Source organism: Ruditapes philippinarum, unplaced genomic scaffold, assembly GCF_026571515.1.
Source record: "Ruditapes philippinarum isolate M1 unplaced genomic scaffold, ASM2657151v2 ctg3183_1_1_1_1, whole genome shotgun sequence".
NCBI lineage: Eukaryota > Metazoa > Mollusca > Bivalvia > Venerida > Veneridae > Ruditapes > Ruditapes philippinarum.
This window is the reverse complement of record NW_026856612.1, coordinates 127488-199576: the sequence shown is the minus strand read 5'-3', so window position 1 is coordinate 199576 and position 72089 is coordinate 127488. Positions and strand designations below refer to the sequence as shown.

General features: G+C 33.8%; 4 protein-coding genes across 5 annotated transcripts; 2 read left to right on the top strand and 2 right to left on the bottom strand.

The window, feature by feature from the left end:
- Window positions 1-12553: 12553 nt before the first annotated feature.
- On the bottom strand, window positions 12554-14396 carry LOC132747135 (uncharacterized). Its single transcript, XM_060736455.1, has 2 exons — window positions 14291-14396; window positions 12554-13951 (listed from the first exon to the last, which is right to left on the bottom strand). Exon 2 carries the CDS (start codon window positions 13814-13816, stop codon window positions 12554-12556), a length of 1263 nt encoding a protein of 420 aa, XP_060592438.1. The 5' UTR covers window positions 13817-13951; window positions 14291-14396.
- Window positions 14397-24571: 10175 nt separating this feature from the next.
- Window positions 24572-27482, top strand: LOC132747130 (uncharacterized). Its single transcript, XM_060736448.1, has 2 exons — window positions 24572-24690; window positions 25156-27482. Exon 2 carries the CDS (start codon window positions 25286-25288, stop codon window positions 26648-26650), a length of 1365 nt encoding a protein of 454 aa, XP_060592431.1. The 5' UTR covers window positions 24572-24690; window positions 25156-25285; the 3' UTR covers window positions 26651-27482.
- A 4054-nt stretch (window positions 27483-31536) lies between these two features.
- LOC132747129 (glutathione S-transferase 3, mitochondrial-like) lies at window positions 31537-43437 on the bottom strand. 2 transcript variants are annotated; one of them, XM_060736447.1, is made up of 6 exons: window positions 43246-43437; window positions 39997-40064; window positions 36673-36730; window positions 35273-35345; window positions 33428-33541; window positions 31537-32019 (listed from the first exon to the last, which is right to left on the bottom strand). In XM_060736447.1, exons 1-5 carry the CDS (start codon window positions 43369-43371, stop codon window positions 33435-33437), a joined length of 432 nt encoding a protein of 143 aa, XP_060592430.1. In that variant the 5' UTR covers window positions 43372-43437; the 3' UTR covers window positions 31537-32019; window positions 33428-33434. The 2 variants fall into 2 exon arrangements, with proteins under 2 accessions (XP_060592430.1, XP_060592429.1); XM_060736446.1 differs by lacking the exon at window positions 43246-43437 and adding an exon at window positions 42997-43209.
- A 95-nt stretch (window positions 43438-43532) lies between these two features.
- On the top strand, window positions 43533-62698 carry LOC132747128 (protein downstream neighbor of Son-like). The gene is made up of 10 exons (XM_060736445.1): window positions 43533-43895; window positions 47942-48070; window positions 50189-50374; window positions 51140-51255; window positions 55973-56029; window positions 56859-57034; window positions 57833-57932; window positions 58645-58770; window positions 59778-59973; window positions 62109-62698. The coding sequence occupies exons 1-10, from the start codon at window positions 43617-43619 to the stop codon at window positions 62523-62525; spliced, it is 1782 nt and encodes a 593-aa protein (XP_060592428.1). The 5' UTR covers window positions 43533-43616; the 3' UTR covers window positions 62526-62698.
- Window positions 62699-72089: the final 9391 nt, after the last annotated feature.

Below are 72089 nucleotides of genomic sequence, written 5' to 3'. Positions count from 1 at the left end.
ATATGTTTTTGTGAAATAACTCATGTTTCCAGTCTTCATTGTTCTAAATTCATATCCACTTCAATTTTTAAGTGTAAGTGTTGCTTTAAGTTTGATTTCAAGTATTCGTGGTGGGTTCGAAGTACATTCATTGTATGAAGTCTCACTCCTTGTCTAATCATTTAAGGCGGGTGAAAATATTGTTGACAAAACATAAATATCTTGCATTTATGAGTTAACAAGAGCACTGCATGAGGTGTTAACGCTCGTCCGTTTAAATTATATGCCTAAGAAGGTGCATATCTCCAAAATATTGCTCTCTGAAATGTGCCCCTCGTCTCTTAACTGCATATTGTCATAATAAGCAACTATTCGTATTCCAAGTTTCATGCTGATAGCTTTTAAAATGTTTAAAGTACTACATTTAAGTTTTAGCAAGATGGCGACAACAACAACGTAGATGACGATGCCGCGGCGATCATAATAGCCCGATTTTTTTTCTTGAAGCAGACGAACTGAAAATTGTGAATATAACTATCATGAATATTATTTACATCATTAATACGAGTATGTATCTATCATGTATCCATTATGATAATTCTTGTAAAGATTTGACTATATTTCTAAAGACAACTAAACATTGCATTTGTTGCTTATGCTCTACATTCTTTTCCTATTACACGGTAAAATATTCATAAAAGTAATAAATCCTTACAGTGACGATTATGCCAATCTTCGCCTGGACATTGTACTTTTTATTTTCTCAAATTGTTTTAAAAATTACTATTATTTAATCATTTTGAAAATGAAAAAGAGACTAGGTGGAGTACAATATGCATTTGATATGAATTTGTTATGAAATCGAGTCTGTATGGGCCACTATATACATTCTATATGTTTTATTGAACTCTGAAAATGAACACGAGGCTAAAATCTAATGATGATTTCTATTGATTTATCACGTGGTTCAAAGACTGAACGTTCGTTGATTATACTTTTTTTAGTTGTATAATAGGTCCCCTTACATCTCAATTTAGGGATGTATATACATGTATATGTGTGTGTTTATCTTGATTAGCGCTGTATGTTTCAATTATTTCATACGTTATCCTGTATTGTACTCATGGTTATTGTTCATTAAACCTCACACTGATCACCAAGATGGTAACTAGTCAAATAAAATGAAAGGTTCCATATCGTCTGATATACATCACGAGTTTACATGTATCCATCTGAGTTACTATAACTAGATCATAGGGGGATAAATAAATTTTGTGCATAAGCAGTGTATTTTTATGGTATAATAATGGTAGTTATTGTTGAAATTCAAAATTTTGATTGCAAACCGTTATGCAGGGCTCTCAGTAGGGTTAGTCCATAAACTGGACTACAAGTTGATGTATTGTGTAACCTCTATAAAAGGTATCAAGCTATACTAAGTTATCTTTAATCCGTAGATTTTTTTGTTATTTCTATCTTTATACGAGTAAAAGGCCTAAACTGAAAGAGTGATGTATGAAAATTACATGAAAGCAGATGACAAGCATGTAAATAAACAGTCTATTTTGTTAAAGTTTATTCTGGTTCGTTATAAAATTCATGAATGTTTAAGGAAAACAAAACATATTTGGTTCAAACTCCAGATATAACTTGAAATCTGTAAACAATAGACTCAGATAAGTGTTTTTTCTTGAAACACTTGAAGAAGTAAATTTCCTCACAACTTTAACCTTAATAGCACTTAAAATGTAGTACCATACAATGGTTCAAAAGTACAAGTGGAAATTAAAATATTTATAACTGATTTCTACGTAAATATTAAGTGTTCTACAAAATTTATTATCTTCCTTAGACGTACATCAAGATGCATCCTACAATGTAATTAGTACCAGTCATAACAAGTGTTTACACTTAACCTAATGTACTTTCGGAACCTTGAATTTAAAACAGTCTATTCGAAGGTTAAACGATTTCAATATCAAAACACAAAAATTGAGCTAAACAACAGTAAGGAGTCCTATCAGACTGTACGGATGTGCACGCTGATCTGGTCCTTAATTGTTAATAAAGGATTATCATTTTCGGTTTTAGCAGGTTCGTTATGCTAGTGGCAGTAACATCAGCACACTGTTATATAATGATAATTGTTTGCTTACTTAGTACATTGTGATCAATTTAGCGCTAAAGTAACACCTCTCTAAAGCATATTTATAACTAACAATATAGAATCAGCCTGTCTAGTCCAGACAATGAATCAACATAAACTTTATTTGAAATGGACTGTTAGAAATTCTAAGATGGACAAAGCCAAATTTCAAGATGAATAAGGATTAAAAGTACTTCGAAGTAGAAGTATTAAAATGTAACATAGCCCTCTAATCTGAAAGTATAAAACAAGACCAATTCTATAATTGTTAACTTGCAAGCCTTTATCAATTTACGGATTTTCAATATCAAAATGCCTACACTGAGTATTCAACAGAATACAGTATGATGAAAAGTTCGTATATACAAATGTATAAATGTTTGACTTTTTCTCTTCGGGCTGTTATGTAAGTAGATATTTAGCCTGCTGAATTTATATATTACTTCCTTAGGAAAAACATTGGCAGGAAAGTGTTTTTTGATTGCCAATTTATCTTAATTTCGCTTTCAGCTTTATAAGACAGCTTGGTTGATGCATCTATTTCTTTTTTGTTATTGTTGTTTGTTTGTTTGTTTGTTTTTTCTGTCTTTCTTTAATAGTTACGCTGATACTTTAAGGCCATAAGAGGCAATTTTCAAGCTTTATTGATGGAGTGTTTAAGAACTAAGTCAGGCGTCCCTTCAACTTTTTTTAGTCATGGGCTGTCGTTTAAATAGAACCACTGACCTTCCGCAAGCTAGTTGGATAGCTTCATTACATGGAAGAAGTTCCTGAAGGGTATCGACCAAACGACTATTAGGGTTTATGCAAAAGAATTAAAAAGTAATTGATAAATGAAACATATTCTTTTATTGGTATAAATTACATGTATATCTGACTGGATTATAATACAACGGTGATTACTTAAACAGCAATAAAAATTAGTGGAAAATAGAATTATTTTTTCAATGATAGGTAGATGCTTTTATTTCCTATAGTTATAAAAAGCAGAACAATATAATAATTTCTTTAACAGTATTGAAATCAACACTTACAGTTTGATGTAAAGAAAGAACACATTTGCACAGTGTAATTCAAAGATTATAACATTAATTCAAACATATGTGGTGTTTTGATTTATTTAAATGATGTCCATAAAATGTCTTGTCCGAAAACGAAAATCACAAGCAATGACCGAGGAATTTACGATTGTACGTTACACAATTGTTAAACACCTCTGTTTTTACGCATATTAGATTACAAATAAACTAAAACACAGATTTAGATTTAACATTAAGATTAAATATTTACATTTACATCATCACTAAATTTCATATTATTTTATGTTATGTCGGCCTGTCGACCTAAAAGGCTTCCATTGTGTACTTGTTTTAGATAGTTTCCTGTGTAGCAACAGTAAATGTTAAACTACTAACAAAATAAGTATGTTACAAAATAAGTATGTAACAAAATAAGTATGCAATAAAGTAAAATAACACAGACAATGTGAGGCTTACTTTTATGAATACGATATATGAGCATAGTTTAAAACAACAGCTTTGCAATATCAGCAATAAACCAAATCAATAGCACAGTTCATATACAATAGTTTTAAAACACCTTATTTACAACATGTACAAAATATAAAAATTTCATTTGGTTTTGAACAGTTTAATCAGTGGTTTGCTTCAAACAAGCGGTAGAGTTGACTAGTAAGGAAAAACCCAGCCTCTTTATATGAAATGTTGAGGTACATACATAGATAAATAACTCATAAAACTTTATTGCCTTCTTTGGAAAAATCCCACACGGCAATGTCTATTAATGGTCGCGCCAAATATTCCCAAGGACAGACAGTATCAAATCACAACAGGGACGTGACTATGGGTGGTTTTGCAAAATTAACCGAAGCTAACACCAAACTCTTGTCTGTTAATCTCGGTTGCACTAAGCGTTCACATCTACTTCACTACTATACTGTCATACTTGTATGTTTTTAAGTAAAACCCCTGTCACACTAGGGTGACGTTCTCACGGCGTCCTAATAAATTCAGAACGCCAAGGTGAGCGCAGTAGGATCGCAAACATCGCCGCAGAATCCCCATAACATCGCAGTGGCATCGCATAGAACGCCGACTGACGGCGCGCATTTTGAGCATGCTCAAAACAAACGCCGTCACTCGGCGTTCTGAAAAGAGCGCTGTGGGATCGCAGTAAGGAAGCTGTAGCAACTCAGTAACATCTCGTACAACGGAACAGGAGCGCCGTGAAAGCGCAGAAGGATCGCCGAATAAACGCCGTAATTAGCCACGGCGCTTGCACGGAGATTGTACGGCGTCTCTATCGCGTTTATACTGCGCGTGTACGGCGCTTTCACGGAGCTTTATTTTTTCTAAAACGCTCTTACTGCGACTCTAAGGCACTGTCACGGCGACCATTGCGCACTCAAGACGATTCTACTGCGTTCATCTGAAATTACAGAATACGGTACAGTAGAATCCCTACTTAAGACCACACCAGAATTAAGACCAACCCTCTAATTATACCCATTTTTTAAAAGAACAGAATTTTCAGTTTGTAATGTTAATGGTGACATGATCCACAATTAAGACTACCCCACTTATCCACATTTAAGACCACAGCTTTAGTCCCAATTCATTGTTTTATTTATCTTACCCCACTGTTGAGACTACTGATATTCCAGTAAAACCTATTATTATAACAAGTTTTTTGTTATTCATCTGCTTGAATTCTCTAAAGCATGACAGTTGAAACATTGTGTTAAAACTGTTATGATTAGAATATTGTGTAAAGGTAAGGCAATAAATTTCAGATTGGGTTAATGTTACTTTCTGCTCATTTTTGTGACGAATTAATTTCTTAATTTATAGGTGAATTATGTACATGAAACAAGACCTATGAAAATATAATTTATACTTTAATATCGTCAGAAGGATAAATAAATATTATAACATCAGTTTACAGTAATATTTGAAGGTTATAATATAATTCTTTCAACATTTTAATACATAATAGTTCAAATAGAGTGGTCATGAAATAGATATGCCTTGATAATTATATCCACAATTAAGACCACCCGCAATCAAGACCACTTTAATGCAGTCTATTTTGTGGTCTTAATTGAGGGTTTTCACTGTATATATAGAACGTGAATATCCTTTTAACAATGTATGATGAACGGCAGCAAGCTAGAATACTGCTTGCTTGCATGCAGGTGCAGCAGGTTCACGACTATTCATAACTTGTATGTGAAGCACGATTTCAGCTCAGTGTAAGCGCCGCAATAGCGCCGTGTGAGCGCTGTGAAAGCTCAGAGGAAGCGCAAAGAACGCAGTAGAAGCGCAGTCCAAGCGCAGACAATCGCCAATGAAAACGCCGTAAGAACGCATTGCAACGCGGTGGAAGCTCCGTAGCAACGCCATAATTGCTGTGAGGACGCCATGAAGACGCCGTGAAGTCTCCGTGTCATCAAAAATATCAGATTTTTCTTGCGATCTCGCGGCGCTTTGGAAAATGTAACAACGCCGTGCAAACGCAGTGACAGCGCATTCTAGTGTGACAGGGCCTTAAATTTATTCATTGTTTTAATCGGAAATACGCGAGGTCTTATAAGTTTCTATCCTTTGAGTTTAAGTCCGTGTTTGTGCAAAAGTCAATAATTTCCCGAATTACCGTGCAAAGGATGCGAGTGATAACGAAATGATGTTAAAACATGGAATAAAACGAAAAGAAGGACTTCAATGCAGTTGACAGTGATAAATTATCTTCCGTCTAATGTAACGTATTAGTACTAAACTACCTTAATAGTTAAATAAAATGTCGGACAATTGGCAATATTCGCGTAATTATTGTTATAATACTAGTAATTTATCATATCCATTCATGTACAAACAAAGGGAAATTTCTGTAACATTATATAATAAACGATATGTTTCCCTTTTAATATGTATATCAGAAGTATTTGCCTCGATATTGAAAGAAAAACAAGGGAGTTCATTAAAAAAAATGTTTTAGTGATTTAAGTTATATACATCCTAGTCATTAGCATGATGCCTTGTACCAAAAGTAAAGGTACAAACAGTTGCTGCTACTACTCAAAGTAACTACATTGTATACGAGCTATCAAATAATTCCTTAAAGTAACATGCAAAAAGAATTAAAACTGTAACAAGGGATATATCTTTGACAGTTATTTAAAAACATTATTTTGATTTGTTTACTATGCTATATTCCTAAATGACGCAAACTGTTAACATAAGGAAATAAAATACATGACAGTTTTTTATTAAGAATTTATTAATTAGTTAAGTTTTTTTCACAATTAATATCATAGTCATTGTAATAGGTTAATTTTCGTAAATAAAATTTTTTCAGCGAACTTGATATAAATAATATACAGTGGAGCCTTGCTAATTCGAACCCTTCTAATCCGGAATTCTTTCTTATCCGAACGAAGTGTCCGGTCCCGATTTTATACGTTCTATTTTTAATAGTAAAAAATCTTTCGGATCCGGAACCTGTCTACTCCGAATTACAGACAATTGTTTCAAATTTTGTTCTTATTTTACTCTAAAATTAACCTTTCGGATCCGAACAGATTTTGCAAAATGTCACACCTACATTCAAAATGACAAATAATCACACATCTTGCAGGTGTAAATAAACACCAAACTGAGTATTTCGCTTGATAAATGGGTGAAATGTATGATCTGCGAAGGTGTGAAAATTACACTTAGCTTGCCTTGATACATGTATCTACTATAATTGCTTAATTGTTTTTCGTCACCTTCAATTAATATTTTGATATAATGCAATAGAAATATCTTTTAATCTTTTGTAATGAATTTAATGACACTGATTAAATAACGGAAGTTAATGCAAACTGTCAGTGAATTCGGATAATTACTGAATCAGATCAGAGTAAACAACAATTGACAAAAGCTGGTACGACAACAACAACACAACACATCTTTTATTCACTCAAACATGCATACAACATGTAATATGAGGATAATGTATAAATATCTAACGAGGCATTTATACAAATTGAGATCAGACTATAATTACTAAACAATATCAACATATCTATTACATATTATTAAATTATATGCATATTTTGCTTAGGAAACAATTTTTTTTTAACTTCTTAAGAAAATGCAAACCTGAATTTTACAACATTTAAATATTGCTTGAACAGAATGTAAGATATTTATTACTAGGAGAATGTAGATATTAATGTGATATAATTTGTCATAAAAGTTGTAAAATAAATAAAGTAATATTTAACTTCCATACAAAATGCTTATTTACTATACTTATACGTCGAATTTTGAACAACAGACTCGATAGTTGGGCTGAAAACTATTCTATATATGTTGAAGCTCAGGCAGGTTTTAGAAAAGGTATGGGTACAACTGATAATGTTTTTGTTCTTAATGGGTTAATTAATCATTTTTTAAATAATAAGGAATATTTGTACTGTGCATTTATAGATTTCCAAAAAGCTTTCGATTTTGTTGTTAGGGATATATTGTGGTACAAACTTTTGCAATGTGGTGTAAGTGGAAATATATTAAATGTTATAAAGTCAATGTATAGCAATGTTAAGTCACAAATGAAATGTAATAATGAGTTATTGAGTGATGCGTTTTACTGTAATTTAGGCGTTCGTCAGGGTGAAAGTCTCTCACCTTTTCTTTTTAGCATGTATTTAATGATCTGGAGCAAACTTTAAATGATAGAGGTATAGAGGTATTGATGTTGAATGATAAAGATAGGTCTGTTGTTATACGCCGATGATATTATTCTTTTTGCGAAAAGTGCAGATGAATTGCAACATTCTCTAAATGTTTTATTAGAATATTGTAATAGATGGAAATTAACAGTAAAATACGGGAAAAACTAAAGTCATGGTGTTCAGAAAAGCGGGTAGATTACCGCAGAATTTACGTTTCTTGTATAATGATCAGGAATTAGAAATTGATCACGTTTAAATATTTTAGGTGTTTATTTACGTCAGGTGGTTCATATATTTCAACATGATAAGTTATTAGCTGGACAGGCTTTAAAAGCTATTTTAAAAAATGAATAAATATTATATAAATTACAGATTTATTACCCAAACACACACTGATTATTTGATAAGTTAATTATGCAATTTTAACGGTATTCCTTCAGAGGTAATGGGGTTTTTATAAAGCCCCACATGTAAGAAAGAACAATATTTAGTTTTTGTAAAAGATTGTTAAGTGTTAAAGCATCTACTCAAAATGATTTTATATATGGCGAGCTTGGTAACAAATTTTTGATATCATATGAATTTTTTAGTGTTAAAAATTTGGGTTAAAAATTTTAAACATTCAAATCAATATTTTAGAAACATTTTTTGATTTAAAAAATACGCATTTAACGAACCAAATGTAATAACTGGGTGACTAATTTAAAATTTACTAAAAAAAACTGGTTTAACAGTAGGTTAAAACCAAGGGTTTTTAAAATAAAAATTTTTTTGATATTAAAAAAAGGGATAAAAAAATTTTGGCGTTTTGATTTAATAAAATTTAAAAAACCGAAAAGAGCCTTTTTTTAAACAATATTATTTTTAAATTTAGCAAATACTATTTTTAAAATATCCTAATAAAAACAGCTTTAGCACGTTACGCATGTATCTCAAGATTACTTAGATTGGAAGGTGGAAAAACAGAATGTTTGCTTTTAAGAACGAACTTGTATATATTTTATTAAAATAATCCCTTTTTTAAATTGTATGTAATTTTTTAAAGAACTGTACAAAAAATATTCAAGAATACTTTTGGAATCCCCTAGTAATTTAAATTTATTTCTTTTATAAAAAAAAAAGTAACAGATTTTGTTTTTTAAGATTTACATTTATATGCTTTTTTTAAACGTACAACAATTGATTCTTTAAATTTTTCCCTTTTAGATGAGAAATCAAGTTTTTCCGGTTAATGCTTACAAAACAAAACTTTGAAAAAATAAATTCTTTAATTATAAAAAAAAACCGGGTTTATATTCACCTTTTCTGCGGGGTAACCATCAAAAAAAACGTGCCATAAAAATAAAAATATATCTAAAATTTTAAAACTTTTTAAATTTTTTTTTTCCAAAAAATCTTTATTGTAGCAAAATTTTTAGAATTTGATGAAACCCATAATAATTTTTTAAAAAATGGTTCCGTTGTGGGGACCCCTGATTTTTCTTTTTATAATCCGTTGCTAGTACAGATCCCCATCATGTTCTTTTTTTCGTTTTCGTTTTTTTCGAGGGGCATTTGTGTGGAATGTATATTTTTAGCACACGTAATTTGGGGATACCCCCCTTTCCCAAGAAAGGCAAAATCCTTAAATATATAACATATTATAGAGCATCCAACTCTTTAACCATTATTATTAAAATTTAAATTTTTTTTTTCGTTTTGAAATATTTACATTTTCCCCTCTCCCAAGCGAATTCAGTGAAAACTTTTTTTTTTAAATATTGTACCTAAAGCTCTTGGTTTGGTAATTTTATATAGCACAGTAAATCAGTTTAAAGGTTGAGCTACTTTCCTTTACCAAAAATTATTTCATGAAACAAAATCCATCTCGACTTTTTGTCACGTATTGCTATGTTTATATTTGTGTATGTATATATATTGATGCTTTGTCAATTGCTCTTTTTAGGGCTTTAGTGCAAATAAAAAGTTCTTCTTCTTCTTCTTCTTCTTCTTCGTATTTATTTCTAAAAAGCAAATTTTGAAATGAAAGATGATTCATGAAATAAACCAGTGATTAAACGTTTAATACTATAAAAGTACAGCAAAAACTTAGTCTTATGAGAAATGAAAATAAAAGTATATGTGAGGCATAAAGGACCTTTGCTGTATAGTAAGAAAGTGGTTAAGTGAATATCAATTAAAAACAAAACTATACCTTAGGAACATTACAAAAATAACAACTGACTTTAAAATGAAAACATAAATATTTGATTACATTCTTACATTTCTTATAAAATCATTAAGAAATTTGCGATAGTTTATAAAATGCAGGCGAATCTTTCATTGTAAAAAATGTTCTAATTTATACATATTAAACGTCTATAAAAATAATGGTTTATAAATTGTCTATCTTTCATTAGAAATCTATTACATTCGAAAAATAATGAAACTCATCACGATTAATTTTCTACAAAAATTGCACATCTTTCATTGACAGGTATATTGACAATTTCCAGTTTCAACTGTAATCTATGGTTTTTTGTTCTGAAATTTAACATAATAAAAATCATTGCATTTAAGGATACAAAAAAGGTTCATTTCCAAAAGTTTTTTTAAAAATTTTGTAAAAAACCGCTCATTATTTCTTGAATCCATTATTTAAAAAAAGAATATTTACTTTTGTTTTAACTGTTAATTTTAACATTTGGTACACGGGAAAAATTATGATCAATCCAACATTGTGATACCGATTTATTATTAGTATTGATTTAAAATTAAATCCACGGGATAATAGTTTAAAAAATATTATCATTTATTACATGTATTTTTAGCATATGAAGATATACAAAGTAGTGATAATTTATTTGGTATTAAACCATTTTCGTTCTGAATAGACGCGCCCAAAATGAAACTATTCTTTTTCTCCGATATTCTACAGACAATGGCATGCATCCCGTTTCACCGTATTATGAAATAACTGGCCGTCGAACGTTTATTATAAGTTTAAGGATATATGTTTTAAAAATTTGATTGTACGCGTTCAATAACGTCAAGGATTACCGTATCCCCAGATTTCAGAACCATAAAGTAATATTGTTTTAACAGTTTTATTAAAAATTCAATTTGTAAGTCAATTGGTAAATTTAATCTATTTGAAGTTCTTATCAGGCTATGTACATCGATCTTGTATAGCTTGTTCTGCAATATGTGTCTTAGTTTTAGCGAAAGAACCACTTCTATTAAAAAATATGCCGAGGTATTTATATTCATTTTACTATTTCGATTTGTTCATTTTTATAAGTGAAAATGATAATTTTTTTTGTCTCCCTTTTGAAAATACAACTATCTTAGGTTTTTAGAAATATTGACTGTAAGTTTCCAAATATCGCAATATCTTTTCATATGTATTAAGCTTCTTTTAAGTCATTTGCTGTATCGGCCATAATAACAGTGTCATCTGCATATAACAGAATAAAGATTTGTAAAAAATTGTATAGCTCGTTTATATTCTGATCATTATGAAGCAAAATTCCACGTGTATTACTATTATTTTTGAAAGAAATCTTTAAGATCATTCAAATACACGAGAAGAGCAAGGGAGATAAATTTTTCCCCTTGACGAACACCTATATTACATGAGAAAAAGTTAGATAGTTGACAATTTACCTTTCACACATGATTTAATTCCTTTGTACATATTTTGTATAACCTGCAGACATTTACCTTGTATATTAGCATTAATAATTTTTTTTCCCATAGACCATTTCTCACACAGTATCAAATGCCTTTTTAAATCAATAAATGACAAAAAATTTTTTTTCCCGGGATTATTTAATAAATTTTAATTTTGGTTAAATGAAATATTATCTGAGGGAAAAACCTTTTTTTAAATCCTCTTTTGTGTTATTAAAAAATATTTGACCAATAATCAGTGATTCTTTTAAATATGCTTGTAAAAATTTCCTAGGAATTAAAATTAAGGTCTAAATTTTCTGGTTTAACAGATCACCCTTGTTTTTTTAGATGTTTTTATTTCCCAAAGTCCGGGTCTGGGGTTAACCCGTATCAAACTAAGTTGAATAAATTTGCATAAAAATGTTTTATCAAAAAGAGAAGAGAGGCCCTTTAAACGTCTTTTAAAAACCCTATTGTATTCCCTCCGTTTAAAATCGTAGGTTTATTTACCCTTTAGAACAAACATTTTTATTATTTTTTAAAATTTAAAATTTGCAACACATAAAAATTTTAAAATAAACAAAATAGAAAAAAAAATACTTTAAATATGATAAATGAGTTTGATAAATAACTTTACTAAAAAATTTTACTTATACTTTTTACTACCATGTGGACATAGTTATTTAATTTCGAAAAAATTAAACAAACCACAGTAAAAATAAAAACTCAAATAAAAATGCTAAAAATATTTTTATGAATTTGGGGGAAAGAATACTTTTTCTTTTGTCCCTACACTTTCATTTTTTGAAATAATAAAAATTAAAATTTGTTTATCGAAAAAAAAACTTTTCTTAAAAAATGAACACAGCAAATAATTTCTTGTATTTTTTCACATTTTCAAAACCAATTTTTTCTTCCCGAAAATTTAGTTGAGTTTTGGGGACGAACAACGCAGAGTAAATTTTTAACTGTTTTTAATTTTTTAGTAAAATCATTGGAATTTTTTAGTGTGGAAAAATCCATTCATTTTCTTCTCATCATAGGAACGTGTCGGAGTCAGAGAAATCCATCATTTCATCCTGTTCTTCCTCGTAATCAAGTCTCGTACACATGGAATCAACTGACATAGGTCTGTTAGCACATAACAACATCTTGGTTTTTCTAAATTCCTCGGGTGATACACGATAAAGATTGTTCCAACGATTTCCAGTGAAAGTCCAAGATGAATGCGACAAATCCCCTGATTCTGAGGGCTCTCCAAATCCACTTGCTAATTCAATTGCTGTTTTTGTGCAGAATTTCATGACAAGCTTGTGATACCTTTCATAAGGACATACACTGCAATCTCTTGAAATCGTTTTATCAATGAAATGATAAAAGTAAGTCAAATAATCATCACGTTTTGTTTTTGCCGTTAGATCAGATTTTATCACGTTTATTGCCTTAAATACCATTTTATTTACGTAATATGCAATGAGTTCCTCGCTACTGCTCGACGAAGTTCCGGGGAGGTTTACACAACAAGCCGATATCGGTGATTCATTTAGGCATAAAAACATTAATTCTTGAAAAGGTACATTTCGATTTCTATCCTTAACATCTCTAATTGCTTTTGTTTTTACTTTTTTAACATTTTTAAACAACTGTGCCCGAGCTGATTCAATGTTATTTACCGCGAATTGCTCGTTTGTCCGTGTCGTGTTTGAACGTCTGAACACCTCCGTGTAACCGATAACAGTTATCCTACATGATATATCATCTCTATTGTTATACTTAAGAATTTCATCGGAGCACCAGTATGGACAGCCCTTTATGTCAGCACAAGGGATATAATACGAGTATAGGTACACCTGACATTGATTCCCTTCAAAATTTTCGACAAGTTGTTGTATATAACCTTCATTTAACAATATATACTCTCCATGCCATTCATGATCTCTATATGTTTCGTCTCCACTCCAGCGACTTTTGCGCCAAATGTCTTCACTTTCTCTGTTAAGAAATACCCCACTTATGGAGCACATTATCATTTGTTTATCGTGATCTGGACCGTCATTAGGACATCCTTTTAGCAATCTGCCTGGCATCCTATTTGGTGTATTCAAGTCGTCATCAGACAACACTGCTGCGACTAGGTATTGTCCCTTATCATAAGTCCCATTCTTTCCTGTCAATGTTTTGAATACCTCTTTTCCCCAATCTTGCATATGACTGAGAATTACTTTATCATCCTTTTCATCTAAGCAGGAAAATGTTTCAAAAATGGCGCAAAATACCAGTAAATACAAGATAGGCTTCATTACAGCTATATTTTGACACACAAAGGTTTCAACTTACAGTTTACAATTCTTATCTAGTTCCTTGATAATGTTTCGTCAAATGGCGACCTTTCCGAGCAGTGTCCGCTTTTTGACACGATACCGGTAGTTTCTTCCCTGAAATTAGTGAAACAAATTACACTTAAGATTTTAGAATTATTAAAGAAAGTAAGGAGAACAATGTGATAAACATATTGCAAGAAAGTCTTATTTTATGCATTCTTAACGTTCATTTATACAGTTACATCGAAAATGTCACAAAATAAAAGTTTAAATTACAAACACTGTTGTCATCTTTTATACATTGAAAGACACAATCAGAGATAATATTTTTGATATTGTTTCAACAAGTTATTATTAATACAAATTCCCATTTATAAACACATCTTATAGTTGATTTTATTTTTTCATGTGTATTTATTGTTGATTTATGAGTATAAGTTTTTGAATACTTACAATAGATCATAAAGTCTCTTTCCGAAATTTTATCACCAAACTTCTGTCGTAAAATATATACCACTGACTACAAGATCAGAATATGACTGCGCCTTAAACAACGAATTTATCTACTAAAACTATACGTTTTAAAGGTGGCCAGTCTAAGTTTAATAACATTTCGTGAACCTCCATGAATAAATATTTCTTTTTATTACGTAAGAAACCTTGATTGTTTCTCGGAACTGACTTAGTTGTTATTGACAGGTATCATCACAGCTTAATTTATATACGTGAGGTCTTCCTGAAAAGTTGCCTTATGATTTCTATTCTATTGTACGACGTAAGGCACAACTAAAACTGTCATTGGCAGAGTTCCTTTCAGAATTGGTAGGATACCTCTTAAATGAATCAAATGTCATCGGAAGGATTCGAACTTTAAATGACAAGTTAGTGATTCAAATTCGGCGGTCTTAACACTAGGCCACGTAGGCCCTGGATGTAAATGATTAAAATAGAAGACTTTATTTACTAAAAAAGCTTACAAGGGTTTTTCAGAAAGTTTGTATATTTTTACGATATTCTATTTATAAAAGTAATTAAATATAGTTGAAACTTCGTTTGTGACTTCATTCTTTTGCATCAAGAAGATGGTCCGAAAAAACACCTTTTGTACACAAATATACAGGTTCCCATAGCAACATAAATTGGTATCCGGAGCAGTCGAAAAAAAATTCTTAAATACATTTGCTATTTAAATTGATTTTCTGTCATCAAAGCTAGAAAAAAGCAAAATAAAAAAGCATGTAAAATGACGTAATGCTGTCACTACCGCTACATTTTAAATCAGTGACACAATTTTGTTCTCTATTATTCAAATTTTTGTTGGAATTAGAATGACGTCGATCAAAAACATTCAGTTGCGAAACGAGGAAAATTCTGTGTTAGTTCAATAAACATAGGGGTACTACAAGACAGCAAGAGAAAAAAATTACTTGTACTTTTAGATTACCCACCATACAGTTTTAACTTATACCCCCCCCCCCCCCCCCCATTGAACGTAGAAGTTTTCAAGAATTTTAAGATGGTTTTGAGGGTCATTAAGCTGATTCAGTATCTGAACTTTCTAAAGAATCTCAACATGGAAAATGGAATAAAAAAGGAATAGGAAACACAGAACAAACGTGCAACTTTTGGTGTCTTTGTAGAGAAAGTAACAGGATCTATCAGAATCTGGAGAAAAGGTGATCTATCGGAAGCTTTCATCAATAAATATATCTCCGTCGTTCTTGTGGGATCTTCTTGTTTCCAGATTTGTATATTTTCAAATGCAAGCGTTATGTGTTGTGTGACAGATGCTTTATCTCATATTTTTCTAGTCATGGATCAATTAATATTTTATTATTTGTGAAGAGGATTGAATACCGCTTAAATCGGTGTACTGGAAATGAAAGACTTACCTTTCATTATCTCTCGTGAACACATTTAATTACATTTATCTGTTAGTTTCACCTTTTGAATACTGTTGTATGTGTGTTGCTTGATGGATTTCCTTTTTCCAGATTTGTATATAAGGTAGACCACCTTTATAAATATTATATACTTACTACTTTTTCCGTCCACGGATGTTAGTGCTTTAATTTATTTAAATACATTAAAAATTTCTATTAAAGCTAAATTTGATATATTTCATAAATACAGAAATAGCTACATTTCGTTAAAAATGGGTGTCATATTGCTGAATCACTGGAAGAGGAGGACAGTCAAATTGAAAGATGAAGCTTTGCTTACATTTAATTATCTGCTTTTGAAAAATGCGAAATGCAAGAGCAGATAACAAAAAATGAAGTCAGAAACCCGTATTTGTATTTGCTTGTAATGTTTTTAGATATGACCATCCCTTCGATTTGGTCAGTATTTAAATAGGCAACAACTACTGTCAACTGCATGGAAATTGAGGGTCTTGGGTTCAAACCCAACTAGGTATTTCTTTCTTTCTTTTCCTTTTCACATTATTAATTTATCAACCAGATCCCTTTTTGTTATTGAAGGAAAAATGTTTAATTTAATTTATATAATTTTTATATTTATATCTTAGCTAAATAATGGTAGAATTCAATAAATTTGGTACCTGATAATTTAAAAGTGTAATAAAATTAAATCTACGCAGTAAAAAGATTTTAAGTTTTACAAGATCAATCAGTATACTTCTGAGAAAATTTAGATGACATTTGTATACAACCCCTCAAGTTGGTAAAATTTAGGTATATTGAATTAGACAGGGTGGCTGAGCCCTGAATAAATCAGATTGCCGAGTGTTTGGTGATCATTCTCTTTTGTATAAAAGACAAAAATATAAAAGTACGTTCCCTGTTGCCACAATATGAAACACCAGAAAAAAGCAACTAGTGTACGAGCATCTAAATATGGCTTTTCTATCGTTATCACTTTCCCTGCCTTCACAATGATTAAACACCAGAACAATTGGGCCAATCAAAGAACATGCTCTCTTTCTATTCCGTTAACTAGAATGCGGGAAATTAGTAACGCACTGTGCATGTTTAGGTATACGATTTATCTCTAGACACGTCTTTAAACTATTTTATAAAGGGATGTTTGAAACATGCAGATAAGGTTAATAAGAATCATGTGCAATTATCTGAATTTCCGTGTGTCGCCTCTGCAATGTCATAATCACTTATCCGTTTTAAATTATCAGTTTAAACAGGAAACAGATCATTATTTAGAGCATGTGGTGGTAACACTTAAATTTCAGATGCGCAATTATAGCTTAAGTGTTTAATTGTATATGTCTAAATGACCACGGTAGGGAATCACGTGACTTTTACGGTTACGCGTACAGACAATATGGCGGCCTAAAAACCTCGCTTCACGTGTGTTTTTCAGGTAATTCTTTATTATATCCCTTTTACTTACATACGAGACCTGTTGCAGCCTACGCGGAATAAAGAATTGTTGCCGCCTATACCTTAGTTTCCACCTCTGTGCTCATAGCTTTTACAAACACTCAAAAATTCAACAGAAATTTTCAATGTGAACAATTATATTTCGGGTAACATTCACGCAAAATTTGTATTTTTTTATGAATTTGATTAAACTACGTCGAGTTAGCAAAGAGAAAATGTTCATAGAATTTCTTTACTTGAAAATGTAAATATTAGGCATGTTAAATGTTGACTGGTCATTTTCTATTCCTATACATGAGAGAAAAATGATTTGGGTAACTCCCACGCATACTTTTATTGTTGATAACTCCCACGCAATATTTTATGGTGCAGGTTATAGCCTAGATATTGATTGGACAAAATCATGATTGATGCATTTATCCTTAAACGTTCATAGAATTTTGAATAATATTAAAAATACCGCCAAAAGGTCCTGGATAGAATGAAGCCCCTATGGATAGCAGAATACATACTCGCGTGAATATATTAAATGAAGTTTCGATATAGATGATTAATCGCAGAAATTAAAATACAAGTCTCAAATATAAGGAGGTCGATTTTGAACAGTTTAAGCACAATTACAGTTGTCATTTTTCATAGTTTGCAGATATGGACGGTTCCAGCTCGGATATTTTTTGTGGATAATGTTGGACAACATTTGTCTTAATGCCATATAAACTGGCTACTCGGCACAGGACCTTGAAAATGTTGTGGCAAGTCGAAACGTGACAGGTATGGCATTTTATGTTATTCGTTTATATTAAGATTTTAAAGACATTCAAGTCATTTTATCACTTAGTCTTTTATGTAACCAACTTTTTATGCCCCCGGGCATATAGTGATTGAACCGTCCGTCCGTCTGTCCGTCTGTCCGTACGAGGTTAACCTAGAACGGCAAGTTGGTTTTTTCTTAAGTTCTACCTGTACCAATGGCTTCTAAGTTTACACACTTACTAATCAATACAAAGTACACAATCTGGGCAAGTTTCATAACTCTGGCTTTCATATTTACCAAGTTATTGCCCTTTTCAGCACTTAGAAAATGAATAATGGTTAACCTAAAACGGCAAGTTGGAAATATCTTGAGTTCTCTTTATAATTTCCACACTTACTTATCAATACAAAGCACGTGATATTGCCAAGTTATATAACTGTGTCATCCATATTTCCCAGTTATTTTCCCTTTTTTTCACTTTGAAAATAGGGCCTTGTCTGGTTAACCTATTTCGGCAAGTTTGATTTATCTTAAATTTCTCCTAATTGCTTAATTTCTTTTACTGATATCTTTCATATTTAGAAGGTGGATACCTTTGATTGTCCTCTAATTTTTTTTAGACTAAGCGGTCTCTAGGGTCAAGGTCAAGGTCACTGGTTTAAAAAATAAATATAAAACTTTTTGCTCATACAGCCTTTATTTTTAAGTTGATGTCTTAGTTTAATACAAAAAGCCTCCTTTGGGTGTAGTATGGGGTCATTTGGGTCAAGGTCAATGTTACCAATGTCAAGGTCACCAATGTTAAAAATAGATTTTTACATTTTTACAGGTGTATTGACCTTATTCTATGGACAGATGTTATTTATAATTGATAGAATCATAAACTTTGATGGAGTTAGTGGTCAGTTGGGTCAAGGTCACCAGTGCTAAAAAATAGATTTTTTACACATTTGCTCATACAGCCTTTTTTAAATGACAGATATATTTTATATTTGGTAGGAAGATAACTTGCATGGTATTCATCCTTTTGATTGGGGTAGGGATCAGTGGGTCAAGGTCACTTGTGCTAAAAATAGATTTTTACACTTTTGCCCATACAGCTTTTATTTATTGACAGTTGTATTTCATATTTGGTAAGAAGATAACTTGCATGGTATTCTTCCTTTGGATGGAGTAAGGGGTCAGTTGGGTCAAGGTCACAAGTGCTAAAAATAGATTTTTACACTTTTGCCCATACAGCCTTTATTTATTGACAGATGTATTTCATATTTGGTAGGAAGATAACTTAAATGGTATTCTTCTTTTTGATAGAGTTAGGGGTCAGTTTGGTCAAGGTCACCAGTGCTCAAAATAGATTTTTACACTTTTGCCCATACAGCCTTTATTTAATGACAGATGTATTTTGTATTTGGTAGGAAGATAACTTGCATGAAGTTGAATATTTTTCAACTTCACAAGTCAGAGCAATGACTTGGCAACTTATATTTTCCACAGTTACAAAATGCCATGACTTTGTCAAGCTATAAAACTTGTGTTTACATTTTTTTGGTGATTTTTCTGTCCATAACTGAGTTAATGGGTAAACATTTACGAAGTATTGCTACTGACAAGAATCTGAGCCGGGGGCATTTGTGTTTAACAAACACGTTCTTGTTTCAAATTAGTGTCTGTATTTAACACTATTATGTTGTGTTTTTTTAATCTAAAGCATAAAAGAAAAAAACCCTAAAGAATATTAGAATGGGTCTTTTATTTTACAAACTATGTAATAAAATCTAGAGGACTTATGTTTGAATGGCATCTTAATATCAACAGTAAAACCCGTAACGTTTCCGATTTGCTGGGCTGTAAAATGTTTTACCACAACATTTCTAAGGTCCTGTGCCGTGTAGACTGTTCATGTGGTCAATATTTGAGACTTATCCGTGAATGAAATGTTTCCCACATTTATCACAAACAATATCCGAGATGGAACCTTATCTGCAAAATATGAAAAATGACAACTGTAATTTTACTAATAAAAACAGAAATACAAAACCTCCTTCTAATATTTTAGACTTTTGTATCAAAACGCGACCTAATTGAATGATTTGGGTTTGGTAGGCCTTACGCGAAGTTATTGATGTCCTTTTTACAAGCCATGCCTTTTTGAAATTTATTTATCATATTATTGTAACCTATAAGCGGGTCGCAAATTACCTCCCTTTGAGTGACGTCAAATGAGGACTCCATCAAAATATGGCAAAGCTGTCATAAAAACTCGGAAACAGGGCTATTGGAAATTCTTGTAGGTAGTATTACGACTTATATCAATTGTTATGGCAGTACTCGATTGTTATCCAGAGTAATTTTATTTCGGTTTTATATGAAGTGTTGTTCGCCCCATATAATTTACGTCCCAAGACGATTCGTCAATTAAGCTGTATTAATTTTATATCTTAGTGATAGTAAAATTAAATGTGAATTAGTTTGAAAAATACATTAAATCCATTGCATTATCAAAACAAATATTGATTAAACTGTTTGAGGTTAAATAATAAAGATGAGTGTTGAATTTTTTAGGTTTAATTGCCGTGAATTTATAGGGATTAATAAGTCTATCCTGGTCCTGGCTGAAATTTAGAGTATTACAGCTGTAGCTTCTATACCATAGATTTAACATGGAAAGGACTGTTCTTGGGAAAATGCTAACGTAACTAACTGATGGGAGCAGTTTTTCTTACCAATCATAGGTCATACTTAAATAGCTTCTTTTTAAAAAGTTTTTGTTGTTTTGTGTACATAATTTACTGTCAATATGAAACTTCAGCTGTATCTTAATTTCTATGCTTTTTTATTATGTAAATCTTAGAAGATAAGCATTTTAAGATAAAACAAATCACTAAGTTGATTAATTATATATAATTTGAGATTGACCAAGTCAACTAGTAACACTGGCTGGGGCGACATCTCGGGATGTTTCTGCCAAAAAAATTGTCTCGGCCTTACGGCCTCGCCAGTTTTTAGCAGAAACACCCCTTGATGTCGCCCCAGCCAGTGTTATATCCTCGTAACTAACTCGTTTCATGTACTATAACTATTACTTAATTTCTATGCTTTTTTTATTATGTAAATCTTAGAAGATAAGCATTTTAAGATAAAACAAATCACTAAGTTGATTAATTATATATAATTTGAGATTGACCAAGTCAACTAGTAACTTCTTATTTTATTTGCAGAAGCAGTAGAAGTATTCAAAACACCATGATGAAACACTTAAGACATACCCAGAGAGCTCTAGAAAGAAGTACTAGTGGTAGATTGGAACAGATTGTAGCTTAATTGTTAAACTAAAAGGACTTCTTAAATCGTTTGAATTTAAGCTACACTTGAATTGTAGTTTTGAATAAAATAGCTGAAGTATTTAATAGTGCCTTGATTTTTTTGTTAAACTCTGTTACAGTACTTTGCTTTATATTAGAATTAAAGTATGTTGAAAAGACATTGAAACTTCAACGTTGTGCCAACGTTGAACTTCAACGTTTTTTAAACTTTCAAATTCGAACATAAATCTAACGTTATTTCAACGTTGAAATCTGACCATACTTCAACGTTGTTCACCGTTGATGTGCCTGCTGGGTTACTTCTATCATGGACCTATTGGCGGTATTTTTAACATTATTCAAAATTCTATGAAAGTTTGATGCTAAATGCATCAATCATGATTTTTTTCCAATCAATATCTAGGCTAGAACCTGCACACATAGAATATTGCGTGGGAGTTATCAACAATAAAAGTATGCGTGGGAGTTACCCAATTCATTTTTCTCTCGTGTAATGGAATAGAAAATGACCTGTCAACATTTAACATGCCTAATATTTACATTTTCAAGTAAAGAAATTCTATGAACATTTTCTCTTTGCTTACTCGATCATGTGTCGACGTAGTTTAATCAAATTCATAAAAAATACAAATTTTGCGTGAATGTTACCCGAAATATAATTGTTCACATTGAAAATTTCTGTTGAATTTTTGGGTGTTTGTAAAAGCTATGAGCACAGGGGTGGAAAATAAGGTATAGGCGGCAACAATTCTTTATTCCGCGTAGGGTGCAACATGTCTCGTATGTAAGTAAAAGGGATATACTAAAGAATTACCTGAAAAATACATGTGAAGTTTTTTTTTTAAGGCCGCCATATTGTCTGTACGCGTAACCGTAAAAGTCACGTGATTCCCTACCGTGGAAAAGTAAGCAAGCAATGCCGGAATATATATTAAAACTGTCTACAGTATTGAATAATTTAGTCTCAAAGAAAATTACATAATTATAAGTTTTACATACTAAGAAAATCAAACTATTTCTATAAATAGATAGATTTTCGAATTTTCACAATTTAAGGCTTCCGGAAGTAATCATACTTGATACCACTGACTTGAATTACAAAAATTACAGTCCGTGTTAAGTAATAGTTATAGGCACATTTCTGCCAACAGATAACCTGATAACAAACTAGTTAATTAAGAGGTTAACTAGTTACGTAACTAGTTAACCTCTTAATTAACTAGTTAGTTATCAAGTTAACTAGTTACGTAACTAGTTAATTTTTTCAATAAATAAAAGATCATAACGGGAAATAAATGCATGTTAGTGCCTGCAACTTCTATCTATGGTGGCATATTTCTGCCACCAGATAACCTGATAATTAACTAGTTAATTAAAAGGTTAACTAGTTGGGTTTTTGCGTAACTAGTTAACCTGATAACAAACTAGTTAATTAAGTGGTTAACTAGTTAAGTATTTATGTAACTAGTTAACCTATTAATTAACTAGTTAATTATCAGGTTAACTAGTTACGTAACTTGTTAATTTTTTCAATAAAGAAAAGATCATAACGGAAAATAAATGCATGTTTGTGCCCGCAACTGCCATCCCTTATTGTCAGCTTAATATTAAGAGGTTAACTAGTTACGTAACTAGTTAACCTGATAATTAACTAGTTAATTAATAGGTTAACTAGTTACATAAATACTTAACTAGTTAACCTCTTAATTAACTAGTTAATTATCAGGTTAACTAGTTACGCAAAAGCCTAACTAGTTAACCTGATAATTAACTAGTTAATTATCAGGTTAACTAGTTACGGGGTATTTCTGCTCAAAAATTGGCGAGGCAGTAAGGCCGTTAGATGTCGCCCAGCCAGTGTTATATCCTCGTAACTAACGAGTTTCATATACTATAACTGTTTTATCGCAATGGCATTGTGTTTTCTTTTAGTAATAAAAATAAATAAATTAATTAATTATTAATCGTTAGCTACATTTCATTTTCAAATTGTTTTCGCTGCCGCAAAATATAAGATATACAAAAGACGTCCAATGTTATATAATTAGAGGCTGATTGTAAACTGTTACCGATATTGATTCAAGATTAAACGGCTTTTTTTTCAGTGAAAGTAATGCATTCAGTGTATGTACCTTTTGATTAAATGAGAGTAAATTTCATTTCATTAATTATCTTTGTTTACTTTTCATTGTATTTATTATTTCATTTTATTGATTCCATTTTTTTGCTTCTGGGAATGGTCGTTACCACTGCCACATTGGAGCCATATACAAGGTGCGAAAAAACTCAACCGCTATATAGCAGTCGAGTTTTTTTTCCTATATGAATCAATGAAAAAACTGTACTGTTATATATCAATGCAGTCTTCAAATGCTCATTGAAGTGTACTGAGTATTATAGGTTAGTAAGAACAAAGGAAAAGTTCCAAACCATGCGATAATACTTCTTATCAACTTGAAACTAAGACATACTGTATATACTAAGAGTTTAATTTTGTGTACATCTTTTAAACGGTCACATTGCTTTAATTAATTTGTTGGTGACTACAGTTTGTCCGATACCGATTTTTAATACTTGTGCTGACAGTGCAGTGAAAAAAAGTTAATATCATATTAGCGAAGAGTTGCATTTTGCAAGATTTTTAATACTTATTTGATAGATGCAAACATCATTTAATAAACAGACAGTATGGTATTACATTTTCTCTAGAATACTGCTAGACTTTCCTCAACATATTTTTTTGTATTAATATTTCAAAGTTAAAATACGCATGCACAGATCGACCAAAGACTTGACAGCTGTAATAAGTAAGTCTTAATATCAATATACACCCCTATTAAATAAAATGTTAAAACATTGAAGTACAAAAATCCTTTGACAACGAGAATAGACACTATTTAAAGGTAGACTTTCTAATAAGATCTGGAAAGATGAATATCGATCGAGCAAGGAAAACAATGGCAAAAAGGTTGAAATTGAAGTAATCATTCGTCTTCACTTCTAGTAGTTAGACCAATGATCCCGAAATACTATACAAATATAACAACATTAATGATGGAGAACTGGACATTTTTACAGCTGTCACGTTGCCAAATATCCCCATAAATCCCCCCTCTGAATCAATTTCATTCAACAATCATTTGATCCTTTGCTTTGTTTCTCTAGGTCTTTCGTGCAGCAACCTCATGACGGAATTTTATTCTGTTTTTCGTTTCAAGAGAACAAGAGAAGGCTATCCAGCAATTTAAAATAGTTCGCAAAAAATAACTTTACTTATAGTGAATGCCTTTAAACGTGCAATATAAGTAAACTACTTGTGCATTCATGTATCAATGCACTGTTTTGTTCTGTGTTCTTTATATTCTAGTTGTTTCTTTGGTTACTTATAAGTTTCAGATTGAGTTTTTAAGATCGGTTGTAATTATATTCAAATATATTTTATACATTAATCAACAATGAATAAACATGTAGTATTTAAAAATATAACAAAAACATCATTAACTGTATATGATAACAAGGAAATTTGCATCAAATATTGACAGTGAGGATAAGATTACAAATTATTAAGAAAGCAAATAGTTTCAAATTCCATTGGTTTAAGATGACTGATGTAGTTAAAATAAATATAATTTCTTTACCTTTTTTCTTTGATTTCATTAAAGATGACAATATTTTCTATAACACTAATAATAAAATGTATTGTGCAATTAGGTAAGCTAATCTCAAACGACAAGTTTAGAGAACCTGCCATAGAGTCATATTTGGAGACATTAATTTGAGAACGTTTCTTTTTATTACGAAATTATGTTATAAGCATCTCCCGCAACTTCCGTTCCTTCGTTGTTCTTCATTGTAGTTTAATTAGATATTCATAAATTTCAGCGCGCAATAAATCCAGAATAAGTTCGCTTCAAGACTCGATCGCATTTTGGTTTGCCAGACATTCGAGTAAATATTACACCGGGATAAAGAGTAGAACTGGACTCTTTAAAAGTTGTATAGTTCACACTTCATGCGCCATATCATGGCTAAGATGAAGTATGTTTTGAAATTTGTTGCATTACTCGTCATTTTTGAAACAATTTCTTGCTCAGAAGAAAATGACAGAGTAATTCTCAGTCAAATGCAAGATTGGGGAAAAGAGATATTCAAAACATTGACAGGAAAGACTAAGTCTCACGATTATGGACAATACCTAGTCGCAGCATTACTGTCTGATGACGACTTAAATACACCACATAAAATGCCAGGCAGATTGCTGAAAGGATGTCCTCATGAAGGTCCAGATCACGATAAACAAATGATAATGTGCTCTACCAGTGCCGTATTTCTTGACAGAAAAAGCAAGGAAATTTGGGAGAATAGTCCTTGGAAAAATGTTGAAAAATGTAAAAAGCATAATTGGCATGGAGAATATATTTTGTTAAGAGAAGGCTTTATAGAGAAACTTGCGGCAAACTTTGGAACAGGAAAAACATGTCATTTGTACCTATACTCCTTGTTTATTCCATGTGCTGACATACAAGGTTGCCCATATTCTTGCTCCCAGATAATTGACGATTATAACAAGAGAGGTAATATAAAATGTAGAATAACTGTTATCGGTTATACAAGGGTATATGGTATGTCAAAAGAGCTAAGGACAAATGAGGAAAAAGCGGTAGAAAATATTAATTCATCTGGAGCTATATTATATAAAAATATCAAAGACTTGAAATTACCAGCTATAGAACATGTCAAGCAAATAAATCTACCTTTTCAAGAATTATTATTTTCTTGTATCGTTGAATCGCATTTATCTCGATGTTGTTTAAACAAGCCTGGAATTCCGTCGAGCAGTAAAGAGGAAATCATTGCGTATTACGTAAATAATATGGCATTCACAGCCATAGCAAAAATTAGATATAATAATCTAGAGAAACGTTATAAAAAATATTTGACTGAGTTTAATAAATGGATTGAAAATTCGATTTCACGTGAATGTAATTACTGCCCATTTGAATATTTCCATAAACTTGTCTTAAAGTTCTGCACCGGAGCGTCCATGCAATTAGCAAAAGGATTTGGGAATCCTACAACTGCGAGAGATTTGTCGCATGCGTCTTGGACTTTCAATGGAAATAGTTGGAAATCTATTTATCGTGTTACTCCCCAGGAATTTCGAAATACCAAGATGCTTTTGTGTGCGAAGAGACCTTTTACAGTCGATTCCCTATGTACGAAATACGAGATCCGTGGACAGGATGATTCTGACTCCGACACGGTTTCAATGAGACTTGACATGGATATTTTTGACTCCGACAAGGATTCTTTGGAACGAGACATGGATATTTCTGACTCCGACACGGTTCCTATGGAGCTTGACAGGAATGACTAACAACAGATGGAATAGCCATTATATATATATCGCAATAAACGCCATTTGCATAAGTTTTCATATATCTCAATATATCAAGACTTTTGGATTCTTTCATGTGAGGAAGCTATCCAGCTAGCTTACGGAGCGGCGGAGGTTCCACTAAGGTGACCATTCTTGCCTGAAATTTGCTTTTGATGTTGACAAAATTCAAGAAGTGATGTTCAAGATTACAGCGTCGATAACCGTTTTCTCCATAAATAATTACATAAACATAACACTATATATATCTATTGAAACAAATCCATTTTCAAATTATCGTAAAACAGTATGAAAAATACAATTTTTATATTATTAAAATGCAATGTTAAGAATGTTATGCAGATGTTGACTTATCTTGAATGTACTTCCATGTTTATTATAATTATATAATCATTCTATCTTCAGTACATTTTATTTTTCTTATTTATAATGTTTTCTTATAATGGGCGTTCTTTTCTTAGTATGACTATTGTAAATTGCAGATTGAAAAGATTATCTGAAGAAAGTAATTATGTTTAATGATACTTGCTGATGAATGTTAAGCATGTGTTTTTTAAAGCATATAATTATGTTTGTACTGTGATTACCATTTCAGGGCTAGCACTAGCACTTATTTTAGCTAATTTGTTCCACGCATGTGAGAGTATTACATTTTATTTAGTAAGACAATTGTACTGTAAAATAACCAAATGTAAATTTATTTTCTGTCAGTGCGCACATTAATTGTAATACAAAAGCAGCGCATAGGCGTAGCAGTGTACGCCCGAATGCAAATTTGTTTTACGTAAATAAAATTTAAAGTCATCAAGAATTATGTTTAAACAAAGAGGATACCCATTTATAACATTTTGTCCAAAACAGGTTTTATTTCAATTATCAATAAGATATTTATTGATATTGCCAAAAAACTATTCTTGCACATGAAAAGTACAGCTTTTCCCCTGTTGAGAAAAGACCCGAATGTACCATCTGCCTTAAAATTGGTGATTTTTTTTTTCTTAAAGGGGTTGGTGTGTTGGGAATTTTACTCCAGATCACGGATTGCTTAATTAATTCCCAAGCACAGTTCAGGGGAGCTGTCAAGCAGTTTACCCTTCTAGTTGCTTCCTTTTGCAAGGAAACCCATTATTTGTCATCCACAAGAGGGTATAAAGTGGGGAAAACTTCATACAATTAAATTTGGAAAAAAAATGCCCCATCTGGGAATCGAACTGGGCCCCATTTAAGTCCAACGGTAACAGAGGGTCTTTTCTCATGCTTTTACGATAATTTTTGACTGACAACAACATTAATGTTGCTTTTTAAATGATAAAAATTCAAAGAAGCATATAAATAATATTATACCAGAAATTCAAAAGCACAAAATATTATGCCTAACGTCGGATGAGTCGCCTTGTAAACAATATAGCTATCACTTAGGCATTTGCTTCTTAAATATAGGTTATTTATAAACACCACTCTTACAATGTACATGCACCTTGAACTTGAGTGGCATTTGAACCGATTGTAACAAGATTATATCAGGATTGCTGTAGTTTGAATAGTTTTTATTGTGTATGAGAATTGGCCCCGACAAAAATAAGTAAAATAATTAACAAAGGGCAATAACTCTAAAATCATGAAGTACAGATTCCGGTTTTTGTGCACTGCACTTCTTCTCAATGAGATCTATCATCCTACGAAGTTTCATGTCCATAGCTTTTATAGTTTAGGAGAAATGGCCCAGACAATAATAAAATATGAAAAACAAAGGGCAATAACTCAAAAATAAGAAGTGCAGAGTACTAATTTATGTGCACTGGTCTGCTTCTTAATGAGATCTATCATCCTTTGAAGTTTCAAGTCCATAGCTTTTTAATATAAATCCGTGGTTAAGGAGAAATGGCATGGACAAAAATGAAGTATGAAAATTAACAAAGAGCAATAACTCAAAAAATAAGTACAGAGTAATGATTCTTGTGCACTGCACTTCTTATTATTGAGATCTATCATCCTATAAACGAGGGGACATCTCAAAATGGCTAAAAAATCCCCATTTTGCCTCGATTTTTTCCATCAAAATTTATTTCAAAGTGCTGCAACTTCTCAAGGGAAAGGCTTTTCAGCGTTGGTTACACATTACCTTATGATTGACCTGGGGTCATTTTTAGCCTCTCACAAGTCCAAAATTTTCTTGGCGATGAGGGGGACTCCGCCCCCCCCCCTTCAAACCCCCCAAACAGAAGGGGGCATGTCCCCCTTCTGGCAACCCCTGATGTATCTTTTGGATGGGGGCGGCGCCGAAAAAGTGCTCACTTTTTTTAGCAACATTTCTCGAACGAAAGCATATGTTTGGGGCCCAAATAGGACATTTTTTCACTATTTCAGGCCTAAAAAGGGGGGGGGGGGGTTCGAAAGTGCGTTGTTTTGCGTATATATGAGGTATTTATAAATGGAAGTGCCTAGTCGTACGGGCCCGTACGGCTAGCCAAAAGTTCTAGCCGTACGTGAGTCACGTACGACTAGCCCTGGACACACTGTATTGGCTAGCCGTACGGCACTTTCAAAAATATATGGAAGGCGAAAATGCATATGTTAATTATGACTTTAAGCGAGTATTTTAGTCAAGAATGTTTACTTTTTAGAGATTAATCGACGTGTTGGCTACAGTTAAGAATTACGAGTAAGCTTGTCATCTCAATTTACTTCGAGAAAATAAGCGTTGGTTGCAGTTGAATAACATCATTTTCAAATAGTTTACAAAATTTTGATAATAATCCTTTTTTGTTTCATTAAGTTTAATTTTTAAATTGAAAAATAAAAAGAATACCGAAAAGGAAAAATAACTGTTGTTGCAAACTTTTCTTAATGATGGACGATTAACGACTTCTATAGAAGTTTGTCCATCGTCCATCATTAAGAAATTAGTTTGTTTTTTTTTCATTTATAAAATTTTTTAATTTAACATTTTTTATAATATCTTTTTATTTAATTTATTTATAACCCCAACGCTTATTTATTCGATCTTGAGATGCGAAGTAATTTAAATTTACCAATCAGTCTTATCATAAAAATAAAACATGAAAAATAACGGCTAAAGTCATAATACTTGCACTTTGCCTTAATTTTTTGTAAAATTATACATACAGTTTCCTGCGTATTCTATGCATGGCTAAATTTGGCGCGGAGGCACCCCTTTTATTAAAGTGGAAACACAGTACGAAAATGCAAGAGAGTTTTGAATTATAGAAATTTTGTTTAGACGATGAACATTAAACATAGAATTTTCATTAATATTTTTCAAAATGTCCCCTTTATAGCTAAGAACCAATACAGTGCTGTTCAAGGCACCACATCGTACGTTGCTACGTACGGCTAGAATATTGTGGCTGCCGTAGGTGCCTAGATAAAGTTATTGAGCGGAAACTTTTTTCAATTTTAAGGTAATAGTGACCTTTGACCTCAAAATCAATAGAGGTCTTTTATCCAATACTGACAATCATCCTATGAAGTTTGAATATTGTGGGCCAAATGGAACTTAAGTTATGCTCCAGAAACCACAATTTTCAGTGTGTCAGTGTGAATATCATTGTGACCCTGATCTTTGGCCTTATGACCCTAAAATCAATAGGGGTCAAGTATTGGACTTGGCTGTTCATCCGATAAAATTTTACAGCTGTAGGTTGATTAATACTTAAGTTATTGAGCATAAACTGTTTTCAGTTTTAAGGTTATAGTGACCTGGACCTTTGACCTTGTGACCCCAAAATCAATAGGATTCTTCTACCCAATATGGACAATCATCCTATGATGTTTGAATATTGTGAGCCGAATGGAACATAAGTTATGCTCCGGAAACTGTTTTCAGTTTCAAAGTAATAGTGAACTTCACCTTTGACCTTGTGACCCCAAAATCAATAGGGGTCTTCTACCCAATATGGACAATCATCCTATGAAGTTTGAATATTGTGGGCAAAATGGAACTTAAGTTAAGCTCTAACCCTAAAAATATAGTTTGATTTAAAAAACATATAAAGTAATAGATTTTGGAATATAAAGGGAGGTAATATATGGAGGCAACATATTAATAAATTCATTCATTGTAATCTCCCTTTGTAATGTATACACTTACATAAGGATTTTGAATAAGTCAGTGTGACCTTGACCTTAACCTGAGGTAGTCCAAAACTGCACTCAGCACATCATCTCAGTAATATAAATATATCTGCCAAATACACTGAATTTCATACAATCTGTTTAAAAGAAACAGAGCGGACACAAAATTTTGAATTTGATAAAAATGACCAAGTGTGACCTTCACCATCACCTGAGGAAGGTCAAACATGAATTCTGCACATTGTCTCATTAAGATTAACATTTCTGCCATGTAGTTTCAATTTCTTTCCACCTGTTCAAAAGATACAGACCTACATGAAAACTCCTATATAAGTCTATATAAATCAATTAAACCTCAGGGCAGGGTCAATTTGGATCTTAGGAAGTCCAAACTTGTGTTCTGCACACCGTCTAAATATAAGTACTATTTCTGCCAAGATGTTTTAATTTCTTTCTATCGGTTCCAAAGATACACAGCAGACACAAAATTTTGATATTGAAACATAATGACTAAGTGTGACTTTGACCTGAGAAAAGTTAAACCTGCGTTTTCACATCGCATCATTATGGTAAACATTTCTAGTTTCAATTTCCTTCCACCAGTTCAAAAAATACAGACAAGAAAGCCTGCTAACAGACGAACAGATGGACAACCAGGTGCACAACAATATTCACCGAAATTTGTTTGGGCTTATAAAAAGTAGTAAAAGCTCAATACTAGCTGTTTCAAGCAACCTTTACACCTCCATAAACTTATAATAGAAATCAAATTTTTGTCAATGGAAAATTGTTTATTATTTTTCATGAAAAACATGTGCATTTCTTCTGTGTATAGTATAAATATGAGTAAGTACAATTTACATAAAGGGAAGAAAAATGCGTATTGTATACCAGCACAGTCCTGTATATGGTCACAAATGTAGAGTCACAACTATAATGTAAAATAAATACTAAAATACAATGACGTACATGATAAAATGGTGTTTTGAGCATACATGTATTATGATTTTTATTGTATTTCAGGCTCTGGTAGATTTTACTGCAAGATCATACACCTGTTGCTATCACAATTCCGCCTTGCAAATTCCTCTTCGTCAGACACCAGTTCAAGGTCCAAATACTGGCTGCATAACACTTTTTGTATATTGTTAATATATTTTAATGTTAAAAATAATTACATGTATAATAAAATCAACATAGAGTTGCCCTTTATGTACAAATCAGCAGGTATACTGAGCTGCATACTTGTCTCCCTGAAGAAAAAAAATAAAACAAAAATATCATGCCAATTATTTTTTGCTCAGCATAAACTGGCTTAATCTGAACTATAAGCTAGTATAACCATTTACTTGTTGCATTTGTGTAATTCATTTGCCCTTCATTGAAATTAGAACAGTTCTTGTTTTAGTTTAGGGACCTTTCTGTTGAAAATGTGTCAGAATTAAATTGTATACAAATACATGCATAGTGCGTTAACTGGAGTGCAGGTATTAGTTACCCGCACTGCAGAGCATGCCAATTGATTGGTTCATTATGTCTGGGGTTTACATTTTGTGATGACAGAGAAAGAGAAAGCGATAGAAATATCATATTCAGATGCTCGTTCATTGGTTCCTTTTTTCTGGGGTTTCATACTGTGACATCAGGGGAACGTGTTTTTATTTTTGACTATGATACAAAAGAGAAAGAGCATCAAAACACGCCCCCTCGTACAAATCAGATATCCTCGTGTTTCAATGCACTTTCTATTACTTAACAAACATAAGTGAATTTAAACTAATGATGTAAAGAAGGTAATTATGTACCCATTAATACCCATGTGTATTTTATTCAAAAATACTTATTTATAATTCTAGTGATTTTTTTTTCCATCTTTCAGTATCTTTATTTACATATCTTACATAATGGCAATTGAACATTATTTTTCTAAAGAAAAGTAAAGTAAAGAAAAGTCAGCTGACCTTGGTCTGGCTGCATGGGTAGACTCTATTACCCCCCAGCAGGATAAAGTTTTTTTACTGGCTTATAAGCTGACCTTGACCTAGATATTGTACTTTCACAAATTGTTACGAAAATACCTACATATGTATTTCCTTATTTACTTGCAAATCAATTTCAACTGACACCTATAATCGAGGTTAGTATTTGGTAAAGAGGTGAAAAAGTTTTAAATAGACTAATTCCGGAATTAAGAATATTTGGGGTTTCCCAGCTAATCAGTAGGTACAAACAAATTTTTACAGTTACAGCTTCAAAAATAAGCGAAGCAGGTTGACTAATCTATTGTGACGGGTTGAGCACTGTGAAGCTATAATGGTAAAAGTTTATTTAGACTTACAGATTAACTGGGAAAACCAGAAAAACCCACATTTGCCGAGTTCAGGATAACGTGTGTTGTTTCTAAACATTCAACAATTTGTTTGTATTTTAGAATCACTCATCAGTTCTGATCAGTATGACTCTAACAGCAAAAAGTCACTCCACATTTGTATATGTATTGTAACAAGAAAATGTGAACAAAATGTCATATCTTGTTATAAAGAAACAAAGTCACAGTACAATTGGTAAAACGTTTAACACGATTATCTGGTCTCCGTTAAAATGGTTAGCATTTTTTCTAAAAGTGACACCCCTATTATATAGAACTAATCATATACTTACATGTCAGTTATTGTGCAACAATACCAAGGAGCTTGAGAGCAAATATAACATTGATCACGAGCATAGTTAGTAGTCCAATATAGCCGAACGCCCCAAATCTTCTTCTCTCCGGATCTAAGATAAACATATATAACATGATTTTAAATATACCATAAATGTGAAATTATCTCAACCAAAAATTATGAATGAAAAATATACAAAAATATGTTTGCATTTAAACTCTCTCTTGATTGGTCAACAATGGACACATTTTCCAGAATGTAGACTCTATTTCAAAAATTGATAAAAACAAAGAAATGTATCATTTGGATAATTCTTATAAAATATTACTTGAAAAAAATGTTGTAAAGTTCTAAGTGATATAGTACGTATCATTAAATTTTATATGATGAATAATAATATTTTGTTATTTTAACAAAATTTTAACATTTTATTATCTCTTATATACATGTAACATATTTGTAACACGAGATAATGTGTCTCACAATCTCATTAAAATCATATCCTAACTGTCACTCCACTACCCTACGCTCGCAGCGAAGAGTAACGGAGCGAAAACGTTGATCTGATTTTAATGAGATTGTGTGTCTCACACTTGCCAACAACATCCATATATAATTATTTCATGGATTGTTTATATATTATATTGAATTTGTATATTAATTAATACTATCAACATTTTAACAGCATGTCCATTCATGCACAATCCTGCGTATTTCACACACAAAAAAACAATGGGTACGCAACTTTTCCAAAGCCCATGTTTGCAAGTACGCACAGTTATCAAACCCAATGTGTGCAAGTATGCACAGTTATTACCGCAAAATTAGCAATAAAATAGTGGCCAGAAACCTATATGAAAATCAGCAAAATATAGCGGCCAGTAACTGAAAATGCTTGGAAAATCCCACAAGCACCAGCAGTTTTACTTCACTGAAAATGTCAATTTTTTATCTAGTTTAATAGAAACCTTCCATTATAGACCACTAAACTTTAACTATAAGAATAAGATACATGTATCATGATTGTATTGATTAAACCCATTCACTTTCTGGCATCTACAAAATCAACCCATGTAACCAGTGCAGATCAAGATCAGCCGGCATATTTGTGTCATCTATTCATGGTCTGCACTGGTGACTATTCATTCAGTCAGTTCATATTTTGATATTTTTTTCTTAAAAATGATGAATGGTGTTGTCCATATTGAAAGATGGACAAATCAATTAAAGAAATTTAGCATATAAAGCGATAGATACTTGAATAAGTTTTCCTCATTTATAGCTATAACCCATAAACAATTATTACAATGTAAACTATGGGAGTAAGTATTTTTATTTACTGTTACAAGTGGTAATTTTCAATTTATAAGTTAACTAATCTATAAGAGATAAAAAAAAATGCTTTGAACTTCTTCTTTTTTCTTCCCACATCAGACCCAAGGGCACATGTTATAAATAGGTACTTGAAATTTAGTAATTATATTAAATTGTTAAACAAGTTAGTGGCTGTAACAATGACACACAGTTATAAATGTTTTACTCAATATAATCAAAATACTCACTATAGCATTGTGCACTGAAATAAAACGACTCCAAAGTATACTTAACCCTTAACAAGCAGGACCTGTTAAGTGTTAAGCCAGGCCCATCATTTAAGTGCCAGACTAGTCTTTTTCTATGTTTTGAAATTGAAATCACTTAAATTTAGAATGGACTGTTCCAAATTTAAAGCTAAGCAAATACATAATAAGCAGGTGAAATGTTAGTTTTTATGTAAATACACAAAAATGCACAACTTAAGAATGAAAAAAAAAAATTATTTTTTCCCGACTTTGATACTCACCCCCAGTGTAGTATCCTAAAGCATAGACAACCCTAGAGGCAATCCAAAGTGCACCGGATGCAGCACTCAATTTCTGATAAAAAGGAGAAAAAAACAGATATTATATATAAAATAATTTGTAACTGTCACTTCTTGAATTTCATGTTGTTTCTTGCTTTCAATGTCAAATTAATTCTTTATATTTCTTAAATATAAAATGTACATATATATATGATTGACCATGTTTGGTTGTAAAATCAATGGCTGACTTATTAGGTGTGATGTCATTTTTAATAACAAGAGAGTCATGATGGTACAATATCGTTCACCTGAGAGCCATTGCTAGAATAGGTCATAAATTTTTCAAAGCAGAAGTAGGTCCTTTTGTCTCATTCAAAGTAATCCAAGGTAAAATTTTATTTTTCACGACTTACCCGGTAAGATTAGAGTCTAAAACAAAACCAAATTAAATATTTTAAAGGCCCATTATGCCCAAAAAATGATTTGTTACTTTAAAAGATGTCCAGTTATAGTTTCCAAAAAGTTACTTGTTGGCCAATTACCTCGACCATCCTTTTGCTTCTGTTGAATTTTGGTAATAAGACATTTATAGAAATTTAGTATCTTATAATTATGGAAGTCAAAATACTTTTTTTGTTTACGTTTGGCTACTTTTTTGACAAATTACCACAATCAGTGCTACTTTCTTCAGGTGATAATCAGTGCTACTTTCTTCAGCTAAAAACCACACAATTTGATAAACAAAACTAGTCGCGTGTGACTTTTTACATCTGGGCCGCTTAAGACTTTTAAGTGTACTAGTTGTCGGATATTTTTATCTTAAATTGGCTACAATAAAATTCGCCAATTAAAGATTTTTTGCAAATTTGTATAAAATTAGAAGGCAATTAATCAAAAGTTATTATTCTTATAAAATATTGGTTTTCCAAAAATCGTACCACATTACGAAATTTATTTTTTCATATTGCAATATATCGGTATACCGGTAAACCATGACACCCTTACTAGATCACAGATAACCATTTTGATCCTAAATGATGTCAAAAATCAAATGAGCCACGCCATGACAAAACCAACATAATGCGTTTGCGCTCATCATGGATCAAGACCAGCCTGCGCATCAGCACAGTCTGATCAGGATCCATGCTGTTCGCTATCAGTTTATCTACTTGTAAAAGGGTTGGTAAGCGAACAGCATGGATCCTGATCAGACTGCGCCGATGCGCAGGCTGGTCTGGATCCATTCTGGTTGCAAACGCACTATGTTGGTTTTGTCATGGCGCAGCTAAAATGTATAAAAGAAACTGTAAATATATACATAGGTCTCAGACTACGACTGTAACCATAACACATGACTTTGTTCAAACCTTGTACATGTATAAACTAAAATCTGTACTTACTGGATATAAAATGCCACCAAGAAATAGAAGCACTAAAAACATAGGATAACCCTCTAATCTGAAAGTATAAAACATGAACAATTATAATAGATGCTATTTTACTATTTACTAAAGAAGTGGTGCAAAAAAAACAGTACCATCATGCTAAATTTTGTATTGCAATATATTCCTGATGAGGGATGTTCTTCAACCCAAAACTAAATAGTAGCATAATAAAATACAGTTAAAACTTGACCCAGTGCTGATGCTGGTTCCTCGTGTTTGTAATAATAAAAGATATTAATCAGAACTTGTTTCCATTAAATCCAGGGGTACATATTATATCTTCATGAATTACTACTGTTTACAATAGCGATCAATGTGCTGAGCTAAGCCGCTTTATTTCAATATATTTTTACAATTTATTAAAGCAACACCATGAAGTTTTAACTGTAATTTAAGTTTTGTTTGTACCCTACTCCAAAACTCCAATGAGACACTGAAAAATTCGAAAATTTGCTTAATTCCGGAATAACTCTTTCCTATTTGATAATACAATGTACATGTAATAATCTATTAATTCATACATATATAATGTTATCAGCCTTATAAACCTTAAACCTTCTGTATTTCTGTTAGAGGGACCATTGTTGCCTTGTTATTTAACTTTTGTAAGTTTACAGAATTTCAATATCAAAATGCCTAAAATGAGTAATAAATGTATTATATAGTCGATAAAGTACTCGTATAATTATAACAAGAGCGATCAGTGATCACATGTGTCGCCTCATGATGGCCAATTTCATGTTGGGACAAGTTTTGTGACACTGACAGACGGACAGACAGATGGACAGTGCACAACTAGACTTGATACTGATCATTCCTGTAAAGTTTGGATAAAATTGCACCAGTAGTTTATGAGGAGTAGTCCGGACAAGCTATTGTGTATCTGGCAACACACAGAAAAAAAGAAGTAGTCCGGACAAACTTTAAAAATAACAAGCATTTGATAGTATTGCGGGCAATACAGTAGTCCCCTACCGGTCCCTCAAAAAGTTCTTTAATTGTCATACACTCCTGTGTATTGCCATTTATAATGAATTTGAGGATGAAGTCTGTATTTGAAAATATCGACCACAAAACATAATAAAATAAGTTTGTTTATATCACAGTAATGTGTTAAGTTTCCATGCTTAGTAAGGAAATTATGTTTATACAACCTTGTCATATTATTACGATGTGGGATTTTAAAGTAAATCCTATAAGGAATGAAGAAGTTGGAGTGAAAATACCAGTTTCTCGAAAAAAATCTAAGTTCAAGGGGGACATAATTCTGGAAATAGTCTTGCTAGAGTATTTAACCTTCTCAAAAATGTCGAGTGATAATAAGAAACATATATATGAAGTTTGAAGTAGATACATTAGGAAATAAAGAAGTTATTTAAAAAAGACAACATTTTTTCCCCTTAAAAATCTAAGTTCAAGGGAGGTAATATTAATATTTTTTGTGCTAGAGTTATAAACCTTGTCACATATGATGTGGTTGATGACCAGGAACTTATATTTAAAGTTTGAAGTAAACACCTTAAGAAATAAAGAACATATAGTGAAAAAGCTGAAAAATTTAAATCAGAAATCTTGAAATTCAGGCTATTTGTTGCCATAGCAACCAGAATTTTCAACATAGGAAGAAAATAAAAAGATGTGCATAATCTCCAGACTGCCATCTACCCATATTTCAAGTTTCATAAAATATTTTCAGTACTTTTTGAGTTATCATTGGATCCAGTTTATGTGTTAAATTTGCCATATTTTCAGACTATTTGTTGCCATAGCAACCAGAATTTTCAACATAGGAAGAAAAAAAAAGACGTGCATAATCTCCATACTGCCATCTATCCATATATCAAGTTTCATAAAAATATTTTCAGTACTTTTTGCGTTATCGCGGGATCCAGTTTTGTGGACGGACGGACTGACGGACTGACAGACTGACAGACAGACAGACAGACGGACAGACAGACGGACAGACAGACAGACGGACAGACGGACGGAGGGTAAACCTAAAGTCCCCTCCGGTTAAACCGGTAGGGGACTAAAAATTATTAAAGGGCCATAACTCTGACAAAAATTATTGAACCGGAAAATGCTGACAATATGCACAACTAAACTTGGTACTGATCATTCCTGTAGAGTTTGGACGAAATTGAACCAGTAGTTTATGAAGAGTAGTCCGGACAAGCTTTTGTGTATCTGGCAACACACAGAAAAAAACACCTTTTTATCAAAGGGCCATAACTCGGCCAAAAATCATTCAACCGGAAAACCCGTGCAATATGCGCAAGGACTTGAGCTACAGATCAATCCTGTAAAGTTTCATTGAAATTGCATTAGTGGAATATTAGAGAAGTAGTCCGGACAAACTTTAAAAATAAAAATAAATTAAAGGGCAATAACTCTGACAAAAATCATTGAACTGGAAAATTCTGACAATATGCACAACTAGACTTGGTACTGATCATTCCTGTAAAGTTTGGATGAAATTGCACCAGTAGTTTATTAGGAGTAGTCCTGACAAGTTTTGTGACGGACAGACAGACGTACCAACTTTTTATATTTAAGAGGCAAATCAGCTCATAAACTACACCTGGGCGTAAGTCCATAAGCTGAATTTAGCTCATAAAAACAAAAAATAGCTCTTAATTTGAATTTTATAAGTTTTTGTTCTTTTTTTAACTACTGAATGAAGCTCATAAATATCAAATGTTTGCTCGGACGGACAGACAGACAGACAGACAGACAGGCGACGGAGAAGTGATCCCTATATGTCCCCACTACTCCGTAGAGGCGACATAAAAATGGGTAAAAATTTTGTCCAAGAGCTACATGTACAGCTTAAGAAGGTTAATTGGATATACATCCAGCTTCCATTTTTTGGAAAAGTCAATTAACATTTTTGGGGGAGATCAAGAAGAATATTTTGAATTTATAGACCCAACAAAATAGACCTTGTCAAGACTTCCTGGATGTACATGTACAGGCTCGCAAGGATCAAAACTGGTGGCAAAGGTTAATTATAAAATGAATGCAATATCTCTTTCTGTTACCAACAAGGCAAGAGATAAACTTAACTGGTATTGTAACATTTTAAGGCATACAAACCCTGTTGGCGAAAAACATGCTCACCTTTAAGAGTGGTTTGTGTAATTAACTAATTATATATGGGAAACATTCCTATATGTTAATTCACCAATTTTAGTTTTTGCATATTATTATGCTCATTATCAGTAATAAATGACATTTTACCAATGTCGTTAGAGTATTACTTAAAAGTACAATGCTTACGTGTTTTGATGAGCTCTTTGTATACAGTTGAAAACGTGAGAATATGGCTCCGTGTACATCTTTGGATACTGAAAAATAAAATTGACAAACCAATTATTTACTTTCGCTATAAAAAAATGCATATAGATAGCCTCAATAATGTAGAATTCAAAAGGGGCCATAATTCTGTCAAAATCCATGTTAGAATTATGCGCCTTGAACATAACTGAAAACCAATTATTAACTTTCGCTATAAATAATGCATAGAGATAGCCTGGAAAATCTGATATTACATAGATGTTGGTCTTTGTCTATATACATGTAATAACAAGAATTTGTAACAGAGTTACCAACGTCCCCCGCCCCGGAAGTTTTATATGAAGCATAAAATTGTGCTATTTCAAAAGATTGAGGTATGGATCTCAGGACATTCAGTCCAAAATTATGATAAATGCTAGATCTGCAAATGTAACAATAAATTTGTTAAAAAAATAAAATGAAACACGGAATTTAAAAATCTATCATGTTAAGCTTTGACCTCTAAGTGTGACCTTGACCTTGGAGGTAGGGGAGCAGTTGTTGTGCATGACATAACGTCTTATTATTGAGACTTTTTGTGCCAAGTATTTTCAAAATCCCTTGAACTATGAAGAAGTTATAGATTGGACACAAAATATACCCTATAACAGACTATGTAAATCTTTGACCTCTAAGTGTGACCTTGACCTTGGAGGTAGGGACACAGATTTACGCATGACATATCATCTAATCATTGTGACTATTTGTGCCAAGTATTTTCAAAATCCCTTAATCTATGGAGAAGTAATGGACGGGACAAAAAATATACCAAATAACAGACATTGTTAACCTTTGACCTCTAAGTGTGACCTTGACCTTAAGAGGTAGGGGTGCAGGTGTTGTACCTGACATATCGGCTTATTATTGTGACTATTTGTGCCAAGTTATTTCAAAATCCCTTGAACTATGAAGAAGTTCTAGATTCGACACAAAATATACCCTATAACAGACTATGTTAATTTTTGACCTCTAAGTGTGACCTTGACCTTCGAGGTAGGGATGCAGGTGTTGTGCATGACACATCCTCTTATTATAGTGACAATTTGTGCGAAGTATTTTCAAAATCCTTTGATCTATGAAAAAGTTATAGACCGGACACAAAATATACCCTGTAACTATGTGACTATGTAAGTATTTGACCTCCAAGTGTGACCTTGACCTTGGAGGTAGGTGACCGGTTTGTGCGCATGACACATCATCTGATTATTGTGAACAATTATAGCAAGTATTTACAAAAGTCCTTCATAGATAAGAAAGTTATGGACCGGACACGACATATACCCTCAAATAGACAATGCTGCCCTTGAATGAGCAAGTACAGCCTTGATCCTGAAGGTACGGGTCTGGTTGTTGCGCATGACACATCGTCTTATTATAACAAACATTTGTGCCAAGTTATCTCAACTTCCTTTGATAAATGACAAAGTTATGGACCGGACACCAAATATACCCTGTAACAGACTATGTTAATATTTGACCTCCAAGTGTGACCTTGACCTTGAAGGTAGGTGACTGGTTTTTGCGCATGACACATCGTCTGATTATTGTGAACAATTATGGCAAGTATTTACAAAATCCCTTCATAGATAAGAAAGTTATGGACCGGACACGACATATACCCTCAAATAGGCAATGTTGACCTTGAATGAGCAAGTGTGACCTTGACCCTGAAGGTAGGGGTCTGGTTGTTGCGCATGACACATCGTCTTATTAAAATAAACATTTGTGCCAAGTTATTTCAAATTCCTTTCATAAATGATAAAGTTATGGACCGGACACGAAAGTGTGACGGACGGACAGACGGACAGACAGACGGACCGATGGACGGACCCTATTTCTATATCCCCCTTTTTTCTTCGAAAAGGCGGGGGACAAAAAGACCTGGTGCACAATCTCCTGGACTACATGATATGCCAAGTATGATTGATGTACCAACTGATTTACCAATCTATCATGCAAATCTTTAAAAACCCTGTCTATTTCTTAAAAAATTATGTAGTGTTAATTGTGGCATCTACACTTTAATACTACAGAAAACATTTGAGCCGTGTCACGACAAAACCAACATAGTGCGTTTGCGACCAGCATGGATCCAGACCAGCCTGCGCATTCGCACAGTCTGTTCAGGATCCATACTGTTCGCTATCAGTTTTTCTACTTGTAATAGAGTTGGTAAGCGAACAGCATGGATCCTGATCAGACTGCGCGGAGGTGCAGGCTGGTTTGTATCTATGCTGGTCGCAAACCCATTATGTTGGTTTTGTCATGACGCGGCTCATTTTGAGAAGAATCCTGAGGTCAAATATGTTGCTCTAATGGATATACAAAGTGGTGCATCTAAGGCCTGAAAGTTTCGAAGTTGAAGTGGGTAAAGCAGAAAAATCTCTCGCAGTGATTTTAGTTGATCCAGTTCTTGTCCATAAAACACATCCAGTCTCTGCCCATAAAAACACTACTGCGAGTTTTTAAATGCCGAGTATTACAAAATTATTCTATGTGCAGGTGCCAAAACGTTTTTTTTTTCAAAGCAACAAAAAAATTACAGATACATGTCATCGGTGAAATATTTAATACACAAACTTGTGCAGCATGTTCTTATCGCATGGTACGCTAGACCAAATAATTAGACGTAAACCGCAGATTTGAAGCTATTTTTTACATTGCCATCAATGCTCAAATCCACATTTTCTGATAAACGTAAAACTATAAAAAAAAAAAAAAGAAACTGCGGAGTCTTTCAATGAAGGACTAATGGTACCTTTATCACTTTGCCAAACAAATTGTGCTCAAGGGCTTTTTATGTACACAATGGTCGCCCTTATGTAAAGACTGATATCTATGCAATATCAGTTTGTAAAATTAGTCGGTCTTGCAGTCGAAATATTGAGACTACCTAGACCTGTTCAACAGAATGCGAATGATAGATTTTCTATGACAAATTACCTTGACTTCATATTTCTTACGAGCCATTCCAACACGAATGCCCAACCACTGAAGCAAGAAAATTGAGGCAATGAAGACAAGAATCACATAGCCATATTCTGGCTGAAGTTGCAAAGCTAATGCGGCCATAATTACTCTAAAAACGCAGGAAAGGTAAAACTGGCACGCCTTACGACAACAGGTAATTATCTAGGACATGAAATTAGTCCCGGATCAAATTAACGAGATAAAAAGCACATATTCACTTACAGGAACTTCATATCTTCTTCTGGCCTGGAAAGTTCTAGACTCAAGCCAGTTTAACAGAAACCAAGATGAACAAAATACTAAAATAACGTAGCCGTAATCGCCTGAGATTGTCACACTCATATCCATCTTTGCAAGTTGTTTTTTTGTTTACTTTCACTTGTATCCCATCACCGTTTCTGGTTCCCAACAATCTGCTTTTAATTTTAACTTCTCTCATAGGAAACCGGAAACAAGAAAATCTGTGTACCTAAAGCGCGAAATTTAACAAATTAGTGGAAAAAACGTATTATAATTTGAGAAAAGTAAAAGTGTTGTTGATAACAGACGGTTCTTAGTTGAAAGACAAATAGTGTAAGATTTCAAACTGACATATGGAACCTTCAGAATGGAAGAGACCGTCAGATGTTATGAAAATTCACAGAAGACGGAAATCTGTGTCACAGAAACGCATCACATCAGACCCAGACAAACGTACCAGTATTATCTACAAATCACCTTCAAAATCTGTGAAAAGAAAGAACCCTTTTCACCAGGATAGCCCACATCCATTTCCTTCAAAAAGACAACATGTTGACTTCAAAGAAAATAAAGAACAGGGACAAGATCCCTTGAATTGCCAGTTGTTCACATTACTTGATACAGCAAATGGGGTAGGAAATTATATATAGTAATCTATCAGTTTCATAAAGAATATTTTCAAATATGGCCTGCCTTTCCAAGGATTTTAAAAGTTCAGGCAACAGTGGTAGAATTAACATCTTCTTCTTCTTCTTCTTCTTCCAATATAGTACAGACACCTTCCGGCGTATACTCGTACTAGCGCAGCGCGGTGTGAGAGTGTCTATGTACAAGAGTGATTTAAAAAAAGTACTATGTATAGTGCTGGTAAAAAGGTAAAAACACCGGACTGTCTATCGGAGAGTGAGTGGGAGTACTTCCCTCTTGAAGCTGTCTATGGTTGTACAGCTTACAACTGTCTGGGGAAGACTGTTCCAGAGGCGGATGGTGTCTGGGAAGAAGGATCGCTGGTAGCACTGGGTCCTTGCAAATGGTACCAGGTAGTGAAGTCCATGTCCTCGAACAGAGATGACTGGGGTGAGGTTGGATGTAGGACTTCTACTAGGCCATTTACTATACGGTACATCATGGTCACCTTGGCATGGGCTCTGCGTTCTCGGAGGGTAGGCCACTGTAGGTGTTGCAGCATCGATGTCACACTGCTGGTTCTTCTGTAGTCTGAGAAGACCATTCTTGCTGCTCGGCGCTGCACCATCTCCAGTTTCCAGATATTTGCCTCAGTGAAAGGGTCCCAGATGATAGAGGAGTATTCCACCAGAGGTCTCACGAGGGTCATATAGCAGAGCTCTTTGGTCCTTCTTGGGCATTGATTGATGTTTCTCTGTAGAAAGGATGTGGCATTGTTGGCTTTCTTTGTAGTTAGATCAATGTGATGGTTCCAGTTTAGTGACTTTTGGAAGTTGAGGCCTAAATATTTTGCTGTATCTACTTCTTCTAAGATGTGTCCATGGATGTTATATGGTTGTCTGATTGGTTTTCTCTTGTTTGTTATGTGGAGTATCTGGCATTTTTGAGGGTGGAATTCCATCAACCAATCCCTTTCCCATCTTTGTAGTCCATCTAGGTCCTTTTGTAGGGCTATAGCATCTTGGTCTGAGTGGATAGAGCGGTAAAGGGCACAGTCGTCAGCAAACATTCTAGTGGTCGATTCAGGTGATACATAGTTGGGTAGATCATTAATGAAGATGAGAAATAAGAGAGGTCCTAGAACACTGCCTTGTGGGACACCTGACTGGACAGGTGCTTCACCTGATTTGCTGCCGTCTAGTAACACTCTCTGGCTCCGATCCCCTAGGAAGCTGTTTATCCACTTTAGTAGGTCGTTTCGTATACCATAGAATTGAAGTTTTGTAAGTAATCGGTGGTGTGGGACCTTGTCGAAAGCTTTGGAAAAATCTAGTAAAATGACATCAGTCTGACCAGCAGAGTCCATATTGCAAGCAAGGTCCTGGACTGTCAGTAAAAGTTGAGTCTCACAGGATCTGCGTTTACGAAATCCATGCTGGGCATCTGTAAGTATGTTGTAGGTGTCAAGGTGTTTCATAATGGTGCTTGTAACGATGTGCTCAAGTGCCTTACATGCTATGGAAGTAAGAGAGACAGGTCTGTAGTTCTCTGCTTTACTGCGGTCGCCCTTCTTGAAAATTGGTACCACGTTGGCAGTTTTCCAGTCGTCAGGGATGATTCCTTGGTCCACAGATGCCTGGAAGAACAGTGTAAATACAGGAGTAAGTTCTGTAGCTGCTTCCTTTAGAAGTCTTGCTGGGAGTTGATCTGGACCTGTAGCCTTGTGTGGATTAAGTCCTGCAAAGATCTTCTGTACTCCGCTCTCTGTGATTGTAATATGTTCAACCGGATCATGTGGGCTTGGTCCCATATCAGGAATAGTTGAGATGTCTTCATCCTTGTTGAAAACTGAAGAGAACTGCTCATTCAGGATATTGGCCTTTGTGTCGCTGTCGGAGTGAGTCATGCCCGTTTTGCTTTCAGTGGTGCTACTCCCTGACTATCTGTTTTCTTGCTTTTAATGAAACTGTAGAACCTTTTGGGATTAGAGGCAGACTCTGGACTGACAATATTGTTGACATACTCATTGTAGGCTTCTTGACATGCCAGTTTGGATTTTTTCTTGAGATCTTCATATCGTTTTATGCTTTTATGAGACTTGGTTGATTTTGCATGGGCATATGCTCTCTTTTTCCTTCGACTCAACTGTTTGATGTCTTTGTTTATCCATGGCTGGCTAAATCTAGAGCTGCTCATCTTGGATGGCACACAGGAGTCAAGGACTTTCAGGAGATTGTCTTTTATGTCTGCCCACATAGTGTTGATATGGCTAATTGTTGTGTAAGTTTCTTTAAAGTGTTGTTGAAATTGGTGACATTTGCTTTTCAGTTGGTCTATATCTGCATTTTTCCATAGATGTATAAGTCTTTTGACTGGTTTTGATCTTTTAGCCGATGCACTGGATTCAATGAAGACTATGTCATGGTCACCTAGTCCTTGCAGAGTTGTACTGCGTGTTGTAAGAGTAGGACGATTTGTGAGGAAAACATCCTGAATGTTGTCTTTTCTTGTTGGCTGAGTGACCATCTGGTGAAGATTGCAGTATTCAACAACTTCCAGAATCTTTTTGTTGATCCTGTTGGAATTCTGGTTACCTTCTACTGTGTTATGGTCCAGTTAATGTGAGGTAGGTTTAGGTCTCCACCTATCCATATTACTGCATTTTTGTAACAATTTTTTATGTTTTCTATTGTGGAAAATAGATATTCAGTATACGTTTCATCTCTGTTGGGTGGTCTGTAGATGGAACCAATGATGAGAGTTTTGTTTTTATCAAGACTGACTGTAGCAAACACTTGCTCTGTGTTTGGTCCTGTGTCCAGCTTTTCATAGATAAGGTCGTTTTTCAAACCAAGAAGGACACCGCCGTACCCATCTTTCCTGTCTTTTCTGAGAATGTCATAGTTTGGTGGGAATATTTCAGAAGAGTGAATGTTAGGATTCATCCAAGTTTCAGATCCCATGATGATACTGGGGTCAGCAGACTCTAAGAGGTTGCAGATTTCAGCTTTCTTGTTCTTGCAGCTTTGGAAGTTGATGACCAGTGTTCTCAAACTGCGAAATGACGGGGTTGATTTTTTCTTGTGTGAAGTTTTAGGAGAAGAACTGGAGATAGGGGGGCCAGGACTTGAAGAGCATGTAGTGGTTGATGAGTCAAGTGCATTGAAAGAGTTACTAGTTGTATCAGTAATAAATGATTCAAATAAACTTGTAGAGAAATTCGGCATGCCACAATTATCACAGTGCCATGAAATATTACTGTGGTTGCATAAGGTGTCATAGATAATTGAGTTCATTTGCATACACTGGGCATGGTACCACTGTTGACAGTCGTCGCAGGCTACGCCCTTTTGTTTCCATGTGACAGCCTTATTGCAAATCTGGCAGGGGTACTTCGGTTGACGGGGTCCTGGGTTGAGCTCAACATCTGACGAAGTAGCTATCAGCAGCAAGGATATGTAGAGAAGGGTATGCATTTTCCCTCTGCGTATGCATGGATATAGTGACAGCGAGCTAAGGTGTCTGGTTACAATAAAGTATTGCACATCCTTTGTTTGGTAATTTATATATTTGAAAAAGTTTGTTGATCGTAATGATCTGGGCTGGTATACATCTGGGGAGGAGAAGTTGATGCATGAGGAAACAATAGCTAATAAGGTAAGTAGATAACAGGTGCCGTGTGCGAAATCCATTTCTACAGTTTTGTTTACATTCTCATCCGTCGCCGCCACCGGAAGTCACCGGTAGATCGTTGAAAAAGTGTCAGGAGTGGTCTTTCGGACGAAGTAGGCAATCAGGTTTGGTTCAGGTTGAAGGATTAGGATATTCTTACCATACACACCAAGAAAGTTCAGCTAAATTACTAAATGAATGATGAAAACAATTAATTTTGCTCGTGAGCTTTTCGGAAGACAGTCTTACACCGCGCATGCGCAACACTCATTCTACATGATACTGCTTAACAATCAATTTTGATAAGGACTAGCAGGCCAGTTAAGAAAGTTGTTTATTTTTTGTTTTGTTGATAATACCAATTTCACATTTATTTCAGGAATTAGAGGACAACAAATGTAATAAACAGCGAGTACAAAGTGCAGCAGAGATTCTGAAAGAGCAGCAATATAATAAGATTCAGAAACAGTCAACTGCTAAACATGAAACAGCAAAACCTGTGAATAAGGTAATGACAAACCAGCTCTGAAAAATAAAAGATGTTCAAATAGACATTAAAATCATTCAGTTTTTCTTGCTTGTATGATTCAGGCTTCAATTTTTCAGTACTTTAAGTTTTCAATAAACCTTTTGGTTCGTTAGATATTTCATTGTGTCTTGATAACTTTGTGGATCTATGCTTTAAAGCAGGGTCTTTCAAATCAGGGCATTTTTTGTCAAAATTGTGAAGGGACCTGGGCCTGTTCTTTTTGTGAAAAAAGGGCGATATATGTCATAAAATTGTGAAAAAGAAATGACATATAACTTGGCATTTCACCACATTTTGAAACTGGAAACGGTTGATTATAATTTCTGACCTGTGTAAAATCTGCTTCCATTCATACATTAACCAGGTTAACATGAGCAAATACCATTTAAATGATTAAAACTATTTCTGTGTTATTGCAATTCGTGTAAATCAAGTTTTACCGCAAGGTAAACAATGTATTTCGAAACAAAGTCCCAATATTTTGTGAAATCTCTTTTGAAATTGTGAATTTTTATCTGCTATTTTGTGAAAAAGAGTGCAATTTTGAATTGTGAAGGGGCCTTATACCAACCCCTGTTATAGAAGGAAAAAATGCCCTGCAAATTGAATGGTCTGAAGTTGCACCAATTTTCTTGAACACTTACCTAATTTGGGAGTAGCAAGCTATACATGTACCTAGTTCTGCCGAGACATGTTTAATTGTAGCAAGAAGGGTTTACATAGCGCGTTTCCAGACCATTCTATATCAAAGACCCTGAACATTGTTGTGGCAACATGGCCGGGTGGTTAACCAACGGACTAGTAATCTAATGATCACTAGCCTTATGGGTTCAATCCCTGTCAGGGGCAAGTCGTTGTTTTCTTGAGCAAGAAACTTTACACTCATTGCTCAGTACTGGTTGGTTCCAGGAATGGATTTGAAAGTGTGTCTATAAGCTTATTGCTTCCTACACAATCGAACTAAAATAAATTCTGTATATAAACGGTTAAAACCAAAGACCCTGTTTAAAGTAGATTATCCAAATACAGTACAACCTCTGCAGAGCAACACCCAATTGGACACAAATTATATTATGATATGGTTGTTGCTGAGAGGAGTTGCTCTATAGAGGTGTTACTGTAAAAGGTTCAATCTATTGTGCAGTCTTACTTTGATGTCATGAAGGAAAGTGCATAAATTGATGATGTCATAAAGGAAAGTGCATTAATTGATGATGTCATGAAGGAAAGTGCATAAATTGATGATGTCATGAAGGAAAGTGCATAAATTGATGATGTCAATCATGAAGGAAAGTGCATAAATTGATGATGTCATAAAGAAAAATGCATAAAATGAAAAAAAAAAAAGTAGTTTTACATGACTGTAACATGATCTGATACACAAGTTGTTTCATTTTGACCAATAAGTATTGCTTCACATAAATATAATTATTAGTGTGTAGTCTGTGAAATATATTTTGATGTTGCATTAAAACAAAATCAAAACAAAATTAAGATCCTCTTATCTTCTTATCTTGTATTTATTGCAGTTTGTAAGGGAAATCACTGAGGTTTTTTGACATGAAAAAATTGAAAATGTTTTTTTCCAGATTTGTGTACCATATGAAGCAAAAATATGTGCAAAATTTCCCCAAAATGTCCCTGTTTATTCAGAATATTTATTTTCATTACATGAATAACCCAAACTTGAAAAACATTTAAATGTTTTGAATTATAAAAAATGTTGTAAATCAAACAAAAACTGATTTTCAATTAAATTTGATCCGCGAATATTTCTTCTTCATTTTTTGTGGGCTTTTTTTTCATTTTTAGTGTACAAATTGATCAATGTCAAAAAAATCAAATATTTTTGCTTTTAAGCTTTTGGACTTACACTTCACTTCTTTATAAAGTTGTTCTATTAGTATAATAACTGTAAAAAGGTTTGGTTAATAAATTTCTTATGTATGCATTTGTAATGTCTTATAAACCAGTATTTGATTCTAAAGAATTTACACATTTGATATAAACTTACCTTTCACTTAAAGATGTTTTTTCTCATTTTCCATGCCTTGATAGTTTTATGGATTTCAATTTTGTATGTTTTTTTTTCTTCAGCAAGATGTATTACCAGATGACAAAAATACCAAAGAGAATGAGGTGTCACCATTCTTGCCTGTGGATTGGTCCTTGAAGACCAAACTAAGAGTCGTGTCAAGTCGACCTTTACATTGGTGCACTCAGTTGAAATCAGCAGACGAAGCATTTGGAACCGAACATTTTGTAAGGAATACGGACATATCAGTAAGTCTTAATATTAGCCTCAATTATGAATCCAGTTAATTAAATATAGCATTATGGAATCTGATTATTGAAAAGCCATTGTTAATGATTGATTTGTAAGGTTTTCAGTCGCATCCTATAGTAGATCTGTGGGCTGCAGTTCTAGATGTCACAAATATATAACAAGGATCATTTTGTTTTTTAGTATTGAGCACTAGAATAAATGCTTATATTTTTGATGAATAGCATATATATATAGTTCTGCATATTTTCAAAGAGATATGCTGATTCAGACTTAATTGATATTTTTAGCTCACCTACAAACACTGTGTCCAGAACCCTTGGCTTTAAGATCACCTTACGTCCATCATCCTTCATAGTAGAATCTAAAATTTTGTTTAACATCATCTTGTGACTCTGGTAAAAAATTAACTATCCCTTGGTAACTTTATGTCTTCTGTTCTGTTAACTGTCAGTCTTACAAGAGCATTTTAGACCTGAATGGTTCTTTTTGTTATCATAAAATACACGTCAGTGTCAGGGGTTCTGCTAGCCATCCTGAGTGTCATTTAAAAATGATTTTGACCTTTGCCAATTACAAGGTCAAATCCCCTTATTTTATCAAAATTTGACCCTCCAGTTAAAATTCTATGGGTCAAATCAGGCCTTTTGGAAATTTGAAGAGTCAATGAGTCATTTCAAGAGTCTATACACCCTGACATTGTAAAAATTAGGTGATACCACATCAAATACCTCCAATGTCATGTGTTGTTTTTCATTTTTCAGGTTGATTCATCTGTTAATGATAAAAGACAATTTCATAGCTGTTGTATGTATTGGATACATCCTAATATACCCTGGATGAAACTCTTTCCTAGAATTGTGGATGATGGGAAATCTAGGTGCGTGTCTCAAGTTTTTAAAAATACCTCTAGTTTGGGATAATTCATTAATTCCATGAGTTTTTAGAGCTTTCATTGATTCAGTGCAAAGCAAATCAACAGTATATCGATATCAAACAACAAATATTGATGATACACCAATCTATTGATAATTACTTACTTTAAGTATTAATTACTTATCTGTAATTCTTTTTCATGCCTGTTTAAAAGATTTCAGTAAAAAGAATGTTCTTTCCATGTTTATAAATGCCCATTTTGTCATCACTGCTATGAAATATTCTTCTGCATATGTTTTGGTTGAATTTGTCATAATTTCTAGACATTCAATTTTAAGTCAACATTATTGATTTTCTTATATGTGTATCGATTATTGATCGACAGAAAAATATCAACAATATTATTGATATCCTTTCTATCGATGAAAGCTCTATGAATTTTAAGAATTTTCTCATTTTGGATTATGTGATAGAGGGTTAACGCACCTGCACCTTTTTCATGCATTAACATTTGTCGAAGCTTCAGGATGAATTAAAAGCCTGAGCCGGCAACAACAGCATGTGATCATGTTTTCTTCTCCATTAATGTATAACTGCATGTGCAGATTTTATGCAAGAATATCCGATATGTTTTATGCAAGAATATGCTTTATGTTTTTATGCAAGAACATTCTTAAAAAAATATATATTTAAACATTAAATGCAAAATAATGCATAAAATGTAAAAAGTTCTGGGTTTTTTTTCATATATATGTATATGTATGAGATATTGATAGTTGCCCCAATTAACTTTTGACCAACATGGTAGAGCAATAGCACCTTAATTCGACATACCCATTAATTCGACACCTTTTTAGCTCACCTGAGCACGAAGTGCTCAAAGGTGAGCTTTTGTCATCACTCTGCGTCCGTCGTGCGTCCTTCAAAAAATGGCGTCAAACTTTTCAAACAACATCTCCTCCTAAACTACATGGCCAATTGCAACCAAACTTTACAGAAATGATCCTTAGGTGGACCCCTTTCAAAGTTGTTCAAAAATTTAAATTCCATTAAAAACTCTGGTTGCCATGGCAACCAATAAGAAAAACTTAAAAAATCTTCTTCTAAAAAACCGTAAGAGCTAGAGCTTAGATATTTGGCATGAAACATCTTCTAATGAGTGCCTACCAAGTTTGTTCAAATCAAAGCCCTAGGGTCAAAATTGGCCCCGCCCCAGGGGGTCATTGATTTTCCCTATATGCATATAGTAAAAACTTAAAAAATCTTCTTTTAAAGAACTCAAAGAGCTAGAGCTAAGATATTTAGCATGAAACATGTTCTAATGGGTGTCTACCAAGTTTGTTCAAATAAAAGCCCTGGGGTCAAAATTGGCTCCCGCCCCGGGGGTCATTGATTTTCCTTATATGTGTATAGCAAAAACTTAAAAAATCTTCTTTAAAAAAAACCCAAATAGCTGGAGTTTAGCTATTAAGCATGAAACATCTTCTAGTGAGTGTCTACAAAGTTTGTTCAAATCAAAGCCCTGGGGTCAAAATTGGCCCCGCCCCGGGGTCATTGATTTTCCTTATATGACTGTGTATAGCAAAAACTTAAAAATCTTCTTTGAAAAAACCCAGATAGCTAGTGTTTAGATATAAAGCATGAAACATCTTCTAGTGAGTGTCTACCAAGTTTGTTCAAATAAAAGCCCTAGGGTCAAAATTGGCCCCGCCCCAGGGTGTCTTTGATTTTCCCTATATGCATATAGTTAAAACTTAAAAAAATCTTCTTTTAAAGAACCCAAAGAGCTAGAGCTAAGATATTTAGCATGAAACATCTTCTAATGAGTGTCTACAAAGTTTGTTCAAATAAAAGCCCTAGGGTCAAAATTGGCCCTGCCCCCAGGGGTCATTGATTTTCCCTATGTGCATATAGTAAAAACTTAAAAAAATCTTCTTTTAAAGAAACTCAAAGAGCTAGAGCTAAGATATTTAGCATGAAACATGTTCTTATGGGTGTCTACCAAGTTTGTTCAAATAAAAGCCCTGGGGTCAAAATTGGCCCGCCCCGGGGGTCATTCATTAGCTTGACTTTTTTTTTTTTTAGATATATACATATTATATATATACACATATATATTTAATAATATATATATATATATATATATATATAAATATATATATATATATATATATAAATGTATATATATATATATATATATATATATATATATATATATATATATATGTATGTATACGTATGTATGTATATATATATATATATATATATATATATATATATATATATATATATATATACAGTCACATTCCTCCATTTACGGGGCATCGGTCTATTTGAGACCATACTTGTGGGGTTTATATTTAATGTGGGGCATACATAAGGCCTCGCAACTCTGGCATGTTTAAAACGATGTATGGGGGCGTAGGCTACCCTTCTAACATAGTGCCCGTAGGCCGGTTTTAGTAGTAAATGATATATGTCCCACAAATGTATATATTTTTAATGGGGTTTTATGTTATTGGTCAATATGTTTTCACCTATGGTAAAATTAAATATATAGTTGATATATATAACTTAGTACCCCTTAGTTCTGTTGTTTGGAAATGTCATTATATGCCTACATAGTGGCATATATAAAAACTGACTGCATGAAATAATGCCACTCAACTCGGTCTTATAAATAGGCCCCGTAAGTGAAGATATGTGTGAATATATATATATATATATATATATATATATATATACATGCATACATATACAACCAAGTTTGTTCAAATAAAAGCCCTGGGGTTTAAACTGGCCCCGCTCCAGGGGCCTATATACAGGTGAGCGACTTTGGGCCATCATGGCCCTCTTGTTTTACAAACATCATGAAATCCCAGAATTATGCGTTTTAACTGATATTTTGATCGATATTTACGTTCATCATTCATTTGATGACGTCATGAATAAAATTCAGACCACATAAGCACTGATTTCGCTGACATTGGTTACTACAAAAGTGTGGCTCGAAAATTCGAACATTAAAAAGTCGCTTCTTAGGGAAACATGTAAGAGGTCGACCTATGTAACAGTAAAACTACTATTTATTTTTTGTCAAGTTATGCTATTGTTAACATTTTAAACACAATTATTGAAGTTGTTCTTCAAACTGGACCTTCAACAGCTTGTCTAGAGTTCTATTTCCAGCCAAGGCGTGAGTGTCGAACTTAGGAACCAAATTGAAAAGTATGTTTGTTATTTCGACACATGTGACTGAATCAATCCAATTTAGAACTAACTTAATCAAACTGACCAAATATGGCAATCCATGCACGTATATTGTATTTGGCTGTGGACGAATAAGTATTAATTATAGTATATAAATGTTACTCCGTTAACAATGTTTGTTATTGAGGAAATTTGAGGTATTAGATACCGCAAATAAATTCTCATGTAGAAAAATACATTTCATTAGTAACATGTAATGGTAATGTTTCGTGATGCTGTAGGTATACAATGTTTTTGGTTTAAATGAACTTCAGCAATAGGTATATTAGTGTTTTACAGTTTAAATTACATATTTATGCTAATTGTGTACACATGTCATGTGAAGCTAATGAAAAGAAATATTGCAGATGTTCGCCATCTAAGTTGATCAACACTATTTCTATATATGGTTCAAAGTGGTGTAATACATGTAATATAAAAGAAGATAAAAACAGCAATGATATTTGGCATCCTGACTGATAAGTGGAAATGCACCAACTAGGTGCGTGCTGACTGTTACAGTACATGTTACCCGCTTATCTGTTATAAAGTAAAGATTACAAGTCTAAGATCATTATGTATGGAAGAAAAATACATGTACTTTTAGGAGACTATTTACCTAGAAAAGAAACATTTGCCGGTATTGGTTAACTAAAAAACCGGTAGGCTACACGCTACACCGGCTCCCTTAGTAAGTGACAGACTTGCTTTGACTTTGGGCCATTAGAGATATAATCAATGGTGAGTATGAACTCTACCAATTATGTTTCAGAGAAGACTGATGATTTAAACTAAGAACTAATCTAAAAAACAGGAAATGTTTCCGCTATAAAGCCTGTCCGTGGTACATAATGTGCACTGCTGACTGTAATTGGAAATCCCCGCTTCAAAGATTAATAATTAACCTTTTTCTCTATAATCAAATTATGTGTGTAAGACATACAAAAATGTATCTACACAAGTCATGCACATTTTTACTAATTCAAGAGATGAACTGATCGTGTTTTTATTACAATATTCTGTCATAATCATGTTTGGCTCGTACAGTGTTATTAATAGTGTTGGAATTCATTTTATTAGTATATTATTTGAACTTTTAATGTATTTCTTAAACCTTAATTAGGGTGTCGAATTTAGGATCACCATGTCGAAATACCGGACCCTCAACGGACAAAGCTTATACTATCATTACATGGAAAACCTTAGATGCTACGTAAGAAGTAGTGTTTGAAAAGGGCGCGAAAATGTCGGATACTGTAAAGTGCGGTGTCGAAATAAGGATAAACATAAAAATGTTAAATTGTAACGAAAATTTATCGTAAGGTGTCGAAATATGGGTACATTACTCTATTTTATTTAGCCAATTTTTGTTGATTCACTGTTAAATCTGAATAAAAATTAATAAATATTTGAAGGATAACACCCCAGTGATTGGTTACCAATAGATTAATTTTATATACATGTATTTTCAGTTTACAAGCCTCATATCTCCTACAGGAAGATGTTCAAAAAAGCTTACAGGCAGACTGGTATGTTTGTTTGAAAATTGTGATTCTTAACCAGTCAGGAAATTTGTCTTCTGCTCTCAGTGGCGTCTGCTTTGTGTTTAGATTTCACCACATAGTCTCAAAATTCACAAAAGATATACCCTGATATTCAAGCAGCTTGGAACATGCCAAGGGGCGTCCATGGGCGAGTGTTGTTAAGGTTGTTGACTTAGAACCGTTTGCCTCTCACCACTGTAGGTTTGAGCTGCGTAAGCATCGTCAGATTCTATATGTGACAGAGCTATCCAGCTAGCTTACATAACATCCATGGTTCTACTCAGGTGCCTGTTTGTGCCTAAAATAATGCAAGGAAGGGCACCTGAGGTCTTTCTACCAGTAAAGCTGCAAAGAGGCCATATGACAAAAAAGAAGGGAACGCTTTTCACTCAAATCAAGCTAGGAATTGCACAAAATATGATTTTTAATTTATTTCTGATTATATTTTCTTAAATTTTCTTTTGTGTATTTTTCTATTTAATGTGCACCAGCTAATTTATGTAAGATATTCAAATTGCATGTTTGTAGGCCTTTGGACCCCATTGGAGTTCTTCCTTTAATAGGTTAAGTTTAATATCAAAACTCAGGATATAAGGCATACTTTGTCTAATAACCTTATTCTCTCTCTCCAATTGACTGTCACAGAAGTCTCGATTGTGTATTATTAAAGATTTGTTTCGAAATTCCGATCTGTGATATTATAATTATACTTTCATGTTTATCAATTGTGCTGTACCATTACTTGTGTATTGATTTAGTTTGAAAAAAAAAATGTTATTTAATTTATTTTCTGTTCATGTTTGTCTTTAAACAGGGAACAAAGTTTTACGTCTGCCTACCATCATTTGAGATCTGGACTGTGTCCTTATTTCTACCTATGCACCCATCAGTTTACAGTGCTGTTTTACAATAGATCAGAGACGCAGTCTGGTATTGTAGCTATGGTGACACCCACAACAAGGGGATTCAGAGAACTGCTTGAAAATGAAGGTAATTTGTGTGAATAGTGATTTTTTTTATCAGAAATAAGGGCAGGAGCACAATAAAGGGGCAGGGTGGAAAATATTCTGTTATTCTTGCATAACAAACAGGATTATCTACTGTTTACACCCATGTAAGACAAGTAGCGTGTTTTTAATGTTGTCATTCCCACATGCTTTTTATGAATGAATTGCGTATAGGATGACGTCAGTGTGTTGTTAAGAATGAAGTTGCCAATTCATACGCTACTATAAGAAAAAAGTGCTAAATGAAAATATCAGTTTCGTAATTTCTTTTGATAATATCATTAAATTGTAACATGCAAGAAAAGAATCAAACACCGGGTGTCGTCACACAGACAGGAATATCTAGCTCTCGGGTAACTGTCAGCGGAAACTCGGCAGAGGGTCGTTACTGCCATAAATAGTTTCTATTGAGCTAGATATTCCGGTCTGTACCGGCAGCCAGTGTAAGATTCTTATAGAATTTAACATCAATTCTAAAATATAGTTTTTGTTGTAGTTGTTTTTTTTTTTATTTTTGTTTTTTTGTCAACCATGTTAAAATAATGATGCAGTCACTGCAGAACAGCCATCTTTAGAATAATAACCTTTTGACAACAAACAAAGTTATCAGTTTTACCAAATAATAAGAATTTTTCAGGAAATGAATAACCTCCACAGCAGCACATCTCAGAAACAACAAAAAATCTCATTTTAATGAATTAGTCCAGCTGATATTTCTTGTTTTTGTTTTGATTCTTGTTTGTTTTGTTGTTGTTTGGTTTGTTCTTTTTTTGCTATATAGGAATTGAATTCAAGCTTCCAGTGGGGAACAAGTCACAGAGTCCCGATGGAAAACAGACTGTACCCAAGTCTTTAGATACAATTGAAGAAAATGCAGATAAGTAAGTTATTGTTTTGATTGTTTCAAATAAAAAACCTAGATAGATAATAGTGTAAATCTCACGTTTACCTTTTTAAAAACGAATGTTTTTATTAAAAAATTTTTTAAATTTGGAAGGGGGGTGGCTCTACCTTAAGGGTTTTTTTGTCTTAATTAAAGCAAAAACAAAGTCATTGGTCTCCAGGCTGGGGTTTAAAAATAAATTTTTTTCTGCATCCCCATCTCTGGGGGTTTAAAAACTCATCAGAGACTTTGGCTTCTTTAATGTGAGGAAGTTATCCAGGTAGCCTTCAGAAGCACAGTGTATTGGTTTGTGCCTGAAATAAAGCGCAAAGTTGCATCTTGATATCTGGAAAGTTGCCATACATTAATTATTACATTTACAGTGTTGATTTGATTGGAAACCCAACAAAACATTCAAAAGAGGGTGGTTCTAAAATTGGTCCTGAAATAAAACACAGAGAGGCACCAGCTGTATTTCTCAACCATTTGACAAGAAACTTTGCTGGAAAATGGAATCCAATGATGAATCCCAAGAAAAAAGGATGTCCTGTTTGAAGAAAACAACAATGCTGCTGAGGATTTTGTAACTTAACTCCCCTTTACCCTTCCGTAATTGCCAATCTGATTATATACTTACAAAAGATAATGTTATATAGCTTATATATGTATGCTTTTATTGTTGTTACTTGTTGTTATTGTTGATGTTACAGTCATGAAGACATTGATGACGACCCTGATGATATACTAGATGCTGATGATGCTGCACATGGCTGGCTTGAGAGTATGGGACTCGATAAAAAACAGTTTCCCTCCCTCGATCCAAACAAGGTTAAACTGTATCCTTTACCTAAATCTCGGTGGCTGAGTGGTCACTGTTGAAGACATTGTAAACAGTTGCCACTCACAAGTGGGTGTTTGATACCAAACAGGGACTATGAATTCTTTAATGTGAGGAAGTAAGCCATCTAGCTGTTGGAACGTTGTGGGTTCTACTTGTGTGCCTGCTCACAATTGACAAAATGCATGGTCAGCACTTTAGGTCTTCATCCACCTGTAAAACCGACAAGCAGCCATCATGACCTTTACTATGTTACCTTTCATCAGCTGAATTTCTTTAATTGACTTTTCCAACTTTCACCTTTGAACTGTCCATAATCATAAGTTTAGTACATATTCTGAAAACAAAGTGTATTGAAAGGAAAAACATCCAAAGACAAGATATAACATAAATAAAGTCATTTTCTTCCCATTACTAGTAGTATATTGAAGTATATAACTTGAATAACCTGTAAAATCTCGGACTGTTTGATGTTTGAGCACATGAACGTGAAAGATATTGCATTACATATATTTATTTTTTTTTGGTCAAGCTATAAAGAAGTTGCTGTTTAGGTAAAAAAAAATACCTTGGAAAGTTAACCGATTTACTTGCTAGAACGGTTGAACCGAAAGTGATTAGCCTTTGCCAATAATTAGCCTTTACCATAGGTATAGAGCCAGGATAGCCTACACATCAATACAGTTTGACCTGGCTCTCTATATATTGGCTGAATATCTTCAAATTTTTATCTTGGTATTCCCAAAATGTACAATAGTTCCCAACATTGAAGGGGGACAAGTCTATAAAAGAAATTCAGCAGGTGAAAAGTAACAGGTTTGAAGTGCTTACTCTTATGTATGAGTGTTAATAGAATATCTTTTGACATTGATTACCAATTTTCTCCCGTTATATGATATTGAACAAGTTGAAAACTGACTTTTTATCTTACCAGTAAGTACAATAACCTAGAATATTATATACATTGTGTATGTGTTGTTTTCTTTTCCTTGACATATGTTAAAGCCAGCGTGAAGGTTTCCGAGTGATTGATCACAGGCCTGAGTCACTAGTAATGGTGGAAGGATCAGACGTACAGGCGCTTTTTAACTTTCTGCTCAACTGTCGTACTTGTGTGGCCATGAGTGGAACACAAGCAGGACTTCCCCCAACAATACTTAGCCCAGCACCTTTCAAAGGAGCAACACTGAAGTCTCACAAGGTATTTTATTAACAAAATATAAGAACCAGAAAGGTTCAAACCCGGTATATCTTAATTAAAATCAGTGTTGACATGTGGTTTCTTTGTATTCTTCTTTTTCGACCAAATTTTTAGTCAGTTTTGAGACATATTTCTTTGCAGCCTATCCAAAGAAAACACTTTCCTTAAAACTCAAGAACATTCCAGAATGGGAGACAATTCTTACTAAGCTACTTTCTACTATAATTGGGAAAAATCAAAGTTGTATGAATATACCGCTCAGAAAGTGACATCAACATGTCCTGCAATGAAATAGTTCAAAGAAATTTGATATATTATTATTATATCAAGAAAATGTTATTTCCTTGATAGGTTTTTGTTTTATCAAGAAAATGTTATTTCCTTGATATATTATTGTAATATCAAGTGAATGTTATTTCCTTGATATATTATTGTAATATCAAGTAAATGTCATTTCCTTGATATATTATTGTTGTATCAAGTAAATGTTATTTCCTTGATATATTATTATTATACCAATAAAAAACTTGTTCCTTTTGAAGACATTTTATCAGATAAGACCATTTTTAGTGGTTAAAGTCACTGACTGTTCCTCACTATTGGTTCAAATCCCACTTGAGACTTTGAATACATGTACTTTTATTTGATCAAGCTATCAAGACAAAACCATTTATAAATATTTTATGTAAAATTTCAAAATACAGTAAGTACTGACTGAATAGCAAGCAGTGTTGACAACCATATTTGTCTGCACTACCATTATGGGTAAAGGTTAATGATTTGCATCAGACTTTGAAAATAATTTTGTTGAGTTGGTTGCTTTATGTTATATTTATGGCAATATTCAATTTTTCAATTCAAATAACTTTATTTGTGTTTAAAGTAAAATACATAGTATACATACAACAATTTTGTAATATGGTTGTGTCACCTTAACAATGTTTATAAATGTGAACAAAGACTAATTGTTTATATTATCCATTAAAACATATACATAAAACATAAGTTTCCTTAATGTGATTGTATCAAGTGTACTTATTAATACATTAAAGTCATGTAGTTCTTTTCCGCCAAAATACCAATGAACAAATAATGATCACGGATGTGCTTGTATTTTTTACATATAAAGAAAGCATGGAACTCACAATCTATATTATCTTTACAAGTTGTACACAAACGTTCTTCCCTTGGGATATTATTATGTCTGCCTATTCCTATACCTAATTTGTGCTTGGAGCAATGAAAATTACAAATGCCTTGATAAATATAAGCAGGCTTTCATTGGCAAGGGAGGATATTCAGAACAGGTTGCTTAAAAAGTTGCCTCCCTTACTCCATTAAATGCCTTTTTATTATTTAAAAACTTTGAAGAATACACTTCATTATTTGCATATCTATTAAAAAACTAATTAAGTAAAAATTGGATGTGCAGAACAACATGTCAAAACACTGTTTCTGTAAGGAAAGAAGCAAGAAAAATCATTAATTTGTGTTGTAATGATTTGTTTTTTCATCTTAAAAAATGAAATGATGGAGGGAAAAATATGTAATCATGAATGATGATTTTTGCAATTGCACCAGAAGATAGCCTGGCCATCCTGCACATCTGTGCAGTTTTACTTGTCTCTACCCTGTAGGCTTATTAACTTTAATTTCCATCTGTAGATACTAACAAAATTGATAATGAGGGTCCCGAAATGGTACCTTGGCAAGTCCATGTAATAATTTCTGCAAGTTAATAATGGACAAGACAAAATAGGGCATATTAAACGAGTGTTGTTTCAATTCTAAGTTTGTTAAACGGTTGCTTAAAATTATATTACATGTATGCTGATAATGCAAGCCTTTGTGGTGCATTATATTTCTTTACACGAGTTCAATAAATTAAGTAATGAACTAATAAAGTATTCTTTTTATCACATATCCAAAATAAGAACAATTTTTATAGTAAAAACAATTTGTTTTTCATTTACATGCCTATAGTGTAAGATGCAAAGTGTGATTTGCGCTTTTTAAATTTATGCTGTTATTATAATACGAAAATTGACGTCATGTTGCATAGTTATGACACTAGTGTAATATCATTTTTATTTAATGCCTTTTTTACAATCTTTCTAATTCTAATATTGTTTCAGGTGAAGCACACTGCAGTCAAACAAAGTGACAGGGATGGTAATATAACTCAGGCACATATAGTCGAGGTGGCTGGTCCAATCCTACCTCAGCATTGCCAGAGACTCGTATCACTCCTGCATCGAACACAGAGTGCTGACTATGGAATGGTGTTTAACAACCATGACGTCACAATCCCGTTCAATGTTCTCAGTAAACTTGGTGATCAAAATGCTAAGACTAAGAAAGATGTTGGTGAAACAAGCACACTTCTAGAGCAAATAGATGAAGAAAGCTCTGACTCAAAGACTGAAAACTGTGATAATTCTGCGAAAAGAGATACAGGAAATTTCCATAAACTTATTCCCATTGACGGGGACCGTATTTGTGCTGTTAAAGAGATAGTGTGTACGTTAGAAGGATTTACTTGGACAAGTTAATATTTTGGAAAGTTTAAAAACATGAATGTTATTTTCATTTATATTGTTTATTGATGATTTTACAAAATAATATATTAATTTTTGTAAAGCTTTTCCCTTGTATAATGTTGCCCTTGTATAATGTTGGAATTGTTAAAATTTAGATAAATAACAATTCATGAAACATAAGGAAACGAATGTGTTCTAGTCATTGGTGTCTGGTTCCGCCCATCTTTAATTATTTGATTTGGACATAACCAATGCCTTTCAAATAGAAACCAGTGAGAGGTTGGTAAAACCAGATTCAGGTCATTACACACAATATTAACAAAAATGTGCATCGCTTTGATAAGATTATATACAACGATATACATGTAATAAAATTATCACAGCGGTGTATCATTTAATCATTGCAAGTAAGTTGTAAGGGGGTATACTGGAATCTCGTCCGTCAGGCGTCCGTCGGTTTTACCTTGTCAGCCCAATAACTTCAGAATCCTTTGACCCACAGTCTTCATATTTTGTATTGAGATTGGTCATGATCAGTAGATGACCTCTATTGATTTTGAGGTCAAAGATCAAGGTCAGAAGAGTTTTGACTTAAAAAAGCTTATCGGCCCAAAAACTTGAGAATCCTTTGACCCATAGTTTGCATATTTGTCATGGAGGTTGATCATGATAATTTAATGACCCCTATTGATTTTGAAGTCACTAGGTCAAGGTCACGGGCCTTTAGTTCGAAAAGCTTGTCTGCCCAATTGCTTAAGAATGCTTTGGTCAACAGTCTTCATATTTAGTATTGAGGTTGGTTATGACTATTAGATGACCCTATTGCTTTTTAGATGACTGTGTCAAAGGTCAAGGTCACAGGGGTTTTTACTACAAGCTTGTTTGCTCAAATGCTTAAGAATGCCTGTCCACTGTGTACTGATTTTGACATTTGAAGCATATAATTATGTTCTCATATATTCATCATAAAACAGCCCAGGCAAAGCAGCATGAATTGAGGGGTATTCAAGTCATGCAGTGGCAGTTTCAGTTTTGAGGTCAGTAGATCAAAGGTCACTTTGATCTTTGCCACTAAAAACATGTAGAATGCATTGGCTATCTACTCTCAGATTTGGCTGGGAGGCTGTCCTTGAGCTCTAAATGACCACAGTTGATTCTGACAAAGTGGTATGCGGGGGTATTCACGTCATGGCAGTTGCAGTCTAGTTTTTTGTTGAAGTAAGGACATTTGAATAAAGTAATATGCCATAAAGAACAAAACGCTATGATAAATTTTATGCACACGCGTACTTAACCGTTTACGGTAGAGAAATACATTGATTTTGTGCGCACATCGGTTCTTCATGGTATATATTCATCGGATAATTAAAAATGAAATAATCAGAATTCAAGAAATTTATTTCATTTTGCGTTATCGTAATAAATGTGATAAAATATGAAATACAAGACGACTTTGATGTATGTTTAGGACTTGGCTTTTTATGAAACTAATCAAACAGCGTGTTTTTTCAATTCTCCATGCTCCTATGATATTTATGTGACGTGTTATATAAAGGGGGCGCCGTTATTTCACAACAAATAAGTGGTATGCTTACGTAGAATTAAAACTCTCGATCTTTTCTTTGATAAACCCGGTTAATATTCAAACATATTCCGATAAGCCCGATGTCAGTGGCACATTAAATGTCTGTATTTAAAAAGTAAATACCAATCTGCTTTATGTAGGTTAGTTCAACTCTCTTTAAGATTTATGCCTACGTTTTTATAAATTAGCTTAAGACTATTAATCAATAGGTTTACCGTTTTCTAATTTATTTAAACATTAGAAATAGTCGGGTAAGACCATTGGGCGAGGTGTTCCGAATGTTTGTCTGAAATAAATATACGTTCAAGACCTGTTGTTAATGTGACGCATACAGTACGGGTTACAGCGTCACCATGTCCGTACGTAAATGTCGGTACATCATGACGTTCAAGTTATTTGTATTGTAAATTTTAGGTTCATTTGAATATGTAAATATTGCAAAACAAACGGGAGCCCTATCTCCTTCGTATGTTTGTATGTTATATACATTTTATTAGAATAAACAAAGCATTTAAGGTCAAATATTGTACAGGAGGGAGAGCTTTGTTTTGACTTTATCTGTAAACTTTACAAAACAGTTCATATTATGTTGACACACAATTCCGTATATCACAGACTGAAAGGTTGCGAGTTCGATACTTGATTCTGCCTCATAACAGACCAACTGGCTCTCTGCCTCATAACAGACCAACTGGCTCTCTGCCTCATAACACCATCTGGCTCTCTGCCTCATAAGAGAACAACTGGCTCTCTGCCTCATAACAGACCAACTGGCTCTGGGACGTCCGTGACCGAATGGTTAAGGTCGTTGACTTCAAACTACTTGCCCCTCACCGCTGTGGGTTCGAATCCCGACAGGGACTTTGGATTCTTTCATGTGAGGTAGCTATCCAGCTAGCTTACAGAACGTCGGTGGTTCTACTCAGGTGCCCGTTCGTGCCTGGAAAAATGCACGGAAGGGCACCTGAGGTCTTCCTCCACCAGTAAAGCTGTAACGTCGCGTTATGACCTATACTGTGTCGATGTGACGTAAAACTCAAAACAAACAAAACCAACTGGCTCTCTGCCTCATAACTGATCACATGGCTCTCTGCCTCATAACTGACCAACTGTCTCTCTGCCTTATAAAAGACCACCTGGCTCTCTGCCTCAAAACTGACCAACTGGCTCTCTGCCTCATTACATACCATCTGGCTCTCTGCCTCATAACAGAACAACTGGCTCTCTGCTCATAACATACCATCTGGCTCTCTGCCTCATAACAGAACAACTGGCTCTCTGCTCATAACAGAACAACTGGCTCTCTGCCTCACAACACCATCTGGCTCTCTGCCTATTAACAGAACAACTGGCTCTCTGCCTCATAACAGAACAACTGGCTCTCTGCTCATAACAGACCAACTGGCTCTCTGCCTCACAACACCATCTGGCTCTCTGCCTATTAACAGAACAACTGGCTCTCTGCCTCATAACAGAGCAACTGGCTCTCTGCCTCATAACAGGCAAACAGGCTCTCTGCATCATAACAGACCACCTGGCTCTCTGCCTCATAACACACCAACTAGCTCTCTGCCTCATAACAGACCCCCTATCTCTTAAATGTATAAAGTATGCAATACCAGCTTAATTCAAATCATTTTTTACTCCAAAAAGCGTTCCAGTATGCCAAAGTTTTTTTATTTGTATTGGTATATGTAAAGTTAATAAGCCTGAAATCTATAATCTATATGTAGGTCATACTTTTCGTGCTACAAGAGCCGTCTAAAAAGGCAGCACGTGGCAACAGTTATGAATTTTCGCGCTTGCGCAATCATGTTTTTTATGTCAACAGAAAGAGCGTTGACTGTTTTGTTATTTTGACTTGAAAATGCCATTTAATCATAGAAATCTCTCTTAATCAAGGTCTCTCCTACTCAATTCATTATGGAGACGCCGCTTATTTTATGGAAATGGCATTTGGGAATGCCACTTAGACAACAGAAATGCCGCTAAAATTATGAAATACCTCTCATTCCACCAAAATGTCAATCAAATCATTTACTTACGTCTGCAAGTAATGTCTTTGTGGCCGAGTGGTTAAGATGACCTTCAAAGTACTAGACCTTTACCGCTGTTGGTACGAATTCCAACAGATAACTTCAGATTCTTTCACGCGAGAAAGCTTTCTATCTAGCTTATAGACTGTCGGTGGTTATATTCAGGTGCCCGCTCGTGCCTGAAAGTAATGCTGGAAGAGCATAATCTTAGGCACGGATGTGCCGGCTGATTTCGGTATACATTAGTCGCGTGGGTAGCTTACTTAGCCGCCAGCATGGTTAGATTTAAAGATTAATGTATTAGTCTCTAATATATTCAAATATTAGGCTCCTCCTAGTCACCTTCTGTCATTTAATATCTGAATATGACACTAATGCTCGAGAAAGATGCAAAGCGAATAGCGGAACAGGTAGCTGAAATATTTTAAACAATAATCTACCCCCACCCCTCCCCCCTCCGCAATTTGTTACTGTTATTTCAGCCCATACTACTTAATTGTCAACTACTCTGTAAAAGTTAAGAAACTGATATAGTAAAACTGAATAAAAAGAATTTGCGACAATAAAGTGCCAGAGAAATCATGTACTCAAGTTAACTGGTGTTAAAAATCATTGATAATATAACAAGAAACCTTAAGAAAGCAATATGTTTACATCAGAATGTTTAAATCACTTGAGAGTCTAGCATGTGTTCTTTTCCTATTGTTTGATCGTCTATCTCTTCACACATTGTCAGATCAATATATTTACATGTTTGTCAGAAACATTTAAATAGATTTATACTCCTTTCTCGCCAGATATTGGGCTGTAAGTTTTGTAGTTATCTTACTTTAAAGAAGTGTCTTTAAATGGCTTGTCACTGTATTCTAATATCAGAAATTTTGAAAGCTGATACATATATTTCTGTTTTTCCCCGTAGATTGAAATAATAAGAAGATCAGAGGACGGCGCTGTAAATACTGTTTATGTCCTTAAATTTAAGTATGTAGGTAGATGACATCATATATGTTATGAGGGTATGCGGGACTTTATTCCGATCCAAATCGCAACATACAGCAAACTTCGTTACCGCCCTATGGGTAAGTACCCTCAAGAAGGCTGATCCGGTCCGATCCGCAGCATAAGACATGTGTTTTAATAAAGACTGTGCTTGTCTTTAAACGGGAAATTTCGGTAAATGAAGTTTTAAAATGATTCATATTTGTGACGTCATAAGTTTAGCATTGCGAGAAGTAAGAACGCCTGTAGTATGAGAAAAAGAAATTGTCAAACATCTATCCATGCAACAATACTAATCTACGAAAGCCTAATAGTGTCAAATGAAATAAAAAAATAAAAATGCAAAGGCGTTATAACGCGAATAAAGGCATTATTACGCGAATCAAAAGGCGTAAGAACGCGAATAAAGGCGTAGCAATGCGAATCAAAAGGCGTAATAACGCGAATAAAGGCGTAGCAACGCGAATAAAGGCGTTATAACGCGAATCAAAAGGCGTAATAACGCGAATAAAGGCGTTATTACGCGAATCAAAAGGCGTAGTAACGCCTTTATTCGCGTTATAACGCGAATCAAAAGGCATAGTAACGCGAATAAAGGCGTTATAACGCCAATAAAAAGGCGTAATAACGCGAATAAAGGCGTAATAACGCGAATCAAAAGGCGTAATAACGCGAATAAAGGCGTAATAACGCAAATCAAAAGGCGTAGTAACGCGAATAAAGGCGTAGTAACGCGAACCAAAAGGCGTAATAACGCAAATTAAAACACATTATAATGCCAATTTAATACCATATTTATACTAATCTAATTCGCGGGAAAGGAAGACCAATATTGATCTGAATTTATTGCTCAAGATATAAACTCGTATACAATAATACAATATACATTTACAATAACTTTCATTCCATTTGCACAGTAATTATGCAAACTATTTGTCATAAACTAATAAAGACTCTTTAATATTTGCCAATATAAGATGACTTGGTGACTTATAGGTTATAAAGTATTACCTCCTTCAAATAACAATCCTCCTACGAAGTTTGAATATTGTGGGCCAAATGGAACTTAAGTTATGCTCCCAAAACCAAATTGCTTACGGACGGACGGACAGAGAGACGGACGGACGCACGTTCTAACATTTTGGGTTTAGGGGCTATTTTCTTTGTTATTTTCTTTGTTCTCTTAAGGGCTACTAGCCCATAAACCCTTTGATCACGGATTGAACCTATTGTTCTCTTTTGTTTTCTTTACTGTTATATAGCCCCTAAACCCAAAATGTTTGCTCGGACGTACGGACGCTAGGGGGTATAACGTAATATGCCCGAAATTCTTTCGGGCATATAATAAAACGTACATCTAGATCAATTCATTTAAATCATTATTGTTCTTCCTTCCATACATTAATAGGCCACTGTTTGGAATTTATATGATATTAAATTAGCGTTATAACGCCTTTTGTTTTGCGTTATTACGCCTTTTGGTTCACGTTATTACGCCTTTTGATTCGCGTTATAACGCATTTATTCGCGTTAGTAAGCTTTTTGATTCGCGTAATTACGCCTATTGTTTCGCGTTATTACGCGAATAAAGGCGTTATTTCGCTTTTCAATTCGCGTAATTACGCCTTTTGGTTCGCGTTACTACGCCTTTATTCGCGTTATAACGCCTTTGTTTCGCGTTATAACGCCTTTATTCGCGTTGCTACGCCTTTTTCCGCGTAATTACGCCTTTTGATTCGCGTTATTACGCCTTTTGATTCGCGTTATTACGCCTTTTGATTCGCGTTATAACGCCTTTATTCGCGTTGCTACGCCTTTTTTCGCGTAATTACGCCTTTTGATTCGCGTTATTACGCCTTTTGATTCGCGTTATAACGCCTTTATTCGCGTTGCTACGCCTTTTTTCGCGTAATTACGCCTTTTGATTTGCGTAATAACGCCTTTATTCGCGTTGTTACGCCTTTTTTCGCGTTGCTACGCCTTTCGATTCGCGTTGCTACGCCTTTTGGTTCGCGTTACTTCGCCTTTTGATTCGCGTTATTACGCCTTTTGATTCGCGTTGCCACGCCTTTTGATTCGCGTTATAACGCCTTTATTCTCGTTGCTACGCCTTTTTCGCGTAATTACGCCTTTTGATTTGCGTAATAACGCCTTTATTCGCGTTGTTACGCCTTTTTTCGCGTTGCTACGCCTTTCGATTCGCGTTGCTACGCCTTTTGGTTCGCGTTACTACGCCTTTATTCGCGTAATAACGCCTTTGTTTCGCGTTATAACGCCTTTATTCGCGTTGCTACGCCTTTTTTCGCGTAATTACGCCTTTTGATTCGCGTAATTACGCCTTTTGATTCGCGTTATTACGCCTTTTGATTCGCGTTACTACGCCTTTATTCGCGTTATAACGCCTTTGTTTCGCGTTATAACGCCTTTATTCGCGTTGCTACGCCTTTTTTCGCGTAATTACGCCTTTTGATTCGCGTAATTACGCCTTTTGATTCGCGTTACTACGCCTTTATTCGCGTTATAACGCCTTTGCATTTTTATTTTTTATTTCATTTGACACTATTAGGCTTTCGTACTAATCTTTCGATTATTTGTAAAGATAATATTTTTAGTGATTACTAATATATTTAAAGGCCCATTACGCCCCAGGAAATAGTTTTACCTTTAATTCTCAAAATCAGCTTTTGATTTTTAGTGTCATGTTATAGTTTCCAAAAAGTTACTTATTGGCCAATCAATAAAACCAGTTTTTTTCTGTTGCTTTCAGGTAATTAGTATAGTTATAGAGATTTTTTATGATTTTGTATGGAATAGAGAAAAACAGAATCCCTAAAGGAAGTCCAACACAACAAAATTGAAAATGTTGCAGGCTCGGTTTGATTGAGCCCGTTTAACACGAAAATGGCGAAATTTTGAATTTAGAAACATCCGCAGATGTGTTCATACGACGGTTATCATGGAACCTCCAATGTGACACAGTAGTGCCATTCCATGAATAGCGGCGTATGGTCCCCAAGTAAAAGAAAGCTTTTGCCCTAAACGAGAAAACAATGGGCGGAACTAAATAAAATGGAATTTTGAAAGGGGATCTGAGGTTATGAAGCCTGCATATCACAGATAAGACGTCAAAAGACAAATTTAAAAATCAGGCAACATATCCTAAGGGTGATTATACAGTAATCAAGTAGGAATACTGGAACCACCCAAGTTTAAAATGGCCGAATAGAAGAAACTAAAAGTACCACCTAACATGTATACACAACAATAATGTCGTGCTGAACGATCTTCAAGGATCGAAAATATAACATCATTGAAGAAGTCAAAATACTACTTTGTTTACATTTTGCTTCTTTTATGACATCTTATTTTACATTCAGCGGTATTTTCTCCAAGTGATACGCATCTAACATGCTCTAAAGCCATTTTCTAAATATTATCAAAGTCATTTTTGCTCTTTCTGAAGACGGGAAAGTTTTGTCGAGCGTTACCATCGCATGCAGTGCTCTTGTCTTCTTTTTCGTTCAGTAGTTATGATAAAAAAGTGACATATTAAATTAACAACATGTAGCTTTTAAATCAAACAAAATTAAGTAAAACCCTGAACTTTGTCTCCAACTTTTAATCTATGCACACACAAGTTCAGATAAGTTCGATAAGCTCGATACTTTCGGGGTTATAATTTGTCTTGTTCAAATATTTAAATTCGATTGAAGTGGACCTTCTTATTCATGTCATTGTCTACTCTATCATTAAATATGACCATTAATCAAGACCTATACGCCAATGGAAAAACGTGATACTAACGTATACTTCGGTTAACGTTTATTTTGTAACTGGCTCCTTGCGTTAGATGATTAGTGAATTGAACCTATGCTATTGTTTAGTACCGGCAAATTTAACTTTTATCAATTGATATATGCCTAAATATCTACATATTTTACTTTCTTTGACCTATGCCAATTGTTCATGTAGAAAGAAAATGACATGTTTTAAGATTTTAGATATAAGACTTGAAGTATTTTTTTTCTTCCGACTTTTGACGTCAACTTGAGATCGTCACGGTTTGACGCAGTGTATTTATTTGCATAGCTTGATTACTTTGAATTGTAGATAAACATTGCATAAATAACCGCCTACATTTTGGTTCCATTCAGAAAATAAAAGTTGAGTAAAGTTTATACAGTGCTTAAAGGGAAAATATGTAAACTTACAGACAACCCATGTAATGGTTTTCATAACCATTTGCTACAAACAACCAATGTAATGGCATTCGTGAACCAACAGACAGTCAATGTAATGATGTTCGTGAACCAAAAGACAACCAATGTCATGAGGGCGGTGTGAACCCCGTATGGATCTCAATCACAATAAATGAATCAATAAGGGTGTGTTTGAATGTTTAGCATCGTTCGTAAAAAAATCTGTATTTCAAGTTCGTTAATTTAATGACATTTGCATGTTTTGAACACACCAAAACTTGGGGCTGGAAGAATATCTCGATGTAGACTGCATTAAAATCCGGAACAAAAATAGATAAATTTTGAGGAAAGTCAGGAAGGTAAAATTACATTTCGATTTTCTTAAAAAAAAGTTTGGAATTTTATATGAATGTTTAAAAAGCTAAACATTTACACTGTGATTGACCTATTTTCTCTTTCACATTATGGCGTGAAAGCGCACATCTGGATCAGTGGAAATTCACATATATAAAACCGTTTCTCAAATTTGAGATCCTTATGGGGTTCACACACCAAACCCCGAACCCCAACACCCTGCAAGTAATGATTTTTTTTATAACGGAGTTGTCAGAGAAAGAGAAGTTGACATTATGATTGGTCAATTATTTGTCACAAAGTATTTGTGGTGTTCAACCCTCTTTTGTGATCCGCATTACGTCACAGCTTGTACAGAGCGACGACATTGACCCGCGACACACTATTTAGTGTATATTTGTTT

Bases quoted from the DNA above. Each gene is read 5' to 3' on its own strand.
- LOC132747130 (XM_060736448.1), top strand. From the start codon at position 25,286: ATGCGCCATATCATGGCTAAGATGAAGTATGTTTTGAAATTTGTTGCA.
- LOC132747135 (XM_060736455.1), bottom strand. From the start codon at position 13,816: ATGAAGCCTATCTTGTATTTACTGGTATTTTGCGCCATTTTTGAAACA.
- LOC132747129 (XM_060736446.1), bottom strand. From the start codon at position 43,125: ATGGCCGCATTAGCTTTGCAACTTCAGCCAGAATATGGCTATGTGATT. The intron at 40,065-42,996 runs GTAATTTGTCAT...TTTATTTTTCAG, and splicing joins GTAAGAAATATGAAGTCAAG to TATCCAAAGATGTACACGGA. The intron at 35,346-36,672 runs GTAAGTACAGAT...CCTTTTTATCAG, and splicing joins TTGGTGGCATTTTATATCCA to AAATTGAGTGCTGCATCCGG.
- LOC132747128 (XM_060736445.1), top strand. From the start codon at position 43,617: ATGGAACCTTCAGAATGGAAGAGACCGTCAGATGTTATGAAAATTCAC. The intron at 43,896-47,941 runs GTAGGAAATTAT...CATTTATTTCAG, and splicing joins TACTTGATACAGCAAATGGG to GAATTAGAGGACAACAAATG. The intron at 56,030-56,858 runs GTATGTTTGTTT...GTCTTTAAACAG, and splicing joins AAAAGCTTACAGGCAGACTG to GGAACAAAGTTTTACGTCTG.